Source organism: Panthera tigris, chromosome A1, assembly GCF_018350195.1.
Source record: "Panthera tigris isolate Pti1 chromosome A1, P.tigris_Pti1_mat1.1, whole genome shotgun sequence".
Classification (NCBI taxonomy): Eukaryota; Metazoa; Chordata; class Mammalia; order Carnivora; family Felidae; genus Panthera; species Panthera tigris.
In genome coordinates, this window is record NC_056660.1 from 219,098,434 (window position 1) to 219,170,522 (window position 72,089).

Genomic DNA, 72,089 nt, shown 5'->3' on the forward strand with positions numbered 1-72,089 from the left:
ATGTCAAAATATTTTCATTAAAATATTTTGCAATGATTTTTTTTAGAAATAGCAAAATAAACTCCGTATTATTTCAGAATGAACTATCATGTTTTCTGAGAAGTGGGGGATTAATGGAAAGTCTCAGGCAAATATTTCTTCATTCAATACTACCCTATTCAGTAACAGAAAAGGAAGAAAATAATACTATGAAATAATATCCAATTGACTGTCTAATTAATAGAAAATACATAAAACTATTCTATTACTATTATAACCACATATAAATACTATCTCTGATACATGTTTCCTATATATCCACAAATCAACTTAAGTTCTGAAAAAGAAAATAGAATTATCCATTAAAAATGAAAACCATGGGGGCGCCTGGGTGGCTCAGTCGGTTAAGTGTCTGACTTCAGCTCAGGTCATGATCTCACACTCTGTGAGTTCGAGCCCCACGTCAGGCTCTGTGCTGACAGCTCGGAGCCTGGAGCCTGCTTTGGATTCTGTGTCTCCCTCTCTCTCTGCCCCTCCCCTGCTCATGCTCAGTCTCTCTCCGTCTCAAAAATAAATAAAAACATTAAAAAAATTTTTTTCTAAATGAAAACCCTGTTCATTCTTGCTAAAAAAAAATCCAAGTGTGAAAATAAAATTGAAGCATCAGGTTCAATGAAAATCTTTTATAAGCCATGTGATCTCTCTTCTGGCATGTTTTCCACTGAAATATGGAATCAGTCAGTCATAATTTAAAAATATTGAGTATACATTTTGTATCTATTTTAAAGGCATCAAATACAGTGTAAATTATATTTTCATTAACAAAACTAAATTTAAAATACCAGAAGACAAGCAGTTGCCAGAATAATTTTAATGAACAAGAGTAGAACACTTACTATTTTATATAGTATTCAAGAACATTCTTAAGCATTTTTCAAGGTAATAAATTGGCTTATTGAATAGGAATGTATAGTATTTTAATGAAATATATCAAATTTTACAGCTTTCTGTCTGTCTTCAGAGTAGCATATCTCTATTCCCAAGAATTAGGCCCTGGATACTCACCCTGTTCATTCGTGCCATTCATGTCCGGAACTTTTCACTGTGACATATCACCATATTTGATTTGGATACATCACTGAAAGTATTAAGTAATCAGATAGTAGGCATTTTTCCCCAGGATAATTAAAGGTGATTAATGTCTTACATACACTCAGAGAGAAAAAGTGATTTGTATAACCTATATTTAAATTTTAAAATGTGTGGCAAAAATAACTTATTTACCAATTACTTTGAATACTCAGGGCATACACACACTAATAACACAATACAGGACTATAAGCTCTTGTGTTATGAGTCTGTACCTGAGTACCAGACGGGGATGATTGTATTTGTTTTCTACTGTTGCCATAGCACAAAACCACAAACTCAGTGGCTTAAAACAACACAAATTTAGTATCTCATAGTTTTTTAGGTCAGAAGTTCTGGGTGCCTCTGTTGACTTCTCTGCTCTGGATTTCACAAAGCCAAAGTCAGGGTGTCAGCCAACTGGACTCTTCTCAGGAGACTCTGGGAAAAATCTACTTCCAAGTTCATTCAGGCTGTTGGCAGAATTCAGGTCCTTACAGTCACAGGACTGAGATTTCATTTCCTGCTGCCTGTCAGCTGGCAGATACCCCCAGCTCCTAGAGACTTTTCTCGGTCCCTGCACGTGGGACTCTATATCCCAGAGCCAGCAATGGTGCTTTGAATCCTGCTCATGCTTGCAGTTTCTGACTCACCTTCTGCCACATCTCTCTTGCCAGAGAAAATTCTGTATGTTTAAGGATTCATGTCATTAGATGGATTCACCCGATAGTCTAGGAAAATCTCCCTATTTTAAGGTCCATGACTTTCATCGCATGTGAAAATGCACTTATGCCACATAATATAACATATTCACACTTTCACGGGATTAGGACAATGGCACCTTTGGTGGTGGTGGGGGTGTTATTCTGCCTACCACAATAACAAACCCCTTCAGTATCCTAAAGGCAAGAAGTTCTAGAATCAGAAATTAAGAACAGGGCTATTTCAAATACACCCACATTGAATGTCTAGTGTCCCTCAGCCCTCATTTGGTAAAACAAAGCTTCTATATTTCAAGTAGACACAAAGACATTCAACCACACAATCCAGTGTTATTGGAAAATTGGATTCTAATTCATATTTGAAAAGAGAGTTACAAAGGCTAGATTAATGAACTAAGTATCAACATATATTTGAATGTATCTCTGTGTATATACAGATATGGCTGTGTATATGTGCAGGATTTTGGAGAAAGGTGGATAGTGATGTGAAGGTTTATATCATCTACAGTGTACATATTTCTGTGTGCGTGTGTGTGCGTGCATGTGGGTGTGCATGTGTGTGTGTTTATTGGATTATATTTGAGAAAAGAGTAAAGATTTGGGGAAGTTAATCTAAGATGGATTCTGCGAAAAATAGAAGGCAGTTTGCTTAGCATAGTAAGTCCTTCTTGCTCTTCCTTGCTCTTTTTGATAAATCCTGAGGTAGCTGCATTTGTTCTTTATAGCTCTGCTACAGTGCACATGCTATATATCTTTTCCTGAAGGCCAAAATGGAGTAAAGATATGGAATACGTGAAAAACACAATTACAATTTTGATCTATCCCCACTACTAGGGAAAACACATTTGTCATGAGCACAAAGGGATTAGATTACATGCAGAAAATGATTTAAGTACAAGACAAAAGCACATCTCCATATATTTCATTTATGGTAGCAGATCAGGGTTATTTTTAACACAATTCCATTATTTTTTTAATTAAACCTTGAAAACATTATGTGAAATAAGTCGGACACAATACGACAAATATTACATGATTCCACTTACATGAGGTATCTAGACTAGGCAAATTCATAGGGACAGAAGGCACAACAGAGATTGCCAGGCAGAGGGAGAAAGGGAATGGAGAGTTATTTATTAGGCACAGATATCTGGCGGTATTAATGCAAAAGTTCTGGAAATAGTGATAATGGTTGGATAATACTTTGACTGTACTTAGTGCCACTGAATTGTTTACTTAAAAATGGTTAAAATAATAACTTATGTTATACGCATTTTACCACAATTAAAAATGCTTTAAAATTTACACCAACCATTGGGAAATCAGATACACACACACACCCACACACACACACACACACACACGTACATATGCCTTCACTATTAGATAGTTCAAAGAAAAATAAACAAACACTTGATCCTAATTATTATAGAAAGATCACATTTGGAAATGTTTATGTCTCATCTTATCTGTACCTATGGGGAAAATTTTCACATAAATGTTTTATAAATAAAAAAGAAAAACAAGGCTAATCAAGTTATAAACTTTGGGGGTAAAAATAAAATTTAACCAAATAAAGTAGAAGGAAAGAGAAATATACATGAACATAAATGTATGAAATAGAGTGTGTTTGTTGTCAAATACAAAAATTGACCAACTAAAAGGTTAATAATATAGATCATTCCTTGATAAAATTACAAAGAAAAAGGATTGAAGGTACAAAAAAGTAGTAGAAGTAATAAAAAGGACAAATTATGTGTCTACTTTTTGTCTGCTTTTATCAGCAAAACATACTTTCTTGGAAGTAAAGATTTTCCCGTTTTATTCACTGCTTATGGTTGGCAAAATAATAGTCGCCCAAAATGTTCATATCCTAATCTTAGTAACTGTAACTGCTGTTACCTTATTTGCAAAAGGGGCTTTGCAAATGTGATTAAGGATCATTAAGAGAGCATCCAGGATTACCCAAGTGAGTCTGGTGAAATCACATCTGCCTTTTAAGTGAAAGAGGGAGGAATAGAGGTCAGTATCAGAAAAATATTTGAAGATGTTTTGTTGCTAGCTTTGAAAATGGAGAAAGGGATGTCAAGTCAAGATGTGTGGGTGGCCTCTAGAAGTTGGAAAAGTTAAAGAAATAGAGGGTTCATTAGAGTTCCCAGAAGGCTCTTTGATTTTTGACCAGTAAAATGAATTTTGGACTTCTAACATTCAGCACTGTAAGATAAATTTGTCTTGTTTTAAACCATTAAGTTTTTGATCATTCGCTATCGCAGCAATAAGGTAACTAATACACTGCCGCATTCTCACCGCATAGAATAGACCCTGGCACAAATTAGCCAACTAAGAAGTATTTGTTGTTGCTAAAGAAATGAACGGGAGAAGAAAATATTATATAATGGAGATACACAGGTCTCCATGTATAGTATTTACATATATATTCCCCCATAAACTGGATCATAGTTATACAGGTTTCTGGTATTCAACTTTAAATTTTTTGTTCATAAATATTTTAATTATATAAAAAATGCCATGTACTTAAATAATTTTTTCATGTGAATTTCCCACGTAAATTACCTTGGGCAACTCAATATAGGAGCCACAGTATTGTCCAGAATAAAATTAAAATTAAATTAAACCTCAAAATCTTAACTTGGGGTGAACTCTAAATAAAAAAGTTTTCAAACTCACTAGTTTCCACTTAATGTCAGGAATATCCACACATGCATACCATGTAGGCTACATGAGGATTTACATTAATCGATTGAAATCATAAAGGGATGTTTAAAATGTTACTAATCACTTTCTTTTTTTAAATTAGTTAATTATTTTTTAAATTTTTTTAATGTTTATTTATTTCGACAGAGAGAGAGAGACAGAGCATGAGCAGGGGAGGGGCACAGAGAGAGGGAGACACAGAATCCCAAGCAGACTCCAGGCTCTGAGCTGTCAGCACAGAGCCCGACATGGGACTGGAACTCACAGACCACAACATCATGACCTGAGCTGAAGTCGGATACTCAACCGACTGAGCCACCCAGGCGCCCCAGTTAAGTGTGTGTGTGTGTGTGTGCGTGTGTGTGTGTGTGTGTGTGTGTCTGTTTTAATTTACATCAAAGTTAGTTAGCATATAGTGCAATAATGATTTCAGGAGTAGATTCCAGTGTATACCCCTATGTATAACACCCAGAGTATATCCCAACAAGTGTCTTCCTTACTCCCCTTTACCATTTAGCCCATCCCCCTCTCAAAATGCCTCCAACAACCCTGTTTGTTCTCTGTATTTAGGAGTCTCATATGTTTTGTCCCCCTCCTTGTTATTATATTATTTTTTGCTTCCCTTCCTTTATGTTGCATCTGTTTTGTATCTTAAATTCCTCTTATGAGTGAAGTCATATGCTATTTGTCTTTTTCTGACTAATTTCAATTAGCATAATACCCTCTAGTTCCATCCATGTAGATACAAATGGCAAGAGTTCATTATTTTTGATTGCCAAGTAATACTCCTTTGTGTATATGTATGTATATATATATATATATATATATATATATATATATATATATACATATACACCACATCTTTATCCATTCATCTTTCGATGGACATTTAGGATCTTTTCATACTTTGGCTATTGTCAATAGCTCTGCTATAAACATTGGGGTGCATGTACCCCTTCGAAACGGCATACCTGTATCCCTTGGATAAATACCTAGTAGTGCAATTGCTGGGTCATAGGGTAGTTCTATTTTTAATTTTTTGAGGAACCTCCCTATTGTTTTCCAGAGTGGCTGCACCAGTGTGCATTCCTTCCAGAAGTGCAAAAGAGATCCTCTTTCTCCACATCCTTGCCAACATCTGTTGTTGCCTGAGTTGTTAATTTTAGCTATTCTGACTGGAGTAAGGTGGTATCTCATTGTGGTTTTAATTTGTATTTCCCTGATAATGAGTGATATTGAGCATGTTTTCATGTGTCTGTTTGCCATATGCATATCTTCTTTGGAGAAGTGTCTATTCATGTCTTTTGCCCATTTCTTCACTGGATTATTTGTTTTTTGGGTGTTGAGTCTGATAAGTTCTTTATAGATTTCTGATACTAACCCTTTATCTGATATGTCATTTGCAAATATCTGTTCCCATTCCATTGGTTGCTTTTTAGTTTTCCTGGTTATTTCCTTTGCTGTGTAGAAGCTTTTTACTTTGATGAGGTCCCAATAGTTCATTTTTGCTTTTGTTTCCCTTGCCTCTGGAGACTTGTTGGGTAAGAAGTTGCTGCAGCTGAGGTCAAAGAGGTTTTTGCCTGGTTTCTCCTCTAGGATTTCGATGGCTTCTGTCTTACATTTAGGTCTTTTCATCCATTTTGAGTTTATTTTTGTGTATTGTATAAGAAAAAGTTCTAGGTTCATTTTTCTGCATGCTGCTGTCCAGTTTTCCCATGACCATTTGCTGAAGAGACTGTCTTTATTCTATTGGATATTCTTTACCGCTTTGTCAAAGGTTAGTTGGCCAAACGTTTGTGGGTCCATTTCTGGGCTCACTATTCTGTTCCCTTGATCTGAGCGTCTGTTTTTGTGCCAGTACCATATTGTCTTGATGATTACAGCTTTGTAATATATCTTGAAGTCCAGGATTGTGATGCCTCCAGCTTTGGTTTTCTTTTTCATGATTTCTTTGGCTATTCAGGATCTTTTCTGGTTCCAGACAAATTTTAGGATTGTTTCCATTTTTTTTTGTATCTTCTTCAATTTCTTTCATAAGCTTTCTATAGTTTTCAGTGTAAAGATTTTTCACCTCTTTGGTTAGGTTTATTAATATTACTAATCCCTTTCAACAATTAACAAACCTGAATCAGAACCAGTTTTACATATCCCTATCATGAAGAAGATACCACTCAACTGCTATCTAATTTAGGAAAGAGCGAAGAATAACACTAATTAAAACAAGACATTATTATAAAATGGTATAATTAACAAACCTTCAAATCTAAGTGGGTGGCCCATACTCTAGTAATAGAAAGGTAAATTAAACAAGATTTGGGGAACTAAAGAAACTTGAAACCTTGAAATGAAATACTGCCTTTCTGATATATGGAAAAATAGTGTTTCTTTATTACTTTATTAATATATGGGGTGTGGGAAATCACTGTACTGTGTGCTTGTCCTTAAATGTGCAAAAACCTTAAATTTTCTACAGAGTTCTTTGCAGTGAATTTAAGTAAGTATAGATTGAAAATTCCATGTATCACTCCAGGCTAGTTGACATTTCATAACTATTTATATCCAAAGGATTAAATCTACTATATTAATGTTAGTGTATTAACCAGCACCTTTGTCTCAACTGAGCATTGGACAGTGGAATGCATATCTACACGCAGGAAAGAAACTCAGAACTGGAAATATTAAGTGGCTCAGATCACAGATTTCACAGAAATATAATAGGATTGGGTTGGGTAATTTTTAAATTCCTTTTCAAGCATGGCATTACTATAACAAAAGGTCGAGAAAAAATTAATTTGTCATAGGTGGCATTTTCAGCATTATTGCCTGTTTCACAAGAAAAGTTGCTCAAATTAAAACTTATAAAGCCATGTAAGAAATAATTCCCAGAGTCTAAAGACAATTAGCATAGGAGATTTTCAGGAATGAAACAAAACAAAACAAAAAGCCCATCCACTGGCTTTTATTTTACTATTAAATATTTTACAAGGCTCTTTTTTGTTTGGCAACTGCTATGTACTTTTCAGCATTACAAAACTTCATGGGATTCTATAGACTATGCCATTCATTCACCTGTTGGTTAATCAATTAAGTCATTAATACATCAAATATTAATTGAATATGTTAAATGGGTCAACTAGTGTTTGAATCATACAAAAATTAAATCCAATCCTGGAGAAGGCAGAAACCATCAGCACTGAAAGCATTAGAATGGTCTTCACCTGACAAGATACAAGTCCATTATAATTTCCTTTGATTGACTACATCCTGGGAAAGTTGTCAGATAATCTAGAAGACCTATGTCCTTTCAATTTTAATTGGTCACAAAAAGGTTATCACCATGATAACAGCCATCAAATATTTTGGAAGATCTTAATATTTTTAAAAATGTAATATGAAGTAAGAGTAATTTATTAAAAAACACTTTTGCCCAGTAGAGGGTTAATTTACAGGTTTTATAATTAGAAGTCACTTATATTGAAATTTTGATTTACTCCTTCTAGGCCATACAGTTATTAAAAGTTACTGAAAGGTAAGGCAAATCCTCACCCATTGTACAATTAGGCAGTTAATTCTAAATTTCTTTAATTTCAGATATTTTCTTAAGAATTGAAAACAGTTATACTGTCATAGCATGCACTCTCAAGGAATCCTGAGAAAACATCAACTTAAAATAAGAAACTTGGTTTTCCAAGAAACATTTAAATCTTTATGTTTATACCTCAACCAATGCAAAATGAAAAGTGACTTGACATAATTCCTTGCTATGAAAGTTATTTTATGATCCCATCAAAAGATTAACCATAAAGGTACAAAGATGCGCTTCATGCAAAAATCTTAGTTACAAAAAAGGATAGAACATGATATGTAAGCATTTTTTTTGCTAAACATAATAATCCTCAAAGTTGCTGATTAGATGTCAACATTTCTTGAAAAAGTAAGCAGATTAGTATTTCCAGACTAAACTTCAATTCAGCTCTTTGCTTCCTTTTATTAGGTGAACATTCTAAACGACAATTTCTGCTTATGCCTGCAGTTGACCTCATTGTATTAAAAAGATGATTGTTCATACATATTTTCTTATGGAAGTTTTCCAGTTAAATTTGATCTCAAGTTTAAAGTCCTATTCTCCTGTATGTCCCTCAACCCCAAATTGAACTATGCATTGTGTTGTATCAGGAATAAAAATATGCAGACAACAGGGGTGCCTGGGTAGCTCAGTGGGTTGAGAATCCAACTCTTGATTTCAGCTCAGGTCATGATCTCAGGGTCTCTAGAAATGGTCCTGCAAGGAGCCCTGCATTGAGCCCCATGCTGAGCATGGAGCCTTCTTAATATTCTCTGTCTCTTGCCCCTCTCCCCCATTTGCACTCTCTCTCTCTCTAAAAAAAAAAAAAAAAAAAAAAAACAAAACAACAAAATACGCTAAAAAAATACACAGATAACATAGGAACCACTGGAAGTAGCCATACAGTTACAGTCTGGGTGGGGGGGAGATTATTTTACTAATACATTACAAAGTTCCTAAAAATGCCAAAAAATATTCTTATGAATTTTCTGTTTAGCTTTCTCATTTTATTTTATTTTTTAATTTTTTTATTACATTTCTTTATTTTTGAGAGGCAGAGAGAGAGCGCAAGTGGGAGAGGGGCAGAGAGAGAGGGAGACACAGAATCTGAAGTAGGCTCCAGGCTCCAAGTTGTCAGCACAGAGCCCGACGCGGGACTCGAACTCATGGACTGTGAGATCATGACCTGAGCCGAAGTCAGACGCTCAACCGACTGAGCCAACCAGGTACCCCTTTCTCATGTTAATACTATGTCACCTTGGATAATCTGGAACTATTTTTCTAGGAATTCTCTTCTCTGCATGGTTTCCATTTAGAGTGTAAAAAAGCGAGGGAAAATGGAGTGAGATTTGGAGGCAAAAGTAAAACAGCATACACTAACTTCTGAAGGTCATTGCAGTGCGATGAGCCAAAAGAAAAATTCAGAGATGCTGTTGGTTTTCCACTTGTCTTTACTCTACTCCTTGTGTGAAAGCTAACAAATACCAACAAGTTCCTATTTGCTGTTCTCACCTACTGCATCCAGCTCTTTCTCCCAGCTGCTGACCCAGTGGATTCTCAGTTACCTCAGGCCTACCACCAGGCATAGAAGCAAAATCATTGTACTTTCCTGTTCAATCCTGACTGAAACAGTTACTCATGCCAGAAGTAATTCTAGAGGAAATAAAAATTAAAGATGTGGTACTCAGTGGTCCTCTTATGTGATTTGATTTAAGGATCCAAATGCCTTCTTCCTAGTGTTAAAAGGGACATCAGAAGGCCACGTCAGTGGGAAATTCCTTCAATTATCACCTGTAGACACCTGTACTCAAGTGCATACTGAAAGTATAGTTTTAATTTATCAAGTAGGTTCTAGAATATTAGAATATCTCAGTGAAAATAAGGAGTATAAGGGAGTTGGGGGAGGGTTTCTTCCAGGTACACTGAGAAATGGATGGAGAAAGAAACATATCAGATCAGGGCAAATTCTCAGGTCAAGGCCCATATCAGAAACCAGAAAGCTACTATGACTGCCTTGAAAGGAACCTTCATTTGTTACAAACATATCACTGAATTTCTAAAAACCACAAACCAAGATTAAAATGTGACCTTAATATAGTGCAAATTGAATTTATAAGTGTCTACAATGTTAACTATGATGAGGAAGTTGTGGGACTCTGGAACTTGGGAAGGTTTCATATGAACAGATTACGAAGGCACTTTGGATCTTAAAAGGAAGAAATGAATCTTCCTTTTAAATAATATGCATGTGGGAGGGATGGCAGGGTGGGTGATGGGTATTGAGGAGGGCACCTTTTGGGATGAGCACTGGGTGTTGTATGGAAACCAATTTGACAGTAAATTTCATATATTAAAAAATAAAAAAAAATAAAAAAAAATAAACTGAAAAAAAAAAAAAATAAATAAATAATATGCATGTATAGTCCTACTATAATTTATTAACCTTTTTGATTTTTTTCATACAAATACTTGTAACAGGAAGTGGAGTAGGATGTCTTCTGGTCTTGGTATAAGTATTGGAACCCTCAGTTAAAATCAAGATACACTTAAACCCCTATACTCCATGAAAGCAACTATCAATTGAATCCTAATAGCTTTCCCCAGGGCTTATTAACATGCCTCACAGTCATCTGGCATTCGATGACATTCCTTCTGTTACCCATATAAAAAATTTAGAGAGGGAATTGCACAGTTTATGCCAAGAAATGTCCTTTTTTTTCTTATTAGGCATATAATTCAGAGAATCACTCAGAAATTGGATTGCTTACAATGGGCCTGAAATCCCATTTTCCTGTTGGATATCAAATTCATCAACATACTTGTTATTATAAATCCATACCTCACTAAATAAAGAAGCAGAGGACTTTAAAGATTTGGCAAAAGTTGAGAGAGGACTTTAAGAAAGGTATTGGGCTGAGGCTGTATTTTCCCTGTTTGTCAACAATGAATGGATTTCCTGTTGGTCAGGTGGAGAATGCGGAAGGCTGAACTGGAACCAACCATAAGAACCATATTCAAAAGGGCTAAAAATAATTGTTTTGTGGAGTAGCGTGCACCATTCCTAATGGTGTCAGAAGTTAACAGGGATTGGGGAGATGAAAGGGTCAAGCTTGGTCCACAAAATTATAAAGACAGGAGGTCCCACAGGTCCTCAGAAAAATTTCTTGATTTGACATTAGAGGTCTACTCCATAGAGATAACAAGTAAAGGGAGGTGAATAGGACACTATAGAATAATCTTGATGGAGGAAGAAGAGTGAAAGAAACCTACATACATAGAAGTTTGGTCTGGACTTGGAAAACCATGAAGACAGAGTGGGCTGGACTTAATTTAATTTGGACCCCTTAAGTCATGTCAATATATAACCCCCTTGCCTTGACTGTGAATGGATATTGTGACTTGATTCTAGAAAATAAAATGTAGAAAAAGTAAAGGGGTGTTGCAGATGTAATTTAAGTGCCAACACAGTTGACTTGGGGTTAATATGAAAAGAGATTATCCCAGGTGGGGCTAACTTAATCAGACGAAAACCTTTAAAATAGCGGCTTCTGGGGTGAGAGACTCTCTTCTACTGGCCCCGTAGAAGCATGAAGCAATGGTTACACAGCATCAGGGAAATTAATTCTACAACAACCATGTAAACTTGGAAGGAGACCTGGTTCTCAATGGTACCCCAGACCTGGCTGACACCTTGATTACAGTCTGGTGAGATACTGAGCAGGAGACCCAGCTAAGTTATGCTTGAACCCCTGACCCAAGAAAACTGTGAGATCATAAATAGGTTCTGTGTTGGCTGCTATGCTGTGGTAACGTGTTACGCAGCAGTAGAAAACTAATTCAGTATGTGTTTTTTTCAAACACGTACAGTTATCTCGTAAAACCAGGCAAAGCACCTCGGAATGCAACAGATCAACCTATGAATTATGTCATTAAAAAAATATTCCTGACAGGGAAGAGTCACAGCTGCACAGCCTACGAACAGCACAAATGGTGTAGGTTTGGTAGAAGTGCTGCAGGACCCACGCAGAGGCAAAGGGGAGCTTTGAGAAAAATCTAGGAGGTTGGTAACTCAGAAGTCACCAAAATAGGCATTCCCATTATTTCCATTAACCTATATTTTAATCAGCAACACAGAAATCACCAAAAAAGCAAAAAACAAAACAAAACAAAACAACCAAAAATACAAGTATTCATCCTCTTTCTCTAAACTTATTCCTACTTTCTGAGTGAAAATCTCATAGAGAAGAATTAAGAACATTTAACATTGGGACAAATCCTCACTAACTCTCAGTTGTAGGTGAATTCTAAGATAAAATAAGTTAAAAAAAAAAAAAGAAAAAACTCATCAAGAGATTCATTAACAAAATGTGGGAGAATCAGGGAGGTTCTGGAAAACAGGAAATTATCTGGAAAATGAGAATATCACAACCATATCACACACAATGGACAAGAAAAAATTCCAAAGGGATCACATATCTGAATGTAAGAAAATAAAACTATAAAAGTACTGGGGAAAAATGTGAATGAACTGTATTATAGCTTAGGAATGTAAGATGATCATTTTATAGATGTGATTCAAAATATGAAAACAATAAAATATTTTAGACTACACGAAAAAAAAGATTTTTTTCTTCCAAAAAAAACACTGCAAAGAAAAAATACAGCTTACATAATGAGCAAATATAATTCAACAATAATTCAACACTCTAAAGACAAATGATGCAGTTAAAAATGGGCAAATTATTTGAATAGACATTTTACCAAAAAAATACACAAATGGCCAATAAGCACACGAAAAGATGTTCAACATCATTTATCATTAGAGAGATGCAATTCAAAGCCATGGGGATGAATGAAACCATATCACTAAGACAGAAAAAATAAAAAGACAGATAACAAGTATTATGATGTGGAGAATTTGGAATCTCATTTATTGCCGGTGGCAACGTAAAATATATATTTCACATAATTCTATTATAGTGTTTAGCAATCTTCCTTTTCTACTGCAGAAAGTTGATTTTTTATGACATGGTTACATGTTATTCTACAATATCATAAAAATAGGTGAAGATTTTTATAATCTTAGAGACCAAGAGCTTTTACTTTTTTTTTTTTTTTCTTTTCAAGTAGGCTTCATGCCCAGCCCGGAGCCCAACATGGGGTTTGAACTGACCACACTGAGATCAAGACCCTTAGATAAAGACCTGAGTTGAGATCAAGAGTTGGACACTTACCCAACTGAGCCGTCCAAATGCCCCCAGGGGCCTTTTCCTAAGTGTGACCCATAATCAGGAAACTTTAAAGAAAACATTGATAAATTTCACTACCTAATAATTAAAGTCTTCCATACAGGAACAAAAAGTAACCATCAGGTGTCAAATACAAACAAAAATTCAAATTGGGAACACATAGAACATAACTTCTCAAAGAATAAATGTTAACATTGTACAACTTTTGAAAATAAATACAATACTAAAAGTCTCATCATAAAAATCAGATAGTACAGAATCCAGATTATAAAATTCCATTTACTACTGGTATAAATTTCAAAAGAAAAAATAACTAACTTTAGTTTCACAAAAAATAATTACACAATGAAATTAAAACAAGAACAGAAATGATTTCATCTAACATATTGGCAAAGATTAATTAACAATCCTTGCAGTTTGTGATAGCTTGTATAAATATCACTGATAGGAGTGTAAATTGGAATGGCCTTTCTGGATACCACTTTTGTGATTATTTATTAAAAACTTAAAATATATGTTCCTATAAATCTGAGATTCTTCTTTTGGGATTAATGTCAAATCATAAGGCAAATGTGCAGTAATACAAGATATTACTAATGCCTCTCTTGTAATAGTGAAAATGTGCCTGAAAGAGAGGAGTGTTTAATTGGATTAAATAAAAATATAAACACGTTATTAATGTTGATAACGGTGTAAGCTTGTTCAGAAAGTGATTTTACAGTAAATGTTCTTTTTTTTTTAATTTTTTAAATGTTTAATCATTTTTGAGAGAGAGAGAGAACCAGCAAGGGAGGGGCAGAGACAGAGGGAGACACAGAATCCAAAGCAAGCTCCAGGCTCTGAGCTGTCAGCACAGAGCCCAATGCGGGGCTCAAACCCATGAACCGTGAGATCATGACCTGGACCGAAGTTGGATGCTTAACCGACTGAGCCACCCAGGGGCCCCTACAGTAACTTTTCAAAAAAATGTATAATGTAGCACGTTTTAATGCACACAGAGATATGACTCTTTCTGCCCTGGATCACAGAAGTAAAAGCAACTAGATATTGGGCACCACTCTCACACTTCCCATGTGTTTTGTTCTTCATACTCGGTTTTTTATTCCCTCTCCACTGGTCAGGTCTACATTGTTAGCAGTTATGCCTGTTTTCTAAGCAAGATACTCCCGTGATATTCTCTTCATTTGACAATCTGTAAACATGGGATCAATTCTTCAGACATTAAAAAAAAAAAAAATTGGACCAGTCATACCAAAACAAAGGGACCCTGGGATTCTTGGTTACTTAAGAATATCCAAATAGATTACAGGATATGTGAAACATGTTTCAAACTTAACAAAAATACTGAAGTTTGTTGTCTTTATTGACTTTGCCAAATACGTGTTTATCAAAGACAAAATGCCAGTGCACAGTCTTTTTTACATCAATTTGCAGCAAAACAAACCCAAGGGAGCTGTTTTCGTTTAACTGTAGACAATATTCTCCGAACAACACTCTGATCAGTGAAATGGTACAGGTCAAGATTACCCATGTTCACAAAAGATAATGGCATAATCTTTCACTTTAAGGTGAAAATTAACTGGAAGGGAAGTCCCAATAAACTGAAAAATGGCCACACTAGAGTTTAGCCTATGGAGTGGTAGTAGATTTAAAATCATACCTTTCCAAATACACACAAAAATTTTAAACTGTGCCCAACCAAGTCACGATGCTCTTGAGGACTTAAATGTTTTTAGACTACTAAACTTTCCAGTAATTCCTTAGTTTACAAATTCTGACCAGTCTCTGCCAAGCCTTTCATAGGATTAGCTCTGGTATATGACACCTTTAAGAACCCTCTCTCATTCTTCCTTTTGGAGATCATCTATATTTGCCTTGGTGCTTCCTCACTTGCTGAAGGGAGTCAAGAAACTTAAACTTGTTTGAATAGAATGCGTTCTTGGGGGTCTGTTGGCACTGAGATTGAAATAAGTAAATGGAATTTAAAAAGGGGTTTTGCTAAGCAATGGCATTCCATTATTTGAAAAAAATTCCCAAATATATGCTGAAAATCAATAGGGATTTGCCTTGAAAATTATAACTAATGTTCTGGTCACTGACAGCGCACTTAGATTCCTTTCACTTTTTGAAAGAAAACAACTAGAAATCAATAGGTATAAAAAGGGATATTGTTATCCAGCCATTTACTTTTTCAATTCTAGTGCCAGAGCTTTTCATTTGGGGATAGGTGTGGGATGTAGCATGACTACATATGGGACAGATTAGAGATTCTCTTTTCTTTGTGAAGATAGGGAAAAAGTCATTAACGCGGGGATGGTAAGCATATATAATCTGCCTGTTTTTCTGGAAGCAGGCATGTTTTCAGGCTGTGAATAGATGGGCGCTGTGAACTAAAAACAAATTTGCTTAAAACTATCTTTGCACCTGTAACCTAAAGGTAGTCTCCTGGTACTTACATAATTACGTATAGTGTAGTTTGAAGATCCCCAGCCCAAGCTGTCCAGAATTGAGCATTAATTGTTACACTAAAACTCTTCAACTGAATCCACATCAGGTAGTGAACTATACATGGAATTTGGGGATCAATTTGAATATGTTGTAATCATATATTCCCTTTTGTCCATTTTCTAGGCAAGATTTCATTAGTTTGTGTTAATATACCTATTAGAATTTTTATTTTTATTTTTTTTTACATTTACTTATTTTTGATAGAGAGAGACAGAGCACAGATGGGGGAGGGGTAGTGAGAGAAGGAGACAGAATCCAAAGCAGGCTCCAGGCTCTTAGCAGTCAGCACACAGCCTGACACAGGGCTCGAACTCACAAACCATGAGATCATGACCTGAACCGAAGTCAGACACTTAAGTGACTGAGCCACCCAGGCGCCTCACCTATTAGAATTTTTAAAACCCATTATTCAAATCGTCCTCAGATATCTTCACAAATATCAATTTTTAAACAAATGACAGTGGTGAAAATAATAAAATGAAAGTTACTTGGAAAAATCTGGAAAAGAGAAAAAGCAATCGCATCCAAAAATCTACAAAGAAGGTACAGATTTTCAATAAAAATAACAAACAACAATAAATTAAAGTTATGGTTTAAGGATCATAACTAAAACCTTACTTCATTTCTCTGGGGCCAGGGACAAAGAAAAAATATTATTGGTAGAAAATAAAACTGCCAGTGATAATGAGACTAAAGTGACTTGAGATAGGAGGAACATAAAAGAAATGGTGAGATGATGGCATAATTAAGCCTCCTAGCTAAAGCTCGGTGAAACACACATGACACGATCTGAGGCTAGCTGTGATAATTATTTTATATGTGTCTTAGAAACATATGGCACCCTGAAATGATGTGTCCACATATGTTGTTGTGTAATGAGTTTTCTTACTGTGCTTATGTAGATTAGTTATTCAAGTGTAGCACAGAGCATGATACCACCTGTCATTTTTCTAACTGTGTCACAGACTGTAAAATTAGTGTACTGCACACTTATGCAGGGAAGGTGGTGATTACTAACACTGAACATTTTACACTGGGAATGACATCCTATTAACTTATGCATAATCAACTCTCATTTATTGGTAGTTCTGGAAGAGCATACAAAATCCAAAAATAGAAAATAAATGTATGTGTGTGTGTGTGCGTGCGTGTGTGTGTGTGTGTGTGTGTGTGTGTGTGTGTGTTTGAGATGTGGCTGTGAAGATAGCACTTAGCTTTTGAACAGAACATTGATGCAAAGGATATGAAAAAAAATGGTCTGTTATTACTTTATTTCTTAATAACTTGATGCAGTAATTCTTGTTTGAAACTTACATTTTTCTATTGATGTATAACAATTTGAATTTTTTCTGTCACAATATTTTTGGGAAAGAAATTTGAAAAGCTTGGCCTAGAGTAGAAGGCAATTATTAAAATCTAAAGACATATATAATAAATGACCTTTATAACAATGCATGGTTGAAAAAAATTCATGGCTGTATTTAAATGACTATATTTACATTAATATTTTTTAAATGAAATTCTAGAGGAGACTTAACTGACTGTATTCTCTATGAGAAAAGGGATAATCTTGCTGTCTACTTTGTAGTTGCAGTAGACCTTATTAAGGGCAACTGTATATTATATTTGAACATTATAGCAGAATGAAAATTCTTCTTAACTGAGAACAGAGTATTACTTCAAAAGGTATAAATTATTGGTTATTATTACTAAAAAATTAAAAACATATTATAATATTTTAAAAATCAGACAAATCAGAAGACTTGAATACTTGTTATAGTGGAAATTTCTTTTTAAAACAATCTCTGACTCTCTCTTACTAAATGATTGATGTGTAATCTATTAAGAGTTTGTATTGTCATAATTTTCCAAGGATTTTATCTCATACATACACGCACACACGTGCGAACAAATGACTTCATATTCCATTTCATTTCATTTCTTTGGGATCATAATGTTTATATAATTTTGAGAAAAGCTCTCTTTCTTAATCCTTATTAAATATTGTTATTATTCTTATAGAACTATTTATTGTATCAGATGTCTTCTTATTTCTTGGTGTGGTATTATACATCAAAGTTAAGCATCCATGGAAAACAGTATGAGGTTTACATGCAGTATATATATTGTGGTGCTTTGATAAAAATATCTTGGAAATGTTAGAGATGTAGGGCTGAGTGTAGAAAGAAGTTGAATGGTAACACTATCATAACCAAGGTCTCAGCCTCTGTCTTTCCAGTTTGATGCAACAGGGGAAAGGTCTTACATATCAAACATCACCTAGCCATTGCTTCCAGGCTGTTCCTGAGACTAGCTGCGCTCTTGAGTAAAGGGGTTCTCTTTAGTTGAACGTCATCAGAGATACATTTAGCGGAGAGTCATTATCCCCAGGAGCTGGAGGAATGAGTGTCTCAGTCCTCTAGGAGGTCTGAACCCTGCAGTACAGAATCCACTACAATCCATTATGTTCCATCCTTTGCACTGCTTAGAGCCACCTATTTCATACGATAGTCATAGCTAAGGTAGGTACTTCCCTTTAGAGTCTGTTATCTTTTCCAGGAGAAATTGGTATGAATTAGGTACTGGGACAAATAATTTCAAGTCTGTAACTGATGCTGTATTAGTCAGGGTTTTCCAGAGAAAAAAGAACCAGAAGGATACATGTGTGTATATGTATGTATGTATGTATGTATGTATGTATATATTCATATTTATATTTATTTATATGTAGAGTTTATATATTTACATCTATCTCATACATATCATATATAAAATTTATATCCTATTATATATTATCTTCATAATATAGTTTAGATAGATAGATAGATAGATAGATAGATAGATGAAAATATTTCTTATGAAGAATTGGCGAAATGTGGTTTTGGAGTCTAAGATGTTCCATGATCTGCCTTCTCCAAGCTGGAGACCCAGGATAGCCAATGGTATGATTCAGTCTGAATCCAGAGGATTGAGAACCAGGGGAGGTGACAGTGTAAATTTCAGTCGTAAGAGAGAAGAAGATAAGAAGAGGTGCCCTAGCACAATCGGTGAGACAGAAAAGGGGGGTAAAGTCTATATTCCTGCACCTTTAGTTCAGTTCAGGTCCTCATTGACTGGATGCTACCCAATCATATCATATTGGGAAGAGCAATCTACTTCATTAAATCCAATGATTCAGATACTAATCTCATGTGGAAAAGCTCTCATAGACACTCAGAAATGTTTAATCTGGGCACCCTGTAGCCAGTCAAATTGACACCTAAGACTAATCATCACAGATATGCATCACAGCCCTTTTCTATCAGCCCTTTCTTTCCCCTAATCCTCATGTAGCTTCTCTGCTCATATCTATGGCTTATCTAACAGGACCAACTACCCTCTCATCTAAGAGGTCCCTAAGGCACTCATCACATGACTTCCCAGGCCTTGCTTCTGCATTCATCTACTCACTACCGGGACTAGGTAGACGATTCAGAAGCAACACTTCAGTGGATCACCTGCGTACAAAGGTATTTGTCTCTGACCCTACTGTATAACAGCATCCTTACCTGTTGCTGATAATAACTTTCAATTACATGTCCCCAAACAATATTACAGTGTTCCCAGGCCAATATCACAGATTTTGTTTTAAAAATTACCACAGTTGTATATCTATTTCCACGTGTTTTTTCTGAAACTTGAAAATTTCCCATCAAGAAGTGGAGTCTACTGTACTTCCTGTTAAACCTGGCAGGTTTATGACTGCTTCACCAAGAGAAGGGTGGAAAAGATGATGTGTGATTGATGCTAGGTTTTCCTCATTGGGGGATGCTTGCAGCTCTGGGAAAAACAGTCACCATGTTTTGATGAGGTCCTAACTCACCTGATAGATACATGGAAAGGGCCACAGAGAGAAAACCTGAGCTTTTAGCCAGTATCAATCACTAGACATGAAAGTAAAACAATCCTTCAAATGATTCCAGAGGAAGACTTTGGGTCTTCCTGCTGAAAATCCTGGTATCATGGAGGAGCCACCCACACTAGTCTGTCCAAATTTTTGACCTTGAGAATCCATGACCATAATAAGAATGGTTTATGCTGTCAAGTTGTGGGATAAATAATTACACAGCAACAGAAAACCAGCAAGATAACTCCTTTCCAGCTAATCTCTTCTCACAAGGGGCTCCAAGTGACAGGCAGTCTAAAGTTTAATGGAAATCTCCTTGTGGTTCCTGAGTTAAGCACTTCCATCCTGGAAACCAGCACCTATAAAGTCACAGAGCCTTGATTTGTGAGAAAAGAAAGCCTGTATTCCTAAGTTATGGTCAGTGAAAGACTCCTAACTTCTATCCTTTGTTTCCCACACCACACATTCTGCCTATTTGGGACAAAGTCTCACAAAATGATTTATACTGTATCCTAGGGGATAGAACCCTGTTCTCAGACAGCATCATCTCCAAGCTGTTGTGTCAACCATGCCTTCAAGGGTCATGCTCTCATTCTGAGATGGATAGTTTCTGAGTGGTATGACCTATGAGGTGGTCAACAGATGTCGTGGTTATATGCACGCTGCCAAAATTGCTTTAAGTAAGATAAGTTCTTTGAATGTGATGTTATGCAAAATCCTATGTCAATGTATCAAACACTATTTAAGTTATCAGACAGTGGAGCCTGCTGAGCCTCTTTGGTGAGAAAGCCAAACTCATACACAGAATATATGTCAATTACAGTGAAAGCAAATCAGGCCCCTTCCTTACTGGAAGGCATTTAATATAATTCACTCATTACTAAGTGGCTGGTTGGCCTTCTCAAGAGATCTTGCCCTCCTTAGCATTCATCTCAGTCGGTAGTGGGTTATATAATTGACATTCTCAGTAGCTAATACAGCATGGGTGAGTTGAGAGCTCATCCTGGTGGGTCCATCCATACGCTGATTCTTGCCACCATAGGTACAATATCCATAAGCCTATTGTGCAGATATTTTGGTAATCAATAACAGGGACTGGCTGATATCTACTAGCTGACACCAGTTGACTCAGCTGGCTGGGTCATTATGTCTAATTTGTTGTTTACTTCTTCTATAGTGAGAATTCTCTACAGAATGTTAACACGTGATACAAATAGTTTCATATTTCATGAACACCTTCATAGGTCTGTCTATATGTTCCTCTCTCCTACACATACTTCCCAATCATCTTTCATTCTTCTTTTTACCATCAGGCCTTACCAAAACATTTTCAACTACCCAACTAACATACACATTCTAATCACAAGTCACATCTCTTTTGACACAAAGGATATCAACAGACCTATGTGAAACTCTTGCTTATTTGGAAGAATAATCCCATGGCTCTGGCTTTCAGGACCACCCTAAATAGGCTGTACTGCAGTCACACATCATTTCCATTTTGCACTCACATCCTGTGTTGACCCATCCATGGCCATGAACCAGGCTTGGCCCTTTTCAACCTTAATCAGCTTGTTATAGGAAGCTTCTTTGCAGAATAGTTGTGAGCTGAGGGAGAGGCAATGGTCCAATGATGGTGGGTTTCACAGACTGAGGCACTTGCTGTGTGACTCTCTTTTATTCTCTGTCCAATCTACGGTATATGGTTCATGTGAAATTTATATTAATACCATATTTGAGTTGATTTCTGGTGGTTTTGCCCTCTTATGATTCCATAAGCCTAACAGAACCCATTTCTGGGCACATGGTCACTTCATCATGTAATCCTCCTCCAGAATTGGGTCCAGATAGAAGCTTTTTTTTTTTTTTTCAAATAGCCTGTAATTCTTTTGGCAGAAATAAGGATTTTTTCCAGAAGCCACTTAGGCTCCATTTTTTTCCCCTTTTAATGAAGCTTGCCATACACTACTCTTAGTTTCATGGAATTGTTTTCTACTAGAAAAATTTCTAAGTCTATAGTGTCTTTTCACTCATGTGGTTAAAAGGAGAGATAGGACTATTTATACATGGTATGCACTTGCTTCAGAACCTGTTCTTACCCTAGACCCTATTCAAACCTGGCCAACTTATTTCTCCTTTTGTAAATGTGTTGGTACAGCATTTCAAAGTATTAAACATAATGTTTCCATAAACAGTTACTAGGTGTGTGTTCTTAGTGTTGGTAGGTGCAAAATGCAATGATAATATGTTTGTGTGTTTGTTTGTTGGTTTGTTTAGAAAGTTGTTTTTTTTTTTTTATGTCATGGTCAATTCCTGTAGATTACTAATCATTTCAGTGATGTGTTGGGCCCCTCAGTCATCACTGTGTTTATCTCCAACTATTGGCATTTTTTTTAAAGAAGGTCTTCAATGTGCTACTCATCTGGGTGTCCTTTTCGATGCTGCCAAGAATAGTGTAGATGCAAGAGACGTCAGGAACACCCTCTTAGATTTGCACATTAGGTTGTGGAAGTGTGGGAAATATAATTTTTTTCTAGATACAAATAAACCAAATATTTAACAGAATTCATTATTAAGAGGTAATATTACAGGTGATTTTTTTTTCCATTAGTTTCCTATGTTTTCCAAGCTATATACCCTAATGGATATATTTTGCAATAATAAAAATAGCTAAAGCTACAAAAAAAAAAAACAATAAAAGATGATGTGAAAATTAAATACATTTTTATGACTTCTAATTATACATAGAAACCCTTGGGGGGGTAACTTTCCCTGGGGCTAACATGGAGGTAATGTAATTGCTGTCAGAATGTTTATAATATGATGCTCTCTACATCTTATGTAAACCCAGTATTGTTAATTTTCTCATTAAAAAGGGTGAAAAGGCATGTAAGTGAGATACTATTTCTTAAGAGATCCTTTTTGTTGTTTTAGTTTAGTCAGAAAAAAAAATAAGTGGAATTCACTTGACTTGAGCAAATAAAATGGCTTTTAGAAAATTATTCAAGTGAAGTGCTCTCTAGGGCTGGTAATCATAACATGGAGTGGTGCATTAGGGAGTGATGACCATGAAGTAAAGAAAGAAGGGAATCATTATCAATTAAAAAATAGTTTTCAATTATTTTAAAACATTAATGAAATATTCCCAAAGAAATATGGTAATCAGAAAAATGCAAACTACTGATTACACTTCAGTTAGCAGTGAATTTGCAGCATATGGTGCAATTAAATCTTTATGGATCAGTGAAAACTTAACGAAGGTGCTTTCCAAAGTCAGTGTTGAGATCTCTCATGAAGTTAGAGAAACATGAAGGTCTTTTAAGTTACAGGAACTTTATAAATCCATTGAAAAGTCATTCCTTTTTTAAAAAGGTATAATTTAATTTATTAAATTTCTCACAAATCGTTTTTAATTCATAAAATTCAGATAATCTAAAAAATAGAATAATGATTAAGCTACTGAAAACAAAGAATAACTTGAAGAAAAGACAATTTTAACGTGTTTGAAATCTTCCCAAGCCACAATAGTTTCCTTTTGTATGTCAAGTTCGTTCTGTATTCCTTAATTTACCAGGAAATAGAATTATATGCAAATTCAAACAAATGGAATCAAGCGGAAAAAAAAACAAACTATTCTAATACTATTTAGCACCCAAACTAGAGCATTTGATAGTTCTCTAAGAACTGTGTGCCTTGAAAACTATGCCTTTATTACATTTTCTTTTATAGGTTTTTCTGTTTCCTGAGAACTGAGACATAAGGAATATTTTGAAACCAAACAATACAGCTGATGGCGATATAAATATAGCCAATTCTATTAAATGGGTTCCTCATATAAAGGTTCATATTAACTGAATTTTAGAAAGAGCATAAACTGGAAATATTATATTGAATTTTTACTATTACCGTTATATGCAAGAAAAAGAAAATAGATATTTCCCTTGTGCAGTTAATATCATTGAAATATAAAGAGACTAGATCAATAATTTTAATTAAAATGGAGAAACTCTAACATCATTGTTAAATTTAAATCTAATTTAAATTATATAGAGATAATCTTTTAAAGAAAGAAATAAATTTTTAACCTTAGGAAAGTTCATTAAATTTTTAGATAACTAGGTAAAATTAGATAATTTATTAAATGCCCTTTGGAATATTATACATAAATTTTCAATTATGAATTTATTCATAAATTTAAAATTTTAACACACTGTCCTACACACACACACACACACACACACAAACATTTCAACCTATATTTTTATATGCCCTGTAATTTCGAATTCTAATAGAGTTTAAAATGATCCCAAAATATTTAAGTGGAACACAAAAGCATACATATTTTCAAAGCATCATTTTAAGGAGAAAATTAAGTGATAAAAATGTCTCTTGAGTTTCAGCACAAGTGAATAGACAATATATTGGCAAACATGATATTTTCTTAAAAGTGAATTTGAAGAACAAGATACGAAATGAATACATAATGCTATGTAATAACGCTATATAAGATAAATTATATATTCTATTTTATATAGTATGGTATACTATATAAAATAGCATACTATTTTATGTAGTATTGACACCATATACCGTATATACTAAACCATATACTATGGTATACAATGTATATATTATACTATAGTCTATATAATATACATATTATATGTCATATTATATATAAATGCCACATAAATACTATATAGTTAGTATTGAGAGGTAACATTTTTGCAAATTTGTGTTAAATTTGTCAAAATTAAGGTGTAACTCTTTTGGTGCGTTTTCAGTATTCCTGACTGAACAATGGCCTTTTGTTATGTATTATATTCATTACTAACTTATGCTTCATGCAAGTTAAATGATTTCAAGATTTTATTGTTTTAATAACAAAATTGGAAAGCTCTTTCAAAAGCCTATGTGCATCAATGGAATATGTCAAGCAAAATCATTGCATATTATGTAGGAATGTGTCAATGAAATAATTCATATCACAGAATAAATGTTGGTGTACTTTTTACAGAGTGAAAGAATTAAAGATTAATATTTTTCTGTAATTGTTTGGCTGAGACCAAATGATAATAGCTGATATTTCTTAAGGCCAGCACACACTTAATTGTGGAATACTATATGCCTGTATTTCAAGGAAGTATACCAGAAGTGGTTCTCATCAATGGATATTACTATCCATCTGTACGTAGAAAATTGAGGACCATTACTCAAATAATTCCACACTTTTTATAAAACAAATTTCTGTAAATTACTCCATTTTCTGGAAATTCATATTACCAATTACATTTTTTTTTCTGAATTTTGGTTAAGTGGTCCCAAAATACTTTGAGGTGTTTTTTTTTTTTTAATTGACAGAAGCCAAAAGATTTCAGATAGATTTTAGGTAGACAGGTAGATAGATTGATGGATTTCAAATGTGAGTTATTGTTGTTATAGTCTCACATATCCCAGAAGCTCTGTTCTTTTATTATTATTATTATTATTAACATTTATTCATTTTTGAAAGGCAGAGAGAGACAGAGCATGAACAGGGGAGGGTCAGAGAGAGGGGGAGACAGAAACAGAAGCAGACTCCAGGCTCAGAGCTATCAGCACAGAGCCCGATGCAGGGCTCGAACTCACGGACCGCGAGATCATGACCTGAGCCGAAGTCAGCCACCTAACCGACTGAGCCACCCAGGCGCCCCAGAAGCTCTGTTCTTTTAAAAATAATTTTTCAGTACATTTATCTCTTATGTTAAGATTAGATATTTTCTGTCCTCATATTCACAGATTCTTTACTCAGTCCTTCCAATTTGGCCATTGTACTCAGACGGTGAGGTTTTTTTTTCAACTGGCACCAGTTTTAATTCATTGTTTTTTGACAGCTACAAAATATTTTAAGGTGTGGATATACTATAATTAATTTAGTCATTATCCTGATGGTGGACATTTATTATTTTTTCTTTCTCTCCACTCTGAACAATGCTGCCATGCATATTCTTGTACATATTTTTTTATCCTGTGTTTTAGATAGTTTCTTCAGGAAGTTGTACAATGTAGCTGCAGCAAGTGCTTTTTTTACAAATCTACTTGAAACTGAGACCCTACCCCAGCTCTTAGCGGCTGTGAGAGCTTAAACAAGAGACTTCTCTTCTCCATCTCATGGTGTTATGAAGAGAAAATAAGACCATGTTTGCAAATCCCTTTACTTGGTGCCTGAAACACTAAGATTTTTATTCCAGTTGTTGTCTTTTTAAGTTCGAAGATTTCCATTTGTCTCTTCTCTGTATCTTTATTTTCTTTGCTGAGACTCCTCTTTTGCTTATTCTAAGTCTTTACATCAACTCAATTGCCTCAAGCATGTTCATAATAGCTCATGAGCATTTTTACGACGTCTGTTTTAAAATCCTTGTCAGATCATTCTAACATCTGTGTCATCTCAGGGCTGTCATCTGCTGACTCAATTTCAGATTTTCCTGCTTCTAGCTATAATAAGTGATTTTTATTAAAACCTGGACATTATTGATATGAGACAAAATGGAATCTTATTTGGTGAAAGGGGGATGCTGACTCTCTACTGTCAGGTTTTTTTTTTTTTCTTTTTGTTTTGTTGATTGGCTTTTCTTAAATTAGCTCTTGGGCTCTTCTTTGAAGTAAAGCAGTGGTTCAACTGTGCCTCTGAATCCCTTAGGGGGGTTGTTAAAACTCTGAGAGTTTCTACTTCAGAAGGTCTGCAGTGGTGTCTGAGGACCTGCTTTTCTAACAAGTTCCTAGGTGGTGCAGATGATTTTGCTCTGGGACTAGAGAATCTGGGTGATGGGAAATGGAAAATATTTGAGGCTGTTGAGTGACATAATAAACAACTGAGGGTGACAGTTGTTGTGAGCAGGAGGTAAAAAGGAAGAGAGTCCAGCACAACTGTGGAGAGTAGAAAGAAAGGAAAATGCAAAATGTTCCTTACGGGCTGTCAAGGTAACTTTGGAATTTCTTTGAAACTACTTGTCACGAGCACTATGTGTCACTTTGAATAGTTCATCCAGTTTACACTGGATCTGGGGGTGATTTGGGCTACATGAATTTGTCCTGACTTGAGGTAACTACTATATGGGGCTTCTCGTCTCTGGGGGACAGGACATCAGCTTATGCCCATGGTACATCCCATATCTCTAGCCCTCACAAGTTAGGTAAGTCTGTGACTTCTTTCTCTCTGTGTCCTTGTCCTGGCCAGTCTGAGAGCTGCCCAGGTGCAGAAGGATTCGCTGAGTTGAGTTCCCTTCTCTAACTGGGCCCAATACCTCCAGAGCCTAGCTTCAGGTATGCATGCCACTGTCTACCCCTGTCTGTTCTTCAAGGAGAACCCTGCGGCTTGGAGGGGTCCTTACAGCTCAAGAGAAAGCCCTCTATGTCTCGATGTTCCCATATATGATATCCATGTCAAGCAATTTCCACTAAATCAGACTCAGTTCTTCAGCCTATTCCCCATAGGTTAAGGACACTTTAAAAATAAGCCCTGAATTGGAATGAGCTTATCAAGCAGCACTATCCATTAATGAAATCACTTCCTGTTAATTTCGGTTTACTAAACAAATGGCTCCTGACAATCTGGCATCACTGTGATGATGCCCACCTCCCAGGAAGGCCAGGTTCTTCCCTTAGCCTCCACTGACATGGATATTAGCACTCAGGCTCCTCGCTAATCTTCCACTGATATCAAACCAGATGCAAAAGGGAATGATGTCCGTTTACTGCTACTGTCGCATGGTGGGGAAAGTCCTGACCCTATTTGGCCTCCTCTGACACCACCCAGTGAGGAAGGGAAAGGGTGCCTCATTGCTATCAGGTGGGGTGTAAGTCCAGTTTCCCTAGGTTCACTTCCCTGACTTGAGGAGAGGAGAGTGACTAATTGGTAGAGATGGTCAACTCCTAGCTACAATGGCTTTGCATTCTCATCTCCGTGGAAAATAAGTGATGAACATGAGGATGTTTTCCTTCTGTCATGACACCTACGGGCAGTGAAACATATTCCTAAGTAGCACATTTTACTTTCATAAATTTTTTGAGATGGAGGATAGAGTTCACCTAAGTAACTCTTTAACTAAAGCCTAAAATTTTAATAAAAGATAGAATTTTGGTTCTTTATTTCAACTTTTTTATAGCTATGTTAAGTTTTTTATGTCCTATATATATATTTTTTTTCGTATTGTCTAAATAGGACCACAGATATTTAATGCTGGATAATGTATTAGAGGAGTTTCTAAATTAATCCCCTGGGTTCCAAAACTGAGAAAAATAAAATCCTTAGAATTGTTTAGACCAAGGTAACACAGCTATTAATGACACATTTGTAGGGTATAGTGAAATTTAATTTCCTTCACAGTAATTTCGTTGAAGAAACCCATTCTTGTAGTTAATATACAATTGGATTCTCTTCCATATCATGTTTGTTATAATCACATAGCAATGTTTCATTTTCTTTGATTAGGTATGACATGATTTGTGCATATGTGTGCTTGTAAAAGTGAAACTGGTAAGTTTGGTCTTATCCTATCTACAATAAAAAACCATTCCAAAAGTGACTTTGTTTCCAGGGATTTCAGCTTATGTGAAATGAAGGTGCAAAATGCAGCTTTGTTTCATTAATACGTGGCAATTGCTAAGCTAGTGAGTATAAATTTGGGATGCCTGGTGCCATCAATGTAAAAAAGCAATCCAGTTGTTTCATGGAAGTCCATAAAATTGATGACAACATCCACTCAAATGATCTGTATTACTCAGCGTGAGGTGGCTTAATACTGGCCAGATTTTTTTTTTTTTAACTTCAAGGGATTCATAAAAGGTAATTACATACAATTGTACAGTATATCGGATACTTCTCATTTTATTATTTTGCACTCTAATACTCTAGATATATTACTTTAAGGCACTTTATCCTACCTTTTAAAAACGTCAACTGAATCATTTGGGATATTTTCCCCACATCACCTTCCACCCTAGTTGGCTGAAAAAGATTATTTCCAAACCTATTCTATTTTCTTTAACTTATCTTTATCTGAGGAAAAAGCATTTTTGTAGTTTATTTCCACAAGTCTTTTCTTACATTGTTTTTCTTAACTTCAATAATAAGCAAATTTAAAATATAGGTGATATAGTATAAAATATATATCCGAATTTACTTTTTCTCAGAATCATAACTTCATATTAAAAAAATTCCATCCTCGGTGTAGTCATCCTTTAATAATAAGAGTGTACATGAAGTAAAATTAAGGTGTGAAGAGGGGCCTGTAAGAATATTTTGCCCAATGCTAGGTACTTTTATAACACTACAAAATCAAATAATTAAAAAATAATTACACAAATTTTAGTTTTGTATGTTTAAAATAGTTGAGAATCAGGGGCACCTGGGTGGCTCAGTCAGTTGAGCATCCGACTTTGGCTCAGGTCATGATCTCTCAGTTCAGGGGTTTGAGCCCCGCGTTGGGTTCTGTGCTGACAATTCAGAGCCTGGAGCCTGCTTCGGATTCTGGAACTGCTGTTCTATCTTCCCGTCCCCCACTCACTCTCTCTCTCTCTCTCTCAAAAATAATAAACATTAAAAAATATTAAAAGATAGTTACAAATCAATTAGCAAAATTATAAAAAATGAAGATTGGGGATCGGACTCCCTTGGATTCCAAATTAGAATGTCTTATTTTGGATCAAGGAATCTGCCTCCCAGTGTCATTGGAAATACTGACAAAAGGAGCCCACAAATCACATTTTGACACTGAGGGAAAAGACAGGATATTTTCCACTTTGTAAGATATGAGAATTAGATAGAATCAAATTACTTGACTTTCTGATTTAATTATATGTTTTTAAATTTACATTCAAGTTAGTTAACATACAGTGCAATATTGGTTTCAGAAGTAGATTTTCATGATTCACCACTTACATACAACAGTGCTCCTCCCAACAAGTGTCCTCCTTAATGTCAATAACCCATCCCATCCCCAGCCCACCTCCCCTCCAGCAACCCTCAGTTTGTTCTCTGTAGTTAAGAATCTCGTATGACTTGCCGCCCTCTCTGTTTTTATTTTTCTTTCCCTTCCCCTATGTTCATGTGTTTTGTTTCTTAAATTCCACATGAGTGAAATCATGATATTTGTCTTTCTCTGACTGACTTATCTCACTTAGCATAATACACTACAGTTCCATCATGTTGTTGCAAATGACAAGATTTCATTCTTTTTGATCATTTTTTGATCTACTATATATATGTATATACACACATATATATGTATGTATATACACACAACGTCTTCTGGTGTGTATGGTATATACACACCATATACTATATATATGTATATACATACATAATATATGTATGTACATACACACCACGTCTTCTTTATCCATCCATCGGTCAATCGACATTTGGGCTCATTCTAAAATTTCACTATTGTTGATACCACTGCTATAAACATTGGGGTGCATGTGCCCTTTCAAGTCAGCACTTTGTATCCTTTGAATAAATACCTAGTAGTACAATTATTGGGTCATAGGATACTTCTATTTTTAATTCTTTGAGGACGCTTAGTACTGTTCTCCAGAGTAACTGGACCAGTTTACATTCCCACCAATGGTGCAAACATGTTCTCCTTTCTGCACATCCTTGCCAACATCTGTTGTTTCCAGAGTTGGTAATTTTAGCCATTCTGACAGGTGTCAGGTGGTATCTCATTGTGGGTTTGATTTGTATTTCCCTGATGATGAGTGATGTTGAGCATCTTTTTATGTGTCTGTGAGCCATCTGAATGTCTTTGGAAAAGTGTCTATGCATGTCTTTTGCCCATTTCTTCACTGGATTATTTTTTTTTGGGGGGGGGGTGTTGAGTTTGATAAGTTCTTTATGGATTTTGGATACTAACCCTTTATCTGATATGTTATTTGCAAATATTTTGTCCTATTTCGTTGGTTTCCTTTTAGTTTTGTTGATTGTCTTCTTTGCTGTGCAGAAGCTTTTAATCTTGATGAGATTGTTCATTTTTGCTTTTGTTTCCCTTGCTTCCAGAGACATAGTTAGTAAGAAGTTGTTGCAGCCAAGGTCAAAAAAGTTGCTGCCTGTGTTCTCTAGGATTTTTATGGTTTCCTGTCTTATATTTCTATCTTTCATTCATTTTGAATTTATTTTTGTGTAAAGTGTAAGAAAGTGGTCTGGTTTCATTCTTCTGTATGTCACTGTCCAGTTTTCCCAACACCATTTGCTAAAGACACTTTTTTCCATTAGATATTCTTTTCTCTTTTGTCAAAGATTATTTGGCCATTTGTAGACCCATTTATGGCATGTCAATTAATAGGTCTTACATTTTAATGTTTAAAAAATTAATATTTATTTATTTTTGAGAAAAAGACACAGAGTGCAAACAGGGGAGGGACAGAGAGAGAGAGAGAGGAAGACACAGAATCTGAAAGGCTCCAGGCATTGAGCTATCAGCAGAGAGGCTGATGTGGGGCTCAAACTCACGAACCTTGAGATCATGACCTGAGCCGAAATTGGATGTTTAACCTACTGAGCCACCCAGCCACCCCTTAATATTTTTTAAACAGATTTTTAAAATTTACTTATTTTTACAAGGACTTCTATGAGACACATAGCTTTAAATTATATAAAAAACAACCAAATGTAATAGATACATAAATCAGACATGGATCCCCTTACCATTTTAAGTCAAAATGCTTAGATCAAAGTGAGAATGTGGGTACCCAAAGTCAGATACTTAGCTTTTTCCTTGTGCTGTGTGGACCTTGAATTGCTTCCATGATACACAGTTTCTAAGAAAATGGTTCTGCTTTATACATTTCTAATTAGATTACAAAGAAATTTAATTCAGCCCTCAATAAACAATACATATGTTAGTAAGATACAAAATAAAACTACCAAGCTCAAACCTAACTAATTGTTTAGCAATCAACCAGCATTATAATTATAAAGAAAAAAACCTTCATTGGACCTTCCTTCTTTTCTGGAGGAAGATATAATCATCACTTGCCTCCAATTATTTCCACAATTTTGCATATTCAAATCCAGTGTACAAGCAAACATACCTAGGAACAGGTTTACAAAATATTTCATGTTTTAAAAGTCTTTATTATTGTGAATATAATAGAATCTATGATTAGCTATTTTTACATTCTTGGAATATATCTATTTTACAATGATGAATAAATAACAATTGATAAATTCTTACTTCTAGTTGTCTCTGGTAACTGTTTACAAAATATTTATAAGGGAGATCTTGCACTTTCTCTACTGTAAAAGAGATACTAACACTATCTTTTTATAGCCTTTAGAACTTTATGATAACAAAATCACATGGTTTGAACCTTTATAGAAACTTCTCTGTCTGAGGTGATTTGTGTATGTTCTGTTTCTATATAACTTTTTTCTAATGTTTATTCATTTATTTTTGATTGAGAGAGAGAGAGAGAAAGAACAGAGGAGTGGCAGAGAGAATCCCAAGCCATTCCAAGCTGTCAGCACAGAGCCTAGTGTGGGGCTGGAACCCTCGAACTAAGAGATCATGACCTGAGCCAAAATCCAATTGGATGCTTAACCAACTGAGCCACCCAGGCTGCCCTCTATACAACAGTTTTAATATTTCTGATATTTATACTAAATTTTGGTTTCTAAATTATCTAGAGCCAATATAAATAATTCACATTATTTCTGTATCAATTTACTTTTCATTTATACAGTTCAACATTTTAGGGAAGTTTATGCTCCTTCTCCTTTTTGCCAATTATAAATTGGGCAATTAATATTTTCTCCTTTCTCATTACCACGTCATTTGTTTTAACATGTTTGAATTTCATCTCCTTTCCATTTCATTTTTACATACTTGTTTTCTTATTATATTGCATTCAAGTCTATATACCTTTTACTAGAAGTAGCTCTTATATGCTTTATTTATTGTGATCACAAAAGAAATTGGCAAATCTGCTATTTTGTGGGTATTTTCTGTGCTTCAAGCTTTTTATTTACCCTATCCTCATTTCTGTTCGACCAATAAAGTTTCAAATGTTTTCACTTCTTTTATTCAAAATACTTTAAAATAGATAATAGTTTTTAGTGCTTATGCAAAATTTTTACATATATCATTGAGTTCTTTGAATATATTCACACTTTCTATCTTTTTTGGAACAAAATAATGATTATAGCATTATAACCCCACAGAAAAAAGTCACATTCTCTGCTATTGCTTAGAAGAGACTAGTTGTTTCACTTTATCACAAAATGGTTATTGTTTCATTTTCACTATTTAATTTAAAATATCAGTACATCTCATTAAATTGTATTTTTATTGTGTTTCTTTCTCCCCATTCTTTCTTTTTGTTGCTTACAAAATCTTTTTTAAAATTTCAATCAAGATCTAAACTGTGAAAAATTTTATAGTTTGCTTGAAAATATTTATATTCGATTCTCTCTCTTGACTGAAACTTTAATTTACTACAGAAGCCTAATCTGATATCTATCTACTATAAAGTATTCCAGGTTCTTTGGTCCTCATTTTTACTTAAACAAAACATTTTATTCTAATGGTGTTTGTTCATGGGTAATTTTTCCCTTCTGTCTGGTAAGTTAAGATTTGAATATTGTCATTTAGATTCAGCAGTTTCCACACCATATTTCTGTTATAGATTTATACTTATTTTATTCATACTTCCCCATCTTTTCGATGACATACCTTTCTTAAATAACTGATTACAGATTTGCTTTTATATTTCCATCTCTCTGAATGTCTGCAGCTTATTTTGGGAGATTTAATCATATCTATCTTGCTTTTTCTTTTCTTTTTTTTTTTGGAGGTTTTTTTTTTCTTCATAAATTGAATACACCTGGGCAACCAGCGCGCACACACACACACACACACACACACACACACACACAGTTATATATATACATAGAAAACACTGGTTCCCTGAAAGCTAATTTTTGAAAATGCAAAAGAGAAAAGTTCAGGAAGATGGCGGCGTAGGAGGACGCAGGGCTCACAGCGCGTCCGGCCGATCACTTAGATTCCACCTACACCTGCCTAAAGAACCCAGAAAACCGCCAGAGGATTAGCAGAAGGGAGTCTCAGGAGTCAAGCGCAGACTAGAGGCCCACGGAAGAGGGTAGGAAGGGCGGCGAGGCGGAGCGCGCTCCACGGACTGGCGGGAGGGAGCCGGGGTGGAGGGGCGGCTCGCCGGCCAAGCAGAGCCCCCGAGTCTGGCTGGCAAAAGCGGAGGGGCCGGACAGACTGTGTTCCGACAGCAAGCGCGACTTAGCTTCTGGGAGGTCAGAAGTTAACAGCTCTGCGCGGAAAGCGGGAAGGCTGGAGGACAAAGGGAGGGAGAGCTGCCGAGCCCCCGGACGGCAGAGCTCAGCTTGGCGGGGAACAAAGGCGCCAGCGCCATCTCCCCCGCCCATCCCCCAGCCAAAATCCCAAAGGGAACCAGTTCCTGCCAGGGAACTTGCTCGCTCCGCGCAAACACCCAACTCTGTGCTTCTGCGGAGCCAAACCTCCGGCAGCGGATCTGACTCCCTCCCGCTGCCACAGGGCTCCTCCTGAAGTGGATCACCTAAGGAGAAGCGAGCTAAGCCTGCCCCTCCAGCCCCCATGCACCTTGCCTACCCACCCCAGCTAATACGCCAGATCCCCAGCAACACAAGCCTGGCAGTGTGCAAGTAGCCCAGACGGGACACGCCACCCCACAGTGAATCCCGCCCCTAGGAGAGGGGAAGAGAAGGCACACACCAGTCTGAGTGTGGCCCCAGCAGTGGGCTGGGGGCAGACATCGGGTCGGACTGCGGCCCCGCCCACTAACTCCAGTTATACACCACAGCACAGGGGAAGTGCACTGCAGGTCCTCACCACGCCAGGGACTCTCCAAAATGACCAAACGGAAGAATTCCCCTCAGAAGAATCTCCAGGAAATAACAACAGCTAATGAACTGATCAAAAAGGATTTAAATAATATAACAGAAAGTGAATTTAGAATAATAGTCATAAAATTAATCGCTGGGCTTGAAAACAGTATACAGGACAGCAGAGAATCTCTTGCCACAAAGATCGAGGGACTAAGGAACAGTCACGAGGAGTTGAAAAACGCTTTAAACGAAATGCAAAACAAAATGGAAACCACAATGGCTCAGCTTGAAGAGGCAGAGGAGAGAATAGGTGAACTAGAAGATAAAGTTATGGAGAAGGAGGAAGCTGAAAGAAAGAGAGATAAAAAAATCCAGGAGTATGAGGGGAAAATTAGAGAACTAAGTGATACACTAAAAAAAAATAATATACGCATAATTGGTATCCCAGAGGAGGAAGAGAGAGGGAAAGGTGCTGAAGGGGTACTTGAACAAATTATAGCTGAGAACTTCCCTGAACTGGGGAAGGAAAAAGGCATTGAAATCCAAGAGGCACAGAGAACTCCCTTCAGACGTAACTTGAATCGATCTTCTGCACGACATATCATAGTGAAACTGGCAAAATACAAGGATAAAGAGAAAATTCTGAAAGCAGCAAGGGATAAACGTGCCCTCACATATAAAGGGAGACCTATAAGACTCGTGACTGATCTCTCCTTTGAAACTTGGCAGGCCAGAAAGGCTTGGCACGATATCTACAGTGTGCTAAACAGAAAAAATATGCAGCCGAGAATCCTTTATCCAGCAAGTCTGTCATTTAGAATAGAAGGAGAGATAAAGGTCTTCCCAAACAAACAAAAACTGAAGGAATTTGTCACCACGAAACCAGCCCTACAAGAGATCCTAAGGGGGATCCTGTGAGACAAAGTACCAGAGACATCACTACAAACATAAAACATACAGACATCACAATGACTCTAAACCCATATCTTTCTATAATAACACTGAATGTAAATGGATTAAATGCGCCAACTAAAAGACATAGGGTATCAGAATGGATAAAAAAACAAGACCCATCTATTTGCTGTCTACAAGAGACTCATTTTAGATCTGAGGACACCTTTAGATTGAGAGGGAGGGGATGGAGAACTATTTATCATGCTCCTGGAAGCCAAAAGAAAGCTGGAGTAGCCATACTTATATCAGACAAACTAGACTTTAAATTAAAGGCTGTAACAAGAGATGAAGAAGGGCATTATATAATAATCACAGGGTCTATCCACCAGGAAGAGCTAACTATTATAAATGTCTATGCGCCAAATACCCGAGCCCCCAGATATATAAAACAATTACTCATAAACATAAGCAACCTTATTGATAAGAATGTGGTCATTGCAGGGGACTTTAACACCCCACTTACAGAAATGGATAGATCATCTAGACACACAGTCAATAAAGAAACAAGGGCCCTGAATGATACATTGGATCAGATGGACTTGACAGATATATTTAGAACTCTGCATCCCAAAGCAACAGAATATACTTTCTTCTCGAGTGCACATGGAACATTCTCCAAGATAGATCATATACTGGGTCACAAAACAGCCCTTCATAAGTTTACAAGAATTGAAATTATACCATGCATACTTTCAGACCACAATGCTATGAAGCTTGAAATCAACCACAGGAAAAAGTCTGGAAAACCTCCAAAAGCGTGGAGGTTAAAGAACACCCTACTAACGAATGAGTGGGTCAACCAGGCAATTAGAGAAGAAATTAAAATATATATGGAAACAAACGAAAATGAAAATACAACAATCCAAACGCTTTGGGATGCAGCGAAGGCAGTCCTGAGAGGAAAATACATTGCAATCCAGGCCTATCTCAAGAAACAAGAAAAATCCCAAATACAAAACCTAACAGCACACCTAAAGGAAATAGAAGCAGAACAGCAAAGGCAGCCTAAACCCAGCAGAAGAAGAGAAATAATAAAGATCAGAGCAGAAATAAACAATATAGAATCTAAAAAAACTGTAGAGCAGATCAACGAAACCAAGAGTTGGTTTTTTGAAAAAATAAACAAAATTGACAAACCTCTAGCCAGGCTTCTCAAAAAGAGAAGGGAGATGACCCAAATAGATAAAATCATGAATGAAAATGGAATGATTACAACCAATTCCTCAGAGATACAAACAATTATCAGGGAATACTATGAAAAATTATATGCCAGCAAATTGGACAACCTGGAAGAAATGGACAAATTTCTAAACACCCACACTCTTCCAAAACTCAATCAGGAGGAAATAGAAAGCTTGAACAGACCCATAACCAGCGAAGAAATTGAATCGGTTATCAAAAATCTCCCAACAAATAAGAGTCCAGGACCAGATGGCTTCCCAGGGGAGTTCTACCAGACATTTAAAGCAGAGATAATACCTATCCTTCTCAAGCTATTCCAAGAAATAGAAAGGGAAGGAAAACTTCCAGACTCATTCTATGAAGCCAGTATTACTTTGATTCCTAAACCAGACAGAGACCCAGTAAAAAAAGAGAACTACAGGCCAATATCCCTGATGAATATGGATGCAAAAATTCTTAATAAGATACTAGCAAATCGAATTCAGCAGCATATAAAAAGAATTATTCACCATGATCAAGTGGGATTCATTCCTGGGATGCAGGGCTGGTTCAACATTCGCAAATCGATCAACGTGATACATCACATTAACAAAAAAAAAGAGAAGAACCATATGATCCTGTCAATCGATGCAGAAAAGGCCTTTGACAAAATCCAGCACCCTTTCTTAATAAAAACCCTTGAGAAAGTCGGGATAGAAGGAACATACTTAAAGATCATAAAGGCCATTTATGAAAAGCCCACAGCTAACATCATCCTCAACGGGGAAAAACTGAGAGCCTTTTCCCTGAGATCAGGAACACGACAGGGATGCCCACTGTCACCGCTGTTGTTCAATATAGTGCTGGAAGTTCTAGCATCAGCAATCAGACAACAAAAGGAAATCAAAGGCATCAAAATTGGCAAAGATGAAGTCAAGCTTTCGCTTTTTGCAGATGACATGATATTATACATGGAAAATCCGATAGACTCCACCAAAAGTCTGTTAGAACTGATACATGAATTCAGCAAAGTTGCAGGATACAAAATCAATGTGCAGAAATCAGTTGCATTCTTATACACTAACAATGAAGCAACAGAAAGACAAATGAAGAAACTGATCCCATTCACAATTGCACCAAGAAGCATAAAATACCTAGGAATAAATCTAACCAAAGATGTAAAAGATCTGTATGCTGAAAACTATAGAAAGCTTATGCAGGTAATTGAAGAAGATATAAAGAAATGGAAAGACATTCCATGCTCATGGATTGGAAGAATAAATATTGTCAAAATGTCAATACTACCCAAAGCTATCTACACATTCAATGCAATCCCAATCAAACTTGCACCAGCATTCTTCTCGAAACTAGAACAAGCAATCCTAAAATTCATATGGAACCACAAAAGGCCCCGAATAGCCAAAGTAATTTTGAAGAAGAAGACCAAAGCAGGAGGCATCACAATCCCAGACTTTAGCCTCTACTACAAAGCTGTCATCATCAAGACAGCATGGTATTGGCATAAAAACAGACACATAGACCAATGGAATAGAATAGAAACCCCAGAACTAGACCCACAAACGTATGGCCAACTCATCTTTGACAAAGCAGGAAAGAACATCCAATGGAAAAAAGACAGTCTCTTTAACAAATGGTGCTGGGAGAACTGGACAGCAACATGCAGAAGGCTGAAACTAGACCATTTTCTCACACCATTCACAAAAATAAACTCAAAATGGATAAAGGACCTGAATGTGAGACAGGAAACCATCAAAACCTTAGAGGAGAAAGCAGGAAAAGACCTCTCTGACCTCAGCCGTAGCAATCTCTTACTCGGCACATCCCCAAAGGCAGGGAATTAAAAGCAAAAGTGAATTACTGGGACCTTATGAAGATAAAAAGCTTCTGCACAGCAAAGGAAACAACCAACAAAACTAAAAGGCAGTCAACGGAATGGGAAAAGATATTTGCAAATGACACATCGGACAAAGGGCTAGTATCCAAAATCTATAAAGAGCTCACCAAACTCCACACCCGAAAAACAAATAACCCAGTGAAGAAATGGGCAGAAAACATGAATAGACACTTCTCTAAAGAAGACATCCGGATGGCCAACAGGCACATGAAAAGATGCTCAACGTCGCTCCTTATCAGGGAAATACAAATCAAAACCACACTCAGATACCACCTCACACCAGTCAGAGTGGCCAAAATGAAGAAATCAGGAGACTATAGATGCTGGAGAGGATGTGGAGAAACAGGAACCCTCTTGCACTGTTGGTGGGAATGCAAATTGGTGCAGCCGCTCTGGAAAGCAGTGTGGAGGTTCCTCAGAAAATTAAAAATAGACCTACCCTATGACCCAGCAATAGCACTGCTAGGAATTTATCCAAGGGATACAGGAGTACTGATGCATAGGGGCACCTGTACCCCAATGTTTATAGCGGCACTCTCAACAATAGCCAAATTATGGAAAGAGCCTAAATGTCCATCAACTGATGAATGGATAAAGAAATTGTGGTTTATATACACAATGGAATACTACGTGGCAATGAGAAAAAATGAAATATGGCCTTTTGTAGCAACATGGATGGAACTGGAGAGTGTGATGCTAAGTGAAATAAGCCATACAGAGAAAGACAGATACCATATGGTTTCACTCTTATGTGGATCCTGAGAAACATAACAGAAACCCATGGGGGAGGGGAAGGAAGGAAAGAAAAAAAAAAAAAAAAAAAGAGGTTAGAGTGGGAGAGAGCCAAAGCATAAGAGACTGTTAAAAACTGAGAACAAACTGAGGGTTGATGGGGGGTGGGAGGGAGGGCAGGGTGGGTGATGGGTATTGAGGAGGGCACCTTTTGGGATGAGCACTGGGTGTTGTATGGAAACCAATTTGACAGTAAATTTCATATATTAAAAAAAAATAATAATAAAAAAAATAAATAAATAAAAAAAGAAAATGCAAAAGAATACATTAACTATTGGTATTAATGAGTAAATATAGCAAGGTCATATATCATTTTATAAAAGTCAACTGCATATCCTTAAAAAAAGCAATAATCTAAGATTATGTGAAATCACTGAACAATCTAAGATAATACAAGTTGGAAAAAAAGCACCATATAAAATAATATCAAAATCAACAAAATATCTAGAAATAAATTGAATTTCCATTTGGTTACTTTTGTAGATTCTCCAAAGTTCTCTATTTCTTCAACATACAAATGATAAATATTTTAAAGTTCTGTCTCACCATGCCTTTGTTTGGGTTTTCTGATAGTCTGTTCCCATTTGCCTTTTTTTTTTCTCTTGGGTTTGATTTTGGTTTTTTATCATGCTTCCCCCCACCCTCCACCCTTTGGCCAAACTTTGTGTTGTAAAACTTATAGAAGCTCTGAAGGATAAAATTGTCTTGAGAAATTTAAGGCTCCCCCCTTCTTGCTAGCAATGTAAGTACTAGCAATTTACTCTTATCATTAAGAGGGTTCATTTTAGACATCTGTAAGGTTGGTGTTCTTTTTCAGTTTTGCCTTCTTCACAGTATGTGATGCTTTGAGTGATTTACTAGAGCCAGTGTTTCTAAGTTCAGAGAGACAGAGAGAGCGAGAGAGAGAGAGAGAGAGAGAGAGAGAGAGAGAGAGAGAGAGAGCACATGAGCCGGGGAGGGGCAGAGAGAGGAAAGTGAGAGAATCCCAAGCAGACTCTGAGCTGTCAGCACAGGCCCGATGCAGGGCTTGATCCCTCAATCTGTGAGATCGTAACTGACTAAGCCACCCAGGTGCTCCCACAAGAAATTCTTAAGTACAGAGAATAAACTGACAGTTGATGAGACTGGGGCAAATGGGTGATGGGCCTTATCCCTTGTTGGGATAAGCACTGGGTGTTACATGTAAATGAAGAATCACTGGGTTCTACCCCAAGACTACACTGTATGTTAACTAACTTGCAAATAAAAAAAATAATAAATAAATAATAAATAAATAAATGGTTTAAACCTAAAATAAATAGTAAATATTTCAGACTTTGCAAGCTATAAAGTCTCTATGTTGCAACTACTCAACTCTTCCACTGAAGTGCAAATGCAGCCATGGACACCATGTTCATGAATAAGCATGACTGTGTTCCAATAAAACTTTATTTACAGATACAAAAAATTAAAAAAAAAACAGAAAATAGTAAAGTGATATTCCAAAGACATATTGAAATAAAGAAGCTATAATTTTCTGCTTCTCATATTTTCTAACCTTATTTTCTTAGTAAAATTAAAGGTAAAATAGGTCCTAAACATAATACATTATGTAGATTTAGCATAACTAAGCACATATTTTAGTAAGCATATTAAAGAAGTTATTTTCAAACACAAAACATCAGATTTTCTATAGAGGGTTTTGGAAGTACAAGTGCCTTATATAAATTCTACACAATCCCAATAACAGAAATCCTAAGAGTAAAATGAGAATACACATGAGCGCACACACACACACACACACACTTAAAACTCTGTTATTTTGTATTATAGACAAATAGACTTAATTTTATTTGATCTGTTTTTTCAATCAATTATTTTCATGGTTTCATATAAGATTTTTCAATCATTTCAAATAAGCAAACAAAACTGAACCAACAAACCTACATTAGTATCAGAAGTCAACATTTTGGTTCTTTAATTCAGCATAAGAGCTGACATATCCTTTTAAAAATGGTCTCCCTATTTGGGTAAATAATTCATTTTGTATTCTTTATTCCACATTATTTAGGAGGAATTCTCAATCACACAATGGATTTCATAAATTAGTAAACTGTGGCATGTTTATTGTGAAAACAAGAATATCAAAACAAAATATTTGTTGTGTATAATTGACTTTATCCTGAAAAAAGTAGAATGTGTGTTATAGTAGTCAAGATAATACCAATTGCTCCAGTCACTTGCCTTTCTTATTTTAAACATGTGGTTTCCTAAGATTGTCAAGAAAATAAACAACTGACAGATGAGAATGTGTAGGAAGGCATACCAACATATGTTAGCAACTCAGTCAAGAAATGATTCACTGACATACTGGAAAGAAGAGCTGTAGTGAGTCACCTACATGAAAGGTGGAGGGAGAGGACTGGAAAATGTTTCCTGCTCCTGGCTATAACTTCCTCCTTTGCATGTTGGCGAGCATTAATTTCTGCCAAAGTTAAAGGCCAAATCATGTCCTAGGGTAAGCATCGGGCATGGTGGAGTGAGAGTTCTGGTAATGAAAGAGTAGCAGAACATTGCAATAAAGATATGTCATGATTCAATTATCTATATTATTTAGGGTAGATGGACTATTTCAATTCAAATTTTTTACACGTTGCATTTGGATGCATTGAGAGATCAAATTGCTTCAAGGAGTTGTTATATCTCTAGAAGATATATTCCATAACAATATTAATAATAATTTAACATGATGAATACTTTTTAAAGCCCTAAAATAAACACTCTAATGTCATTTATTTACAGAGCTATTTTCCATAAAAAAGAAAGAAATCTTGGCTTTTATGACAACACAGATGGACCTTGAGGGCATTGTGCTCAGTGAAATAAGCCAGACAGAAAGACATATAACATATGATCTCACTTACATGTAGAATTTAAAAACAAACTAAAACAAACTTAGACAACAGATTGGTGGTTGCCAGAGGCAGGGGATGGGGGTTGGCAAAATGAATGAAGGGGGTCAAAAGATACAAACTTCCAGCTATAAAATAAATAAGTTCTGGATATATAATGGACAGCATAATTAATACTTTATTGTATATTTGAATGTTGCTTAAAGAGCTGATATTAAAACTTTTCATCATAAGAAAAAAATTGTAACTATATGTGGTAATGGATGTTAACTGGACTTACTGTGGCAATCATTTCACAATATATACATAAATATTGAATAAGTATGTTGCACACTGAAACTGATATGTTTTATGTCACCTATGCCTCAACAAAAAAGATAATAAAAGTTGTTTTTGTATTTGAATAATGCATCCTTTAAAGAAGAAATCAAAATATACAAATTAAGATATGAAGCAATAAAGAATACAAATAACACTGGGAAAAAATAAATAAAATCAGTATCTCAAATGTTAAATAATGACATTTTCAATGAAATATATTGTAAAATAAGATAATCCTTGTGTATGGAGACTTAAGTGTGAGACTTGATAAAGAATGAATGCATGATAAACTATTAATTTCAATTATTTTTCACATATTTCCTCAAAATTATTCATAAATATTATTAGCATATGCACTGATAAATATTTTTTAAATATTCACATTAAGGAAAATCATTTAGTGTGAAACATAAAATTTGACTCCCATATGTCAATGTTAATTTAAAATCTCTACTGCTAGTGTCTATTAAAATTCTGTGAAGAATTTATAAAAGAAGAATAGTAAAGCAATGATTATTAGTTCCATTTTCATATGATAATCACTGTGAAAATATTATTTTGGATATATCCTTTACTTATGTGTATATATACCTTTGTGTATATGTGTGTGTGTGTGTGTATGTGCGTGTGTGTGTTTTCTTTTCCTTATGAGTTAAAATAAAGGGCCCACCTTGTTCAACTTAATTGTAGTACAATTCATCAAGTATGAGCTTAGGGCATGAACTTCACAAGGACTTAGAGTTTGAGAAATATTTCTGAAAATTCTGTTCCAGGATAGAGATTCAAGTACTAAATCCAACTGTTCAGGAAAGGAATAGAGTGAACTATGGAGATACTCTATTCACGGTGAAAACCTAAGAATGCTCCGTACCCTGGAGGTAGCATATCTTAAGATAAGTCAATTATAAATTATGAAACTTGATTCAGTTCCTTTCTTTGAAATTAAGTAGTCATACCAACTGATTAAATGATTTAATGAAATGTGAAACCTGGAGATGGCATTTTCACTGCCTACAATGCAGAAATAAACTCAGTGAATTGCTTTGGAAATCTTTAATATGGATATAAATCCAAGAATTATATGTGCAAGAGATAAATCCTCTCATTATCTTTTCCCCATGGACACTTTTAATACATGTGTTATCTTTTTTTTCATCTTATACAAAACTGCTTCAATTTTTTTATGCATTCTATAATACACTAAACAATGTGGGGAAATGATTTTTTAATATCTCAACAGCAAGTTCCAGTGACAATGGGTTTGTTATTTTAACATGGACTGCAGCTGTTTCTTCTTCTTTCTTTTTTAACTGAAACAAACACCTTTATTATTCACAGATAATTTCAAACTTTGGAAGCACTGTGAGAGAACCTATGAAAAATTACTATATATAATTTATCAGAAGGGAAGGTGGGCAGAGATGGGCTAAATGGGTGATGGGTATTAAGGAGGGCACTTATGATGAGCACTGGGTGTTCTGTATAAGTGATGAATCACTAAATTCTACTCCCAAAACTAATATTATACTACATGTTAACTAACTGGAATTTACCTAAAAACTTGAAATAAAACAAAACCAAAAGTAAAGAAATAACATACCTATTTGCTTTGGAACTTCAGAAGAATAAGAAAAAATAATAGAGTTAACTAATAATACTACAGAGCCCTGCTATCCTACAGATACAGTGGCTATGAGCCACATGAGACTATATGAGTTTAATTTACTTACACTTAAATTTAAAAAAAATAACTTTTACAGTCACACTGGCCACATTCCATACACTCAGTAGCCACATGGGTCTAGCAAATGGGAGACAACAGGGCAGATATAGAACATCTCAGGACAGTTCTTTCTACTGAAATAAAGCCTTAATGAGATTTCAAATCAGTATGCTATTTTTAATATTGAGTTCATTAACACAGTTCTTGAAGTTTCTGAAATACAAAAATCTGTAATCAGAATGAAAATGAGGTGAATTAAAGCAAAGATTCAAGGATTAGATGTTGATTTTTAAAATTATCTGTACAATATATACAAATTTAGTCAATATTCTTTTTCCATTTAGAATTTTACTGATTAAAATTACATTCACATTTTTATTTGCAATAGTTTTATATACAAGATAATTCAGTTAGAATCACCTCACTCTAATCAAATTTCAGGTTAGTTGCCTCTCACACAGTGGATGGCAGTCCTTGCCTTCCAAAGGGTAAAAGTCCATTTGGTACGAGTAGTTACTTTTGAAAGTCTGATTGGAAATTATAGGTCTAGGTTAGGAAAATTAAATTTGCTTCTTATTTGTTATGATTATTGGGTATCAATATAGAGTACAGTTATTCTATGAATTTTTAATACTGATTCAGAAAATGCAGAAATACAGAATATTAAACATGAGTCTAATATATTTGAGTATCTTCCCAGTGAAAAAAAACTATTAGGCATTAGCCCTTGTAATTAAAATTCAGAAATTTGGCATTGTATACAAAATTCATACTATTTTATTTTAAAATTCCATTTGTTATTTAGTTCTTTAACTTGGTGACATATACTCAACCCTTCAGATCTTGCACTATTCAATAGAAGATTTTAAACATAGTGCAAAGCATGTGCATTGGTCAGTTTAATAACTCAGGGAAAATCTGAAAAGCTGATTTAGAAGATTATAAAAACTTTATAATTAATTCTCAATATGAGACAGCGACTCCTCTTTCAGGTAAGTGGGTGCAGTCAGAAATTTTGAACTGGGGATAGCTTAAGTAGTCTTTACTTCCTTGTAATGGAATCGTAAATCTGCTAACAACATTCTATAATATTGATTAATTCACTGTGAGCTTCCAATCAAACGAAAGGATGGAGTGTTTCAGGAAACCTTACAATTTTTACTTATTAACATTTCCATTTTTGTTTAATTCATGCTGAAAATCTCACTGTTTCACCAGGAGATCAAAGTAAATTGCTACAGAATTCAATCTGAGAGTCTGTGAAGCAATTAAACACTAAAACAGACAAGCAGTAGGGGACTCTACTGCTCAGGAGAATAAATTAGGAAAGATGTTAACACAGTTAACTTAAAAAGAAATTTTAACGGCTAGGCTCAGATGGAGAGTTTGTGGAGTCCAACAAAACCTCAGAATGAGTGTATTCTAGAATTGTACTTAAAATTTAATTAGATCTCAAATAGAATATTATGAACACATGCTCTATTTAAGTGGAATCTTGGTAATTTTTGATTATATAATCTCTCTTGTGGCATAACACATTCCAGATTAGATGCATAATAAAAGCTGTACATGTTTTATATGTAGTTTAAAAGACTCAAATTTTAAATGTGAAGCAATGTATTAAGCAAGTGTGCATGTGTATTTCCTTATAGCTTTTTTTTTTTTAATTTACCAAACATGTACTGGATGTTTACCATATAGCTGCATCTAATCTAGGAAAACAAAAGACAGAATCCCTGGTTCTTGTCACTGACTAGAATATAGTCCCTTTGGGGAGACAGTCATTCATAGAGAAGGATTGTGGGGCAAATATAATCTAAAAATGAAGATAATTTTCCTAAAACATTGATGAAACTACTAATAATCAGTTTTAACTAAGTATTGCCTTTACCCATTAGCTTTATATTTGCAAATGGCTCCTCCAATTATCCAGCCTAAATTCTATGGCTCAGCCTAGACCTCACACATGAAGTCTTATAACTCAACCTCAAGTTTCCAGCCTTTCCCCCAACAAAATTATTTCAAATGATCATGGATTTTAGCCACTCTGACTCGCGTGAGGTGGTATCTCAGTGTGGTTTGGATTTGTATTTCCCTGATGAGGAGTGACGTTGGGAATCTTTTCATGTGCCTGTTGGCCATCTGGATGTCTTCTTTAGAAAAGTGTCTATGCATGTCTTCTTCCCATTTCTTCACTGGATTATTTGTTTTTCAGCTGTGGAGTTTGGTGAGTTCTTTATAGATATTGGATACTAGCCCTTTATCCGATATGTCATTTGCAAATATCTTTTCCCATTCTGTCAGTTGCCTTTTAGTTTTGTTGATTGTTTCCTTTGCAGTGCAGAAGCTTTTTATCTTGAGGAAGTCCCAATAGTTCATTTTTGCTTTTAAAAAATGTGTGAAGATGTGTCAAGTAAGAAATTGCTGTGGCTGAGGTCAGAGAGGTTTTCTCCTGCTTTCTCCTCTAGGGTTTTGATGATTTCCTGTCTCACATTCAGGTCCTTGATCCATTTTGAGTTTATTTTTGTGAAGGGTGTAAGAAAGTGGTCTAGTTTCATTCTTATGCATGTTGCTGTCCAGTTCTTCCAGCACCATTTGTTAAAGACACTGTCTTTTTTTCCATTGGATATTCCTTCCTGCTTTGTCAAAGATTAGTTGGCCATACATTTGTGGGTCCAATTCTGGAGTCTCTATTCTATTCCATTGGTCTCTGTGTCTGTTTTTGTGCCAATACCGTACTGTCTTAATGATTATAGCTTTGTGGTAGAGGCTACCGGGATTGTGATGCCTCCCACTTTGGTTTTCTTCTTCAATATTACTTCAGTTATTTGGGGTCTTTGTAGTGAACAAATCAGGAGACTATAGATGCTGGCAGGATGTGAAGAAACAGGAACCCTCTTGCACTGTTGGTGGGAATGTAAACTGGTGCAGCCACTCTGGAAAACAGTGTGGAGGTTCCTCAAAAAATTAAAAATAGATCTACCCTATGACCCACCAATAGCACTGCTAGGAATTTACCCAAGGGATAAGAAGTGCTGATGCATAGGGGCACTTGTACCCCAATGTTTATAGCAGCACTCTCAACAATAGCCAAATTATGGAAAGAGCCTAAATGTCCATCAACTGACGAATGGATAAAGAAGATGTGGTTAATGTATACAATGGAATACTACTTGGCAATGAGAAAGAATGAAATCTGGCCATTTTTAGCAATGTGGATGGAACTGGAGAGTGTTATGCTAACTGAAATAAGTCAGGCAGAGAAAGACAGATACCATATATTTTCACTCATATGTGGATCCTGAGAAACTTAACAGAAGACCAGGGGGCAGCGGAATGGGGGAAAAAAGTTACAGAGAGGGAAGGAGGCATACCATAAGAGACTCTTAAATACTGAGAACAAACTGAGGGTTGATGGGGGGTGGGGGAGAGGGGAAAGTGGGTGATGGGCTTTAAGGAGGGCACCTGTTGGGATGAGCACTGGGTGTTGTATGGAAACCAATTTGACAATAAATTATATTTGAAAAAGAAAGAAAAAAAGGGTCATGTATTATAAAAATATCTTTCTAAAATGATTCAGTTAAGAAACACTTAAAGGGATTCCTAAAGGTTTATAAGACCACTGCTAAAACTTGACCAGTCACCAGAATCATATGAGGTTTTGAAAAATACATGTATATCCAGACCCAGAACAATAGGATTGAAATCTCAGAGAAGGATCTTTATAATAAACAAGTACTGTATTTGAGGTATGATTTCCTAGTTGTGAAAAGCATTGGTTAATTCCAGTTGGTGCCCAGTCAAAAAGCCACAGAAGTTAAAAAAGAAAGAAGAAAGAAAGAAAGAAAGAAAGAAAGAAAGAAAGAAAGAAAGAAAGAAAGACAAAGAAAAGAAAAGAAAATTTAATGTAAGACATTATTAACTAAATAGAAGATTCTTAATCTAGACAACTGAAAGGTAAGAGAATTTTAAGGGATCATTGAAGTATAAACTTCAAGCTGCATCTGCTTAAGTGCTGAGGAAATAAACTAAAGTAGTTGTAAGAATTCAAACTTAGAAATTTCTAAAAGGGGCTCCCCGAGCTAAAACTCAGAGCTCAGAAGTGGAGGTGATACCCTGGCTGGAGCTATTATCTCTGAGTTCAGAACCCCCCCTTCCTCCCCCCAGTCCAGTGCTGACGCTCACACCTTTGAAGAGGGGTACCAGCTGGCTGGTGTGTGTGTCTCTGAGGCTGAACACAGTGAGGCTGGCTGTGCACACTAGAAAAACTGGACTTGACTCATCAACTGTTACAAAAAGGAATTGCTGCCCCTGAGATAAAGAAGCACTGCTGGACAGCTGCCCATTGAATGAGGAAGCCTACAAGGTATCCCTAAGAAGTAGACAGAAGTAATTCTCATCTTTCTTTTACACCCTTACAGTCTCTGTCTCGTACTTCCTGTTGGCATTGCCTTGCATAAACCCAGCTGGAAAAGAAGAAATGTGGTTATCAGAATCCTAGCAAACCAAAAGAGAGTATAGAATGGTGAGTTTGGAGCGGAGAAACAATTGCTTAATACCTGGAGCATCAAGTCAACTGATGAAACAAAAAGATGCATTAGAATCACGACAGCCTGCATAATTTGCACATGATCTGTCTTTAAAACGCAGGTCCTCTCAAACTTCCATCTGTATATAATCTCTCCTAAATGATTTAACTATTTAAACACATAATTAAATATAAAAGACCTTCCAAACCATACTATATTTGTCCTCTTTGCTTTACCTACCTACCTGTCCAGTTTCAACTCTCCATAAAGGCCATTTTTACACATATTTTGCAACAGCATTAAAATTTATAAATACATATAAAAATATAATCTACAATATATGTGCATATAAACATATGTGCACATACATATGAAAATAAAGAAATATATGTACATACATACCATATATTTGTATAATATTTTGTGCTCTTAATATTTTGTATAGCTTATTCTGTTGCAAGATTACAACATTTCTGCCTACCTCACCGCCATTAAGCTATAACATCCTTGAGAATGAGTCATGTTGTCTCTCATTTCCAGGCCTAGCAAACTGCCTGGCATGTGGCAAGTAATGAAATTACTTTTTTTTAATGAAAGAATCAATTAATATATCTAAAAGAAGCCTACATTGAAGAATTTAGATAATTAAATAGGTCTCTCGAAAATGACGAGTATTTCCCTGGTACTATTTCTGTAGGAAGAATGCCAAGAGCAAAGGCAGTCATAAATAGACAGACTCAATCAAAGGTAGACAGATTAGGTGCAAAAAACCTTACACAAAATCTGTTTTTAATCATTAGCACAACTCTATGTAAAAAGTCAATTTAACTGTGAAGAATAAAAAGCCATGATAACAAAAATAACAACAAAAAAGCATTACTTTAATTTGTGAATTACAATGATAGAAAAATGCATTCATTCATAATGAAATTTTTATACATTTTTCTCATTAATCTCTACTAATCCTTACAGAATATGTTGAATGTGCAAGACAGGATATGAAATGTAGAAAATATGGTTGCATTCAACATGAAAAGGAAAAATAATTCTGTATGTATGTAATGAATCTTTTTGTTTAAGCTGAGCTGTGAATAAGTATTTTTTTATGGAGATTGTAGTTAATGTAACTTTATTAATAAAATTCCCAAATGTGTAAAAACAGGACAGGAAACACCTCCCACCTTCGTGCCATGGAAATATTTTTTTTTAATCTAACAATTACACTACTATAATTTTTCAGGATATATATATTTTTTCAGTATATATATTTTAGTGTATATATATATATATATATATATATATATTTTAGCAAAACTTATTTCAATGTAAACATCACAATAACCTTATGTGTACTTGTTAGAGATTTTTATTTCCAGAATTCTACAGCACTGAGTAGTTAAGAAATTTGCCAGAGCAACAAATTACTTAAAGTGGGAAAACACATATTTTTTAAACTCTTTCATTAAACACTCTTTGTTGAACTTTAAAGAAAAGTATCTTGTTTTAAACAGAAAGCCTGGCTCTACATAGTTCTTTAGGACAATGAAACTGTGTGTCAGTACAAATGGCAACAAAATGAGAATTCATGGTGAGAAAATTATTCCTTTTTCTCTCTTTCTGTCTCTTCTCTTTCTGTCCTCAAAGACATATGCACAGTAATACTGAAATGAAACTTGTTATGAAAACACTGAAAGGGATCCAGAAATGTATTCCCATTAGAATCTAATTCAAGCATGAAACTCAAGAAGACCTGTATTTTCAGATCTTCAGAAATCTTGCCATTCTCTAAAATGAAATGACATGTTGGAAATCATCAAATTTTTAAAAACCACTTGAATTGTTGTTCTTAGTAAATCACACTTTGGAATGCTTAAGATTCCTTTGGATAAATGTTGCTCTACTAAAGTGTGATTTGGTGGGAATGCAAATCGGTGCACCCATTCTGGAAAACAGTGTGGAGTTTCCTCAAAAAAATCAAAAATAGAAATACCCCATGACCCAGAAATAGGAATTTATCCAAGGGATACAGGAGTACTGATGCATAGGGGCACCTGTACCCCAATGTTTATAGCGGCACTCTCAACAATAGCCAAATTATGGAAAGAGCCTAAATGTCCATCAACTGACGAATGGATAAAGAAGATGTGGTTTATATATACAATGGAATACTACTTGGCAATGAGAAAGAATGAAATCTTTCTCATTTGCAACAACACGGATGGAACTGGAGGGTGTTATGCTAAGTGAAATAGGTCAGGCAGAGAAAGACAGGTATCATATGTTTTCACTCATATGTGGAACTTGAGAAACTTAACAGAAGACCATGGGGGAAGGGAAAAGGAAAAAAATAGTTTGAAACAGAGAGAAAGGCAAACCGTAAGAGACTCTAAATACAGAGAACAAACTGAGGGTTGATGGTGGGTGGGGGAGAGTAGAAAATGGGTAATGGGCATTGAAGAAGGCACTTGTTGGGATGAGCACTGGGTGTTGTATGTAAGCGATGAATCACAGGAATCTACCCCCCAAACCAAGAGCACACTATATACACTGTACGTTAGCCAACTTGATAATAAATATATATATATATATATTAAAGACAGAAAAAAATAAATGTAACTAACATTGAAAGCGTAAGTATCCTTTACTAATGGGGGAGAGAGGGAAGATTTTTTTTTAAATATTGCTCTGCAAGGTGATGAAAAACATAAAAAAACTGATTTGGGAATGAGCAAGAAAATAGCTATTAAAATATATATGCTTAAATTCCACAAATATATCAATGGTTTGCAGATTATTTTCACTTAAGGACTTCTATTTGAAGAGTTAAATTTAGATACATGTTTCCCCTTTTTCTTGATTCAAATTGTAACACATGCAGATAGTTCATACATACATGCTTTCTCTATCTGTCACACACACACACACACACACACACACAGAAATGAGTATCAACATTTTATTAGATATTTGTAGAGGTGCAAGAAAGAACAATGTATCAAAATATAACCATGATACTAAGTAAATACAAACAGAACTTTTCAAATAGAGACCTTTCTAATTCAATAAACAACAAAACCACGTAATATATAACTTAAAAGGAAAAACACCGAACATATAATGATTTAAACATTTTAATAGAAAAGGAGGAACATTATATTTCTGGCAGAAAGTTACTGGAGAAGCATATCTATTAATACCAATTCCTTAAAATATTTAAGATAACTTCTTTAATCAAGGGAGAAATTAGAAAATGATGATGGTATAAACTACCACAATGATATAGAACTAATATATTCATAGAAATATAAGGAAAAATTAAGGAAGCTGCAACACCTAGAAAGGTTTCAACCCAATACCATGAGCAAGAAAAGGAGAAAACTCAAAATTAGAAAAAAGGTACCATTACAGCAGTGCAATTAACAAACTGACAAGGTGGATATACATATATTCTAAAAACTTCAGAAAAATCACCACATGAAATAGCTAAACAGTGCTATTGTACAGTGAAAAAAATTCTAATAAAAGTGCGATAAAAAAGGATAAATAAAAAAGAATAATGAGAAAATGCCTTTCATATGTGGACTATAAAAAAGAGATTTACTTCTAAATAATAGAGGTATCAAAGACTAAGATAATATTGGATATTAAACACTAAAACTGAACAGCAATAAAAATACTGCATATAAAAACAGTGGCTCATAGTTAAAGAGGTAAGTAGAAAATAATTCATTTAAAAATGTTTGACCAATATGTAAATTTTATAGCTCAACAAGCCAGAGAAGTATTGACGGTAATCACAAAAACGTGAAGAAAGGAGAAGTAATAAATACAAAATAATTATAGTCCTTCAAACCAAATCATGACTTCACAATGAATAATATGCCATATTTTATCTTACCATAGATAAACTAGAAACAAAATTTTGCTGAGCAATATAAAACTGTGGCTTTAGAAATAATTTTAAAGAATTTATATGTAACACATGTATAGAACTAAAAATCAAATAAAAAATATGCCTTATATAGGCAATTCATGGATGAAGAAACATGACTGTTTTATCTGTTAAGATACTTAATCACAAGAGTCATCATATAAATTACAGGGGGAAAAAAAAAAAGAAGATAGTATTACACACCCAGGAAACAAAATCAGTGACTATTTTGAAAAGTAATCTATCAATATATATTGGATTTTAGATAAGGGTTATACATATTCTACATGTCTATCTATATTGTAGGCCCCACTTTTTTTTCAAGTCTGCACAAGGAATATATACAAAGAAACTGCAGCATAATTTGCAGTGACACAAAGTTAGAAAATGTATTACCCATCAAGAAAAGAATACAAAACATACAAAACATCAGAATATCCATACAATAGAATATTATATCATACCTAAAATTTACAAATAGTTATAGGAATACAGCAAAATCTCTAGAACCTAATGTTGAGTGAAGGAAGTGCATTTAATATAAGTATGCACAGTTAAATTTTAAGTAAAGTTTTTTTTTTTTTTTTTGATTTTTGTTTAACATTTACTCAGTTTTGAAAGACAGAGGCAGAGTGCAGATGGGGGAGGGGCAGAGAGCGAGAGGGAGACAGAGAAGCAGAAGCAGGCTCCAGGCTCTGAGCTGTCATCACAGAGCCCGATTCTGGGCTCAAACTCACTCGTGAGATCATGACCTGAGCTGAAGCTGGTCGCTTAACCAACTGAGCCACTCAGGCATCCCAAAGTACAAGTAAAGTTTAAAGACACACAATAAATTCCTTCTGGATTCAATTATATAATTAAACTATAAAAGTCTAATGAAGAAGGATACAAAGCACTTATTTGTTAGTGGTTGCTATGGCATGAGCTCAGAGAGAGAAGGAAGAGAAGGAGATAGAAGTGTGGGAATGGGGAGCTGTAAAAATAGGTTTACAATCCTATATATAATTTTTACTTCAAAATATCCTAAATTAAATAACGCATTGGTAGGAACTGCTAAAGCTGATTTGTTTATGCAAGGGGGCTTCTTAGGTAATTCTCTGTACTCTTCTGTATGGTTACATCATATTATATCATACTATATGTAAAAAAAAAATTTAATGAGTGCTGCAGCCGACATAATTTTTTACCATGCTTCTGGTAAAAAAGGAAACTACTTTATTTATCAATAACCTCTCTTCAATCTAGTTCTTTTCAATGTGAAGTTTACAGCATTTTGAACAATGATCACACATATAAAAAAATCAGTCAATATAATTTATTGAGTGACAGTTTGTGTTAGTCATATTCCGTGGGTGTAACAGTGCAAAGGCTAAATTATTTATCTCTAGGAATTTACATTTTGGTGTATAATACAAATAATGAGGCATATAATCTTATACAGAAAGTACATTTTCGTGAATAATAAATTATTTTTGTTGGTGTGACTTTTGTTTAAAATAACCGTTTGAATTCAGACGTAGTGTTTTATGAGGACATAAATTCTCCCAAGTATGAAGAAGAAAAACAACGAAAGACACTTAGATGATGCTCCATAGGTGATTTAGAGTGAACACTCTCGTTGCTTTCTAAAACTAATTTCTATCTGGAGGGGTTTATTAACACCTACGGTACTAAGGATACAGACAGTTATGCGAGGATAGAATGGAAGAATGCCAAGACAAGCTAGAAATCCCTGGGCATTTCTGTGTTTATGGCTCAGTCTGTCTGATGATCATACCTTCCAGGAAGAAAGCCTCTGCTTCAGTATTGCAAAATTTGATGCCAGTTCCTTTCTTGGCCACAACAGGATTATGGGAGTAGTTCTCATTCTAAGAGCAGCAGGAACACCAAAGTGGTAAAACATGATAGAGAACGCATGCTCTGCAGTTGCTTTCCAAATTATATTTATCGATTAAGAAAACCATCACATTTGATCCATACTAGAGTCATCTAGGCACAATTAGAATTTTCAAGTAAATGCAAGGAAAACTTATGCGGAAACATAGTAGTAAATCCACTAGAATCTTACAAAAATACCAACGTAGACAACGCTGCTGATGTTGCTGACCACGTAAAATTAATTATTGGACATTCTTTGTAACTTATTTTTTAGTATAGAGATGTTACTAATTTTATTCACCTTAAAGTACGGCAGCTTTTTAAAAGGTTGGGTATTTTATTAACAGTTTCCGGAATACTATGGTTGAATATTACTTAAAATCTTGAAACAATGCCAATACAAATAAATTTATTGTCTCAGCATTTTGGCTCCATATTTTTAAAAATGCATTTAAAATATTCTTTTGCTATCATCTAATCACCCAAGGAAGAAAGTCAGAATTACACCCTAATATAATTCTGTAAATCCATCATTGTGTTCAACAGTTTATTTATTCAATCTTATAAATATTGAAAACATATAATATTTCCCATTGATGTAGGGTGAACGGTGCAATAGGAAAACTCTAATGTGTTCTAGGTGAAATTTTCAAGGTTTCTGACACAGCACTTAGATATTCGTGATACGCCAGTGCTTGTTTAAGTTGAGATTTTAAGAATGAGTAGGAATTAGGCAGGTTCTAATATACCAAAATAAATGCTGTTTATGAAGAACCAGACATGAAAGAAAGAACATGTCACACTTACAGAAATGGAAGTCTGTTGCAATTTAAGGGATATTTGTGTGAAGGAAAGGGTTAAAATGCAGGCTTTTGCTAGCCAGGAGCCAGTTGGAGAAAGGTATGTGCCTTGTTAAGGTGCTTATTCTAAGTAAACTTGAGAGACACTGGAGAGTTATAAGCCGGGGGGAAAAATGTAATGGAAAATACATAATTTTAAGGAGTATCCTTTGCAACATCCTTGGATGTTGCCAAACTTAATGTGATCATTTGTAATACATATTTCAATTTTGTGCTGTACACCTAAAACTAATCAATATTATGTCAATTATATGTCAGTAAAAAGAAAGAAAAAGCATCCATAAAATACCTTGATAATGTATAAGCAAATATAAAAATTAACATCCAAGAGAATGAGTGGAGTGTGACTTTAATCCAGGAGCTAGAGAGTTCCCTGGATAGAGAAATAGTCACCAGAATGATGAAAAATGGATGGATGCAAGAATTTGTATGAAGAGAAAATCAATATGGCACATTAATTTGTTAAATATTTTGAATAAGAGAAAATACAGTAATTAAATCTTAGAGAATTATGTTTACTGACATCTGTAGAGATAGAAAACTAAGAAGTAAATGGAATCTAGTAATTCCTGTATTTCCATTTACATGTGCTCTGCTTAAATATTTGTGGCCACCCAGGTAGTCTACTGTAGGTCATTAGATCTATTGCTCAAAAAAAAAAAAAAAAAAAAAAAAAAAAAGTCAGGTGTGTCAAGATTTTGTAAAGTATAGCAAGGGATTGGATTGGATCTCCTAGGGAAGATATATAAAAAGAGAAGATACAAAGTCTAAGACAAGACCAGTAGGAACAGAACACAAATATATTAACCACTGAAAAACCACTGAAAAACCTCTGAAAAACCACTGAAAAACCTCCCTCCTAGGGAAGATATATAAAAAGAGAAGATACAAAGTCTAAGACAAGACCAGTAGGAACAGAACACAAATATATTAACCACTGAAAAACCTCTGAAGGGCATCTGATTGGCTCAGTAGGTTAAATGTTTGACTTAGGGTCAGGTCATGATCTCACAGTTCCTGAGTTTGAGCCCTGTGCTGGGCTCTACACTGCTGATGCAGAGCTTGCTTGGGATTCTCACTCTGTCCTCTCTCCATGAATTTCTCCCTCACTTATGCTTTCTCTCTCTCAAAAATAAATAAATAAACTTAAAAGAAAAGACTTCTGATACCATTGGTTTAAATTACTCTATGTTTAATCAATCTCAACATAGAAAACTACCATAGAAATAATGAAATCTATTACCAGTAGTTGATACACACACAAAATAAGAAAAGTGTTATGGCAATTAGGATTTTCCAGAATTAAATGTGAAATGAAATGTAGAGTTCCTGTCAAAATAGATGCCATTCATTCTAAGGCACGTTACAATTAATATTCAAACAAAATCATGTATCTGTGTTCCCTTAATGAAATTTATAAACACCTTTTGAGAAGATTATTCTTGGGTTAAATATGATATGCCACAATTTATTTTGTCCTGTGTAAACAAAGTAACTGGAAATAAACTACAAGGTTATATATTTTATTTTATTATGTTTTTAATTTTTTAAAAAATAAATAATTACTTCTTGCACTTGAATAATCACACACACACACACACACACACACACACACACACACACACACACAAATACGCCAAACAAATATATCATTAAAATATGCTGAGGTGCTACAGGGCATATAGCAATTCTACTATAATAAACTCCAAACTCTATTTTGAAATGAAAGTGACAGCAGAAAAAGCCTCAGGGAAGAATTTCTTCATCTACTTGATCTGTGAGACATAAAAGGGACAGTTTTAGTCCAAAAAAATGTGCTTATGTTCCAATATGTATGAGGTGATAGGCAATTCTAAATTCTTGGTAATCTGATTTAATTTGTAAAATAATTTAGAAGTCAATAGCACTGTAAGTACAGGGAACATGTTATCACAAACATATTCTTCATATGGATGATACTTATTTTTTTGGTTTTTTTATTTATCTGAGGATATTTTACCTCTATATATTTTCTTGTAGTCACCATTTATTTTATATTTCCTTGCACGTTTTATTGAAGTATAAATCATGTGCAGAAACTAATACAATTCAAAGCACAGAGGCTGGCGAATTTTCACTAACTGAGCTAAGTCATATAAAAATCACTGAGATCAGGGGCACTGGGATGGCTCAGTCAGTTGAGTGTCCAACTCTTGAGATCGGCTCAGGTCATGATCCAAGGGTTATGGAATTGAGCCCCACGTTGGGCTTTGTGTTGAGTGTGGAGACTGCTTAAGATTCTCCCTCCCTCTCCCTCTCTCTCTCCCTCCCTCTGTCCCTCTCCCCCACTCACACTCTCCCTCTTAAAATAGTAAAATAAAATAATTACCAAGATAGAGACATAGAAACTTAACCACAACACTGAATTTCCCTTCCAATCATTACCACCCCTCCCTTCTGATTTTGAACATAATAAATAAGCTTAGCCTGTTTTATTGACTTTATGTAATGTAATCCTACTGTTCACACAAAACTTACATTTGACTTTCCCCTAAATATAGTATGAAAGAAATGTATCTGTATTTTGAGTGTAGCTGTAGCTTATTGTTATTGCAGCACACTGTTCCATTATATAAATATGCCATATTGTATTTACCGAGTCTACTCTTCGCAGACATTTGCATCATTTCCATTTGGGTCTAATATGAACAGCAATGTTAGCAACAGTTTTGTTTTGTTTTGTTTTGCTTTTAGTGAAGGTTAGAGAGTATTTTTATTGGAGACATCACCATGAGTTTTAAAGCAACCTATAATTACAAAGAACTTACAGTATTTCTCCCTTGTGAGAGATGAGGGTTTGTGTTATTTCCATCTGATACATTACGAATCTGAGAATTAGGAGTGCCTGGGTGGCTCAGTTGGTTAAGCTTCAGACTTTGGCTTGGGTCATGGCCTCACAGTTTCTGAGTTAGAGCCCCGCATCGGGCTCTGTGCTGACAGCTCAGAGCCTGGAGCCTGCTTCAGATTCTGTGTCTCCCTCTCTCTCTGCCCCTCCCCTGCTCATGCTCTGTCAGTCTCTCTCTTAAAAGTAAGCTAAGAAAAAAAAAACATTAAAAAAAAGTATCTGAGAATCAAGTAAAGTGACTAACTTTGTAAGGACACATGGAAATTATAATAAAAAAGCACAATAATTATATGAATTAATAAAGTCCCCAGGAGTGACAGATATTAAGGGTTCTGGTTACTTTGAGAGGACACAGAGGGATTAAAAATGGGAAGTGATGCTTTAGCTGATGTGGTGGGCAGAATTCTAAAATGGCCCCCAGGATTTCCATCCCTGTACAATTGTCTTCTCTTGAGCGATAGTAGGACCTGTGACCATGATGGTTAATATCCCCATGATTATGTTGTTTCATATATCAAAGGAGAAGGGATACTTTAGAAATGTTAGAGTCCAAATAACTTGATACTGAATTAGTTAAAAGTAAGAATCTCCGGAATAGGTCTAATATAATCAGTAGAGCCCTATAAAATAAGGTCCAGAAGTCAGAGAGATAATTCTGCTATTGGGAGCTTCTTATGGAAAAAGGCAGCCTCTAGGGGTCAGGAGCCTCAAACATATGACCAGACACTAACTCCTGCCAACAATCTGAATAAAGTTGAAAGAAGACCCTTGGATGTCAAGGGACATGTAGTCAAGCCAACATCTTCATTGTTGCTCTGAGGGAACCCGAAGGGAGGATTCGCTGCATGGGCTTCGACTCCTTCCCTAGCACATTGAACCACGAGATTAAAGAATGTGTGCAATGAGAAGCTAAGTCTGTCATGATTTGTTACACAGAAAGAGGAAACTAATATTGACTTTGCTATAAGAAATAGTGTGGTGCTGCCACAAATACCTTAAATGTGGGAGAGGCTGGCGCTGGACAGTGGGCTCTGATAGAATTTGAGAGAACATGATGGAGAAAGTGAATCAAATTGACAAACTGTTAGCGGAAATCTGGTTATCGAGGATGTTGAAGCCTCAGAAGTGAGGGACATGTTATTGAGGAATTAAAGAGGGCGGGATTCCTGTTATGCAGTGATAAATAAGTAAGGCTATTTAGCAAAATTGTGCCCTGCAGCTATACGAAGAGAAGACCTTGTAAGAAGGCATTAACTTGGATATTCCTAAGGAGATTCGAAGAAAAGTATTGAAGATGCTGCCTGGTTTCTTCTTGGAGCTTATACTAACATGCGAGATGAGAAACGTCAATTAAGGAAAGAGTGGCTAAGCTTTAGCCTTTCAAAATGTAAAAGATGCTAAAATTTGGAAATGGCTGCTAAAAGGATGGCAAAGAGAATAGGCCAAGTGCGGGAATGTACATTTTTTTTGCTAAAACTTCAGAAAGAGTAACAGATCAGAACACACAGTGACCAGAGCTCACTGAAGAGATTAAGGATGTACCTCTCAGAATGTCTCAAATAAACGAGAGTGTCCCTTGGAAGAACTTTGTCTCTCAGCCATCTCAGCAGGCGCCAAAGTAGAAAAAAAAAATTATCTCAGAAAGATTTGTAGCTGTGGCTTTTGTCTAATGAATTTAATCCCCTTGAAATCCATGAAGGCTCACAGAGTTCTTGAGAAAATTGTTTCAACAGGACTACTGTCAGCTTGGACTGAGAGGGACAGAGTATGTAATGAAATAAGGCTGTCATTCTCACAAAAGTCTGTTAGCAGGAAGGAGCATGATAAAACTACTCAGCTGCAAACACATAATACCTTTCACGAAGAAAGGAACAATGACTCAGAGGGTGGAACAGAGTCCACAGGTAAGAGCAGTGAATCATGAAGGATTATTCCCTGATCTTGAAACCTAATCAAGGAAAACCCAACATTTGCCCGGCTGGATTTCAGGACTCTTAGGGTCCAGTGACTCATTTTCACATTTTTTTTTTGAACCAAATGCCTATAACTGCTATTCTATGCCTGTCCCACTATTGTATGTTGAGACTGCTAGGGGTCTTTAGCTTTGTGCACAGATGGAGACTAACTGTGCCCCACAACCTACACTCGGGTAATTTAGATAATGAGATTTTGGGCTTGCAACTGATGCTCTCATGGAATGAGGCTCTTGGAAACTTTTGGTAAGGATTAATATGCTATGAAAGTGGGAAGGAGGTAAAACATGATGGTCAAAAGATGGACTGTAGTACTCAGAATGACAAAGTGGCCCAAGACTCCTGTCCCCTGGAATACATTGTGTTATAGACTGGATATTTGTATAGCCCCAAATTCATACAGTGGCATCCTAATCCCCACTGTGATGGTATCTGAGGTAGGGTATCTGGGAGAAAATTGGGATTAGATGAGGCCATGAGGGTGAGACCCTTATGAATGTGATTAGTGCCCTTATAAAAGTCAAGAGAGAGCTTCCTTCCTCTCTCTGCTCTGTGCCATGCGAGGATACAAAGAGAAAGGAAAATTCCCCACAAGGGCAATAACATCTACTTAATCTAGGAGGTAGGAAATTTAAGTACATTATATAAACTGAAATTATTTCAGTATGAGTCTAACAAAAACTGAAAGGGACTAGTGATAACAATGTTGCCAGTGTTTCAGACACCTTTGTATATACTAACTCATTTAGTTTCACATTAACATTATCAAGTAGGTTCTACTCTTATCCCCATTTTGCAGATGGAGAAATTCAGGTGAAAAGAGGTTTTATGTAACTTGCCCAAAGTCACACAGCTAATAGTTGTTATAAGTAGGATTAAAATGCAGATAAGTTATCTGCAGAAAGCTATGAAGCTCTCATCACACAGAATAGGGACAGAATTTCAGAGATTAGTGTTTTGGTATTTTTAAGTTTTTATTTTAATTTCAGTTAATCAACATACAGGGTTATATTAGCTTGAGGTGTACAATGTAGTGATTCAACAGTTCCATATACCAGCCGGTGCACTCCTTCTTCCCCATCACCTATTCCACCCATTCCCCCACCGACCTCCCCTCTGGTAACCGTCAGTTTGTTCTCTATAATTCAGAGTCTATTTCTTGATTTATCTGTCACTTTTCCCCCTTTGTTTGTTTTGTTTCTTAAATTCTACATATTAGTGAAATATGTATTTTCCTTTCTCTGGCTTATTTTGTTTTGCATAATATTCTCTAGTTCCATCCATGCCATTGCAGATGGCAAGATTTCATCCTTTTTATGGCTGAATAATAGTCTATTGTGTGCGTGCACACACACACACACACACACACACACACACACACACACTGCATCTTCTTTATCCACTCATCAATTGATGGACGCTTGGCCTGCTTCCATAATTTAGCTATTATAACATTGCTATAAACATAGGGGTGCATGTATCCGTTTGAATTAGTGCTTTTGTATTATTTGGGTAAACAAATACCCAGTAGTGAAATTGCTGGATTGTAGGGTAATTCTATTTTTAGCTTTTTGAGGAACTTCCATACTGTTTTCCAAGGTGGGTGCACCAGTCTGCATTCACACCAACAGTGCACAAATGTTCCTTTTTCTCCACATCCTTGCCAATAGCTGTTGTTTCTTGTGTTGCTGATTTTAGCCATTCTGACAGGTGTGAGGTGATATTTCATTGTGGTTTTGATTTATATATCCCTGATGATAAATGATCTTTTCATGTGTCTGTTGGCCATCTGTATGTCTTCTTTGGAGAAAAGTCTGGTTCATGTCTTTTGCACATTTTTAATTGGATTATTTGTCTTTTGGGTGTTGAGCTGCAAAGTTCTTTATATATTTCGGATACTAACTCTTAATCAGATACATCATTTGCAAATATCTTCTCCCATTTAGTAGGTTGTCTTATAGTTTTGTTGGTAACTTCCTTTGCTATGCAGAAGCTTTTTATTTTGATGTGGTCCCAATGGTTTATTTTTGCTTTTGTTTCCCTTGCCTCAGGAGACATATTTAGAAAAATGTTTTTGCTGTCAATGTCAGATAAATTACTGTCTGTGTTCTCTTCCTGTATTTTTATGTCTTCAGGTCTCACATTTAGGTTTTTAATCCATTGTGAGTTTATTACTGTGTATGGTGTAAGAAAGTGATCCAGTTTCATTCTTTGGCATGAAGCTGTCCAGTTTTCCCAACACCATTTCTTGAAGAGACTGTCTTTTGCTCATTGCATATTCTTACCTTCTTTGTTGAAGATCAATTGACCACATAATTGTGGGTTTATTTCTGGGGTTTCTATTCTGTTCTATTGATATATGCGCCTATTTTTGCGGCGGTACCATACTGCTTTGATTACTACAGCTTTGTAATACAGCTTGAAATCTGGAATTGTGACACCTCCAGCTTTGTTTTTCTTTTTAAGAATTTTTGGTTACTTGGGGTCTTTTGTAGTCCCATACAAACCTGAGGATTGTTTATTCTAGTTCTGTGAAAAACGCTGCTGGTATTTTGATAGGGATTACATTAAATCTATAGATCGCTTTCGGTAGTATGGATGTTTTAACAATATTTGTCCTTATCCAGGAGTATTAAATATATTTCCCTTTGTGTTGTCTTCAGTTTTTTTTCATCAATATTTTATAGTTTTCAGAGTATAGGTCTTTCACCTCCTAAGTTAGGTTTGTTCCTAGGTATTTTAATTTTTTGGTGCAACTGTAAATGAGATTGTTTTATGAATTTCTCTTGCTGTTGCTTCATTATTAGTGTATAGAAATGCAATGGATTTCTGTACACTGATTTGTATTCTGTGATCTTACTGAATTCATTTAACAGTTCTAGTTGTTTTTGGCGGAGTCTTTAGGTTTCTCTATATACAGTAGCATGTTACAGGCAAAGAGCAAAAGCTTTACTTCTTTCTTACCAATTTGGCCATCTTTTATTTCTTTTTTATTGTCTGGTTGCTGCAGCTAGGACTTCCAGTACTTTGTTGAAAAAAACAAGTGGTAAGAATGGACATCCTTGTCCTGTTCCTGACCTTGGGGGAAAGTTCTCAATTTTTCCTTATTGAGTATGATGCTAGATGAAGGTTTTTCATGTATAGCCTTTATTATGTTGAGGTATGTTCCCTCTAAACCTACTTTGTTGAGGGTTTTTATCATGACTGCATATCAAATGCTTTTTCTGCATGTATTAAAATGAACCTAATCATTTTGATTGCACAACTGTGACCATCACACGGAGTGATCTAAAGACACATTAGGATGTAATCTTCTCATCATAATGATCTCTGCAGGGAGGTGGAAGAATAATCAATCTCACATACGTTTGAGGTGTCCTAATCCCTAGAGCTCTGCTGCCTGAAGCAGTTCCATAGGTACATTATTTCTTCAAAAGTCACTACTAGTCAAGTATAAGGCAAGATTTAAGTTTGACCTAAAAGTAATATTTGTGGCAGGAAAAAAATTGATATTTTGTATCTATGATTTAAAGTTCTATGGTTTTATGGGATTTCAAATCATTTATTATTTTCATAAATGATAGAGGTGTTTGTGTGTATCACATTAGGTCTTTGGTACAAACACGTATTCAGAATCAGCTAATGTGATGCAAATGATTAAAAGAGCATGTATTATTACAACATACTAAAATTTTCACCAAGGTCAATTCATTATGTGGTAATATTTCATTTTGTTTCGTTTTAATTTTGTGAGAACTATGACAAAATTCATTAGTAATGTCTTACTGATAAGAGAGAATGTAATTATTGAAAATGACAAAGTCTCTAACACTTTGGTAAAGTATAAGACTATTTCTGTGCATTCGCCTCCTCACATGAAAATGGAACTTACAATGGTAGCCCCCCTTAGAGTTCTTGCAAGTGTTTAATAAGTTAATATGTGTAATTTCATTGATCAGTGCTTGACCATCGGTATAGTCTTATGAAATGACAGAATATATTGGTTTTACATTTCAAGGACTCATATTTGATCTTCTTTTATATTACATTGAGGATTCTCATGACTGCAATATAGCTCTTTGCTACTCACAATGTGGTCTGTGAACATAAGCATCTACCAGAAGCTTGTTAGAAACTCAGAACTTGGGGCACAATCCCAAACCTCCTGATCACAATTTGACTTTAATGTTTGTTAGGTGATTCCTATGTACAAAAAAGTTTGGGAGGTACCAATATAGGTTCTCCTTTAAGTTATTCTCTACACCACCTTATCTTACCATCTCTATATACCTAAATCAGTCCACTATTTTCTCGTATTAGTTGACATTTACTACCTGAAGCTTCCTTTTTTAACTTAGCTAAATAAAAATGTACACTTTCATAGATAAAATGGATTAAGAGGTAAGACCTCCAGTTATAAAATAAATAAGTAATGCAGATGAAAAGTACAGCAAAGAAAATATAGCCAGTAACATTGTATGGTCTTATCATGGTGAGCATTGAGAAAGGTATAGAATTGTTGAATCAATATGTTGTCTACTTGAAACTGGTGTAATATTGTTCATTAATCATACTTTAATAAAAGTTTTTAAAGTACAATTATAAAATGAAAGTCAAATTCAAAATGAAGTAGATGACTATATTAAACTTTAAAGCATAAAATATAAAAATGAAGGAGGAGGAAAAATAGGCAAATTGCATTTAAAGGCTCATCAATTTCTTGGAATTTATCAACCAAAAAAGCATATTCTTTCCTTTGCCATTCTATTTGTATTTACAGCCTGCAGTTTGATCAGATGCGAAGGGGAAAGTACAGTGAATGTGTACAAAATTTGATTGATGCTCTGTGTAACGGCTGGGCTATAGCGACTATTGCAAAGCACTGTCCTGCACTTTGGGGCTTTAAGAAAGCAAAACAAGAAAATATGAATTATTGTAGAGTTTCCTAGAGCAAAATGCATCAGAGTACAACGTAAGTAAAACATGGTTCAAAGACTTCCACTCTACAGAAAGAGATTCAGATTGTGATGTATACAAAATAAAATACCTTAGATATATTCACCTACAAAATCACCCATAGGGTACCAGGAGAGGGAGTCAAGTGAGGGATCAATGATGATGGGTTATTCAGAGAGATGGTTTAATAGGTTCCTAGCTATTATAGTACAACCTGATTGCAAAAACCATCTGTGGTTTTGCTGGGAAAGAATCTGTAACACCAACATTAGTTTATTCTCCATGTGTTTCTTACACAACTTATCTTTTCTTTTTTCTAAGCTCCTGACTTATATTGGTATTACCCTTCCAACATTCTTTGACTCTCTGTTATATGGGATGATTCATATTATTATACAATGTCTGCCTTCCCATCTTTAGAAACACACACACACACACACACACACACACACACACACACACAAATGTGACTTCCTTTTGAAGTGATAGGGCTTCTGGAATCTGAGTTTATATTAGTGTATTAATCAGGATTTCACAGAGAAACAGAGCCAATAGGATATACAGGTAGATAGATACATTGGTAGTAGGTAGGTAGATAGATAGATAGATAGATAGATAGATAGATAGAGAGATAGATAGATAGATATAGACAGATAGATATAAATATATATGTAAAGAAATTTATTTCAAAAAATACAATCATTCAATTGTGGAGGCTTTGTGAGTTCAGAATCTGATGGGGGGAATGCCTAGAGACTACAGACTCAGTACATTGCTGTTAAAGTCCAAGATAATATGCTGGAGAATTCCCTTTTGCTAGGTGAGGTCAGTCTTAGTTCTTTTCAAACTAAAGGCCTTAAACTGATTGGACAAGGTCCATTCAGATTCTGGAGGATAATCTGCTTTACTCAAAGTTTACAAATTTATTTATTTTTATTTTATTTAAATCCAAGTTAGTTAATATATAGTATAATAATGGTTTCAGGAGTAGAATTTGGTGATTCATCACTTACATATCACACCCAGTGTTTATCCCAACAAGTGCAATCCTTAATGCCCATCACCCATTTAGCCCATCTCCCCACCCAACACCCCTCCAGCAACCATCAGTTGTTCTCTGTATTTAAGAATCCCATGGTTTGCCTCCCTCTCTGTTTTCATCTTATTTGTCCTTCCCTTCTCCTATGTTCATCTGTTTTGTTTCTTGAATTCCACGTATAGGTGAAGTCATATATTTGTCTTTCTGTGACTGACTTATTTTGCTTAGCATAATATATTCAAGTTCCATTCACATTGTTGCAAATGGCAAGATTTCATTCTTTTTGATTGTTGAGTAATATTCCATTGTATATACATACCACTTCTTTATCCATTCATCAAAGTTTACAGATTTAAATATATATCTCACCAAAACCACCCTCACAGAAGCATGAAGAATAATATTTTACCAAATACTTGAGTGTTGTGCCTAGACATGTTGACAAATAGAATTAATCATCATAATTGTTTAAAAAAGGAATTTTGAAAAGTGACAGAACAGATTAAAGTCTGCCTAAACACATTAGGTAAAATTGTAAAGATGATGCCTCAAAAAAACTGACATCTAAAAAGAGCAGGTAACTCCACAATATGGGTTATTATTCTAGACTGAACTTGTTAGCATGCCATCTTTCTTCATCAGACTGCATTTATAACACTTTATATCATTTTTATATCCATAGTATTTAACAATGTTAATGTAAAATGTATGTATATGTGTATTTGTATTTCTTGTTCACAGTCTCAGTAGACTACATCTATAATCCATTCACTTAATTGTTCATTCAAAATATTTATTGATTACTTACTTGTGTCAGACACTAATTTAAATGTTTGGTTGGGGCGCCTGGGTGGCTCAGTCGGTTGAGCGTCCGACTTCAGCTCAGGTCACGATCTCACGGTTCGTGAGTTCGAGCCCCACATCAGGCTCTGGGTTGATGGCTCAGAGCCTGGAGCCTGCTTCCCATTCTGTGTCTCCCTCTCTCTGCCCCTCCCCCGTTCATGCTCTGTCTCTCTCTGTCTCAAAAATAAATAAACATTAAAAAAAATTAAAAAAAATGTTTGGGAAACACGCAGTAAAAACAATGGAAAAATTATAATCATTCACCACATTCCTTAAGTTAGGAAACTCAAAATATTTCAGCATCTTGAACATTTTTATCTTGAAATTCCACCTGTTACATATCACATATCTCTTGAATATATTTTTTTCTCCCTTTCAACTTGTCTAAGTTGTTTACCTCACTGGTCAATTACTTTCAATTCCTTTTCCTTGAACTCACATGTGCCACAGCTTGCCAACCATAGAAAATAATTCTAACAGGCACATTTCTCTATTTCCTTGCAGCCAACACTAAATGTAAACAAATAAACAAACAACCAAAAGCCAAAAAATAACACAGAAACCCAAAACAAAAAACATTCACTTTAAGTCACCTTTGATGATGACATTCACTTATGATGTCTATTCTGCAGCTTGCCTCAACTGAGTGGAGTAAAATATTCTGCACAATATATCAGTCTTGCACAATATAGTCCAGTATCCACACAACAGAGAGTGAGTGTTAAAAATCGCATTTATTTATTTTTAATGTGTACTTATTTTTGAGAGAGGGGGAGAGAGCAAGAGAGAGCAAGCACAAGTGGAGAAGGGGCAGAGAGAGAATAGAGGATCTGAAACGTGGGGCTAGAATTCAGGAAACCATGGGATCATGACCGGAGCCGAAGTCGGATACTCAACCGACTGAGGCATCCACGTGCCCGAAAAGTCAAATTTCAATGCTAGTCACTTGCTTCCTTCAACTAAAATAAATTATGTATCTAAGTTGCCTACACAGTCCCTTACAGCTCTCTGCCTGAACCTTATTCCGCTTATTAACATAGTCTTCTCCAGCCATATGGAACTCAAGAATGTGCATATTTTGTCCTAATACTCTGAATCTTGAACATGCACTTCCAACTACCAGGGATACTTTGTCCTGATTAACAATTCATATACATATTTGAGGCTTCTGCTTAATCATCAATTTCATAAGGATGCTTCCCTAACTCCTAATTATTATAGATATTATTACATGATCCCTTAACTTTGTACTTCACTTCATAGCACTGGTAAGTTCATAAGCATATATCATTATTTGTTTGTTAGCTATATTTCCCAATCAGACAATAAGCTTCATAAAATATATAATCTGGTCTGTTTTACTTATTCCAGTGCTTTAGCAATAAGATTTGAATACAGCATGTGTTGAATTAATAATTGTTGAATTAATAAAGGAGTAAAAGATTATTTATAGACATAGAAACAAGTACTTAAAAAAGAGTAGTTTTCAATGACCCATATATTCCCGTTTAGTCCCTATTCATACTCTAACACGAAATCTACTACATTGTTTTCATTCTCAAACAATGCCTTATCCCCTCTTGAAATTGTATGGATCAAATTGCAACTTCTCCTTGTACATTTTCTTAGCTTCCTTTGTGTCTTCTTATTCAGATCATCCTGGACAAAATCTCTTGCTTGAGTTTGTCATAAAACATAGTCCATTCATGTTCGGCAAATGATTCCATTTCCAGAACCTTTAGTCTTACATTACCAAACATTTCATTTTCATTTTGATTCTCCTTGTGTCAAATCTTCTAATTATTTTTTCCTTTTTGATTATCTAGCATTTGTTATTACCTAAAATTATTTATGTATTCTCCAGACCAAAATTGAAACTCTTTGAGAGCAGCAAATTTGTTATGTTATTATCCACTGATTCTCCAGTTCCTAGATCAATGTTTGGCATATGCTAAAAATTAATAAATAATACTGTTTTATTGATTGACTGTGTCATGTGCCCTTATATATTTTTAAAATATTTTTGAAGATATATCCTTTTAATAACAGTGGAAAAGAATGTGAATAATAATTGTTTTCAATTATTTTTTAAAACTACTGATTAAGTGATAAAACCATTTTATATGATCACCTGGAGTTATAAATAGGGTATTTGTAATCAGATAAAATACATTTTACTTTTGTCTGATAACAGCATGTTTAGGAAATCATAAACTTGGTAAGACAAATTCTTAAGTATACCATCATAGATATTACCAAAATGTGCTACACTACATAGGTCAACTGTAAAAATTAACGAAGGCTAATGGTTCCAAGAATAAAGTGTCAGCTTGTCAGGGAGGATTACACAAAGCTCCATGAATGTAATTCTTTGACGTTTCAGTGACCTCATCAATAAAACACAGACAATAAATTCTCTCTCATCTGGGGTGATTTTGAAGATTTAAAGAAACATCACATGTGAAAGGCTTAAGATATTTCCTAACATGTATTAAATACTAAATGATACCCATTAGTATTGTACCCATATTAGTGGATATGAGGATATGACATCTCATACCGAATCATTAATATTTAGATATGTAGGTTAAAATATTTATTCTATATTCGATGTATGGATATGTTTTGAATTCAAGTGCAAAATTAAACATGACCTCTGAAATAAGATGAGATGTTACACTTTCTATGATAGCCTTTAGTTATTTCTGAAATGCCAGAATTACAGTTTCATCACCTATTGAGATTTAGTGAATCAGAGGGGAAAAAATAATCAAGAAGCACATAACTTACATGAAAGAAACTCAAGGATGTATATGTAGTATTATATAAAAATTTTGATGATTTATTTTACATAGAAGCCTGAGCGATTTAGACTCTAACTGCCCTTGGCCATAGGATAAAGTAAACAAAGATTATATCTTATTTTTCTTTTAAAATGAATTGTCTAAATCTTTTACTGAGTTGACTAGGGTACATCCATAGCATGTAGCATGACTTCATTCATTAAATAAACATGTTGTGTCAAATATATGTTACTCTCAATTCCAATTTGAATTATAAAATGAAAGAAAATATATAAAATACAAATTAGCTAAATACATTACTGGAATGGCCTATCATTTGTGTGGAAGAGAGGGAATTGAAACAAGTGGTGAGAATGACCACTTTTTCGCTTATTTGATAATTCTTGTTTCCGTATAGTATATATAATTAAAACTTGAATATATTTTCCTATTATCATCCTTTATCACAGTTTTAAACAGATATTTTAACACTAAACCTTTCCAATGGAAAACAAGTTCAACTGGTGAGGCAGAAGGAGATTGAAAATAACATTTACAAAAAACATAAACATCTGCTCCAGGAACCTTTACTTGCTGAGTGATATGCAGTATTTCATTATATGCAGTATTACTCAGCTCTGAAAAATGTATACAGAACATAGTGCTCAGAATTTGCTGTTTTGAAAGAGATTTTTGAAGTTCTTTCCACTAATCCACTAAGGGTTTCACACTGGACAAATTATTTTGCTTGGACCAACTTTGGTTTCCTCATTTTTAAGATGTAAATTATAATAGTGTCAGCTTAAATAATCAATATAAGAACTATATGACATGTAAATCACTTATCACACTGATATTAATAGTGAACATTGGATAGATTAGTTCCTATTGTTATTCCAATCAATAATGAAAATATTGAATTCAATTAATAAATGCTGGAATCCCTTTTCAACTTACCTACTTGGTTCTATGGCCATCACATTTTTTTTAAGTAAGTAAATTTAATTAGAGCTGCAGAACATATACATATATTTAACTAAAGATTAACATTACATACTTTCTTATAAAATACATTTTAATGAAACAGTATAAATGTAGAGCAGGAATAAATTCTGAATAATCAGAGGTTTTATTTTAAAAATCTCAAATATCTACAAATATTACCATTCACTGAGTTGACTAAAAGATGCTGTTGGAAATAATCATTTACATTTCTCCTGCTTCCTTTTTATTCTCCATTTGGCCTGTAATTACCTAAGGTTGCTATCAGTAGAACATTTCCCACTGTGCATCCCTATGAAATAATTGCACCACACGGCAAATAAAAGGTTTATATTCAGACTGTTATTTTGGGTTCTTCAGCAACACAAATGCACCTGTTCTCAACACAATTAGGATAGGCCATATTGAAGATAATCAAAACAAATAATGAAAAATGGTTTGCTTGATTTGCAAAATAAGGCATAATGCCTACTCAGACACTGGCAAAGCTTTGATAGTGATGCTGTGTGGAATTAACATATTTAATGAAAATTGATTTTGTTTATGTACAGAGGTAATGGATATGCCTGCATAATTTCTGGGCACTGGCTCTTAGTTATTAATTATTATTTTATAATTTACCCAAGACAATTCAAGCCAAAGGTAGCATCTGTTTGGCACTGAGGTTCTACTTAGATTTAATTTTCCAGTTCAAGAGAAATAGCTACAGAGAGTCAAATAATCTATTCAAGGTCAGAAAAACAGTAATCTGCCTTGATTAGTGATCTACTGCAGCTCAGATAGTGAATTACAGGAGTTAACCAGCAAAATAAATTTTTGTCCATGTACTATGCAGAGAAAAAAGTGGGAGAGTAGATAAAGAATTAGACTGATATTTGTTTTCTGTATGTGTGTGTGTGTGTGTGTTTAAAGTTTATTTATTTTAAGAGAAAGAGAGAGAGAGAGGGAGAGAGAGAATGAGAGAGAAAGAGAGAGAGAGAGAATCCCAAGTAGGTTCCACACTGTCAGTACAGAGCCTGATTCT